At 44.0% G+C, this 72,089-nt stretch overlaps 1 protein-coding gene across 1 annotated transcript; it reads right to left on the bottom strand.

Moving 5' to 3' along the window:
- Positions 1-15,298: 15,298 nt before the first annotated feature.
- On the bottom strand, positions 15,299-41,318 carry LOC142661203 (proteinase-activated receptor 1-like). Its single transcript, XM_075838536.1, has 2 exons — positions 41,050-41,318; positions 15,299-16,788 (listed from the first exon to the last, which is right to left on the bottom strand). Exons 1-2 carry the CDS (start codon positions 41,126-41,128, stop codon positions 15,611-15,613), a joined length of 1,257 nt encoding a protein of 418 aa, XP_075694651.1. The 5' UTR covers positions 41,129-41,318; the 3' UTR covers positions 15,299-15,610.
- Between the last annotated feature and the right edge of the window lie 30,771 nt (positions 41,319-72,089).

Genomic DNA, 72,089 nt, shown 5'->3' with positions numbered 1-72,089 from the left:
ACGTCAGGAGATAGTCACTGTCCAGGGTGCTGAAAGAGTTAAACGATCGGCAGTAACTGTATCAGCACCCTGGACAGTGACTTCCGATCACAATATAGATCAACGTGTTAAAAAAATAGAAGTTCCTACTTACCGAGAACTCCCTGCTTCTTCCTCCAGTCCGGCCTCCCGGGATGACGTTTCAGTCCAAGTGACGGCTGCAGCCAATCACAGGCTGCAGTTGTCACAAGGACTGCCGCGTCAACCAGGGAGGTCGGGCTGGATGTTGAAAGAGGGACGCGTCACCAAGACAACGGCCGGGTAAGTATGAATTTCTTTTACTTTTACTAGGGAAAGGGCTGTCCCTTCTCTCTATCCTGCACTGATAGAGAGAAGGGAAGCACTCTTCACCTGAATATGCAACGGCTAGTGCGCATCAATTTAATGCCCATTTTAGGTAGAGCCGCAACAGAATCTGCAACGCAGATTATGTGCAGCATTGATGCGGACAGTGGCGGAAGAAATACGCCACGTCTGGTCATGCCCTTACTTGGCACTAAAGCTGGGTGATTTTGCCAAAAAATAAAATCTAGATTTTTTTCGATTTGAATCTCAATTTTCTTATTTTTGTTAAATAAACTAGGGAAAAAAATGCCAAGAAAGGGTATATATGGTAAACAATGTAAAGTATATATGGTGTGGTGCATATATAAGCAGCAGGAGAACAGTGAGACCTGAGGTAAAAATACACATAAGGCCCCATTCAAATCACTTTTTCCCTACGGTTTGGCCAGATTCACATGAATGAGTGCGGGTCCCATATTCACAGATCAACATAGACTTGAGTCTATGGAGGGATCCCTGAAAACGGAGGAAGATAATAGGACATGTGAACGACCCCATTGAAATACATGCGTCCACGTGACGGCTGTAATTTTAACGGCCGTCACACGAACGTATACTACGGACGTCTGAATTCGGCCTTAGTGTGTAGGCCAGGAAAGCTCCAGACGTACACGCTTAACGTGTCCTTATGTTACAATTGGCTAGGTGGAAATTATAATAAATTTGTTGGGCTGAAGTGGATCACGCTCTCTTTCCCAGAGGCGTGACCCACAGGGGGACGTGCTGCTGACATGATAAAAATGTATGGGGACAAGCGATTGTAGTAACAAGCGCTCGTCGCCATACATAACACCTTGTGACAGGAGCAAATGAGCGCCGATCAACGAGCTGTCTCGATGTTCGGAGCTCGTTTACACCACCATCATTGGGCCGTGTAATATAACCTTAAGGTCTGATTCAGACGTACGTTTTATATGTTCGTGTGCTGTCCGTTACAAAACCTATGAAATTTAAGAGGTGTATTCTGACATCCATGATTTTTCACACAGCGTGTTTCCATCGCATGAAAAGTCCTATTCTGGTCTGTTTTCGCGGACCACATCGCCCATTGAAATCTATGGGTGTGTGAAAATCACGGACAGCACAAGGACGTCATCCATGTGCTGTCCATGTTTTACGCAACAGTTGCTAAAGAAATGTTGAGAAAAAAATGTGTACCAACACTGAAAACGGATGCCACACGGAAAAAAACACTGATGGCACACAGAACTCTAATGCATTAAACACGGTACGGACACACTCGTCTGAATCAGGTCTTACACACAGAGTCAGCAAACCCAAGTTCTCGTCACTTCTGCTCCTGTTCATTGTCGGCATTCACGGATGTAGATGCGCTGTTCCTGCCTGCTTGTAAACCCCTTAAAGACCAGGCCAATTTGAGTTTTTCATTGTCGCTTCCCCCTCCCCCCCAAAAGCTATTACTTTTTTTTTTCTTCGCCGACATAGCCATATTAGGTCTTGTTTTTTGCGGGATAAGTTTTATATTTTCATGGCACCATTTAATGTACTAGGAATCGGAAAAAAAAATATTTGTGGGGTGAAATGGGCAAAAAACAGAGATTACACTATTTTTTGGGGGAGGGATTTGTTTTTACAGCGGTTATCAGGCGGTAAAAACGACATGTGCACCTTATTCTACAGGTTGATACGATTACGGCGATACCAAATTTATATGTTTTGTTTTATGTTTTACCACTTTAAAAAAAATACAACTATTTGCTAAAAAAAAAACAATGTTTTGTGTCGCCATATTCTGAGAGCCATAACTTTTATATTGCTCCATCAATTTAGAGGTGTGAGGGTTCCAATTTTGCGAGGTGAGCTGTAGTTTTCACAGATTTTGGGGCACATGCGACTTATTGATGACTTTTTATTCCTTTTTTTTGGTGAGCTAAGGTGACCAAAAAACAGCAATTTGCATGTTTTAAATATATATATATTTTTTTTACGTCGTCCACCAAGCGGGTTAAATAACGCTATGTTGTGATAGTTCAGACTTTTACGGATACGGCGATACAAGTTATGTTAACTTTTATTTTTTTTAACATTGCTTTAAGGAAAAAATGGGAAAAGGTTTTTTTTTTAACTTTTAATATTACATTTTTTTGGAACATTATAAAAATCTTTAACTGTCTTTTACTTTTTTTATTAGTCCCCCTAGGGGACTTGAAGCAGCGATCGCTTGCATGATATACTGCAATACTTATGCATTGCAGTATATCGTGATTATGACACTCTCCTTGGAGTACAAAGATGGCAGACCTGGGGATGCCCCCAGGATGCCATAACAACCACTGTAAATGGACGATCGTGCTGCGGGGGGGGGGCGCGATTGCGTGTCTTTGATTCCGCCCGTTGCAGTGAGGTGTCGGCTGTGTAACACAGCGTCACCCGTTGTGTATGGAGCGCGCTCAGACTGTTCTATACTTCTCCCTTAACGACTGCCGCGTACCAGTATGTGACATGTCGTTAAGAGGTTAATAAAGCTTTTCTTCTCTCTACTGCCGTGGGGGCGGGGTCTGTAACGATTCTACAATCCTGGACAAATCCAGAATTGTCTGGACTTGAAATGGCGAATTAATTGAATTAAATCTAATTAATCGCCCAACCGTACTTGGTACTTTAAAATGCGATCCTCTGATCGCTTCTTCAATACATTGCAATACTTCTGCATTGCAATGTGTTATGCCTATCAATGCTGCACTGACAGGCAGTCTATTAGGTCCTGCCTCTGGCAGGGCCTTCAACACTTCTGAACATGGCACACCTTTAGGGCCATTTTTATTCCGCCCGCTACCATGGTACTCCATCAGGTGACAAAGTGAGCCCAATTCCTCTAACGACTTAGCTACTGCAAACCGCATTAACCACGAAATCTAAGGGGTTAAACGTCCAGGATCGGAGTTATCTTCATTCCTGGCTTTGAGAGTAGGGTGTTGGTTATATAATACAGTCAGCACCCACAAGTGATGGCAAGGGCACAGCAGGACTGCATAGTTCCCATGGCATAATAGTACATCAGGGTGAAAAAGGGGTTAATTAAACAAAACAAGAACCTTGAGGATTTCATTTATAAAGGCCTCAAGTACAAATTCCCATAGAAGCAGTTCTAGGAACATTTCCAGGTTATGTGAGATATCCAGGGTATGTGAGAATGTTGTCCCAAGCAGAAACTGACAGATTCCTACCAGAAACTCCGGCCGTTCCTTGGTCACTGTCAAATTTGGAGGATTGTCCTGTACTTGGAAATGTCCTTGTGCTGCAACATTGATGACCAACAGATATACCATGAAATAATAACAGCGACAGTGTACCCAATTACAGGTCCACCAGCAAGGTGTCACGAAGGATCTGTGGACCCACTGGGCCGTACCGCCTTGGCGGTAAGGCAGCTGGCCAACAGGGCGCAGGTGAATGTCTATAGTTCGTATAGGTACCTGTGGCAGCTCAGACAGCAGCAGGGCACGCTCGGCTAGGACTAGGCAGCAGGTAGATATCTGGTGAGGTGAAGCAGGTCAGACGTGGAATACAGCATGACACAACTTTGGCATAGCACAGTGCTCGACCAGCATGGTATGGAATGCAAGGAACAGGAACTGGAACGGGTACAGGAAACACACTAGGAGGCCATCACATAGACAAACTAGGAAACATTAACAACGCTCAGGCATAGAAGCAGGGGGCTGGACCCCTCTTATAGTCCAGGGTACTCACGGGTCAAAATTCATCAAAAGCCAAGTACGCTCGCTGCCCATTTAAGAGCGGGCACGAGCGTGAGTGGAAGCGGGCGCTGGAGTCTCCTGAGGTGGAGGCTGGGGCCAGCGCTTGCCGACTCGTGGCTGCGGCTGTCAGGAGGGGATTGGAGCTGACAGCCCGCAGCCACGGACATTACAGTATCCCCCCTCTTACGCCCCCTTTTCTTGGGACTAGAGCGAGAGAGAAACTTCTTCAGAAGAGTAGGAGCATTGAGGTTCTCCTCTGGCTCCCAAGACCTTTCTTCAGGACCAAACCCCCTCCAATTCACCAAATAAAAGGTCTTTCCTCTCACTTTTTTGGTGTCTAGGATCTCCTGAACCTCAAAGGTGTCTGAAGGGCCGCTGGAGGCAACCACAGGGCTAGGAGTCTTGGTGTAGCGGTTCAGAACCACCGGCTTCAGGAGGGAGACATGGAAGGAGTTGGGGATCTTGAGGGTAGGAGGCAGCTTATAGGCGACAGCAGGGGCGTAGCTAAAGGCTCATGGGCCCCGATGCAAAAGTTCTTATTGGCCCCCCCCCCCTGCAAACTCCTCATGGCCGACGGTCCGCAGCTTTCAGCTGCATCGCTGGGTCTCCTAAGTGACCCAACAATGCAGCACTAGCAACCGGGGCGTCACTAAGGCTGGGTTCCCACACCCTATTTACGGACGTAATTCGGGTGTTTTAGCATTGAATTACGTCCAAAAATGCGGCTCAAAAGCGTTGGCAAACATCTGCCCATTCATTTGAATGGGTTTTACGATGTTCTGTGCCGACGGTCATTTTTTTTACGTGCCGCTGTCAAAAGGCGGCCCGTAAAAAAGACGCCCGCGTCCAAGAAGTGCCTGTCACTTCTTCAGAAGTAAATGGAGCCGTTTTCCATGGAAAAACAGCTCCAATTACGTCCGTAATGGACGCAGCGAAAAACGCCTGCACATGCCATTACGTCTGAAATTCCGGAGCTGTTTTCTCCTGAAATTTCAGCCGTAATGGACGCTGCCGTGTGAATATACCCTCAGGGATTAAAATGTCAGGGGACATAGCCCCAATACATATGTGTCTGCCCAAAAAAAAATGTGTGTATATGAGACAGCATATCTAAAGCACTACGACCCTATAAACTATGGATAGGATTAGATACATTGGCTCAGCAGACAGTATCACACATGATAGGATTAGATACAGTGGCTGAGCAGACAGTATCACACATGATAGGATTAGATGCAGTGGTCAGCAGACAGTATCACACATGATAGGATTAGATATAGGGCCCAGCAGACAGTATCACACATGATTGGATTAGATACAGGGATCAGCTCGCTGACATTGCGGACCCAGGAAAGGTAAGAATAATAATTTTGCTTCTTTATGTGTTACTGATTATTTTTGTGTGTTTGTGTTTTTTTACAGGTTCGGTTGTTGGACTTCGGATTCAAGGACTTCAATGACGGCGTTTTTTTGATTCTCAATAAAATGGTTAATGAGGGTTGTGTTTTTTATTTCAATAAAATATTTTTTCTATGTGCTTGTATCTTTTTAAACTTTATTATCACCGCCTTAGTAATGGCCGCTGGCTGATTGACAACCTCCATTACTAAGGTGGGGCTTAATGTTAGCAGGTGCAGAGGCCAACACTAACCCTCATTATTACCCCGGTACCCACCGCCACCAGGGGTGCTGGGAAGAGCCGGGTACGAACCAGTACCCGTCCATCTGTAGTGACGGGCAGGCACCGGGGGGTCCGCAGGCTGGTAGTATTAGGCTGGGGAAGGCCAAAAACAGTGGCCCCTACCACCCTGGTAATGCTGCCTGCTGCTGCTGTGTTGTATCTGGCTGGTTATGAAAATTGGGGGGGACCCGACATCGTTCTTTCAAATTATTATTTTTTTATTTTTTTTAATGACGTGGGGTCCCCCCATTTTTCATAACCAGCCAGATACAATAAAGCAGCAGCAGCCTAGCATTACCAGGGTGGGAAGGGCCACTGTATCTGGCCTTTCCCCTCCTGATAATACCAGCCTGCAGCCACCCCAGTGGCCGACCATCACTACAGATGGTCAGGTACTGGTTCGTACCCGGCTCTTCCCAGCACCCCTGGTGGCGGTGGGTACCAGGGTAATAATGGGGGTTAGTGTTAGCCTCTGCATCGGCTAACACTAAGCCCCGCCTTAGCAATGGATACTGTCAATCAGCCGGCGGCCATTACTAAGGCGGTAGTAATATAGTTTAAAAAAAACACAAAGACATAATTTAAAAAAAAGACGTCATCGAAGTAGTCATGGAATCCGCCGTAGTCCAACGACCGAACCTGTAAGCAAACACACAATAAAAACTATTAGTAACACATGTGTTAGGCTTAGATACAGGGCCCATGTGTGATACTGTCTGTGGGACCCTGTATCTAAGCCTACCACAATGTAGGCTTAGATACAGGGTCCAGCAGACTAATCTTATACAGTATAAGATTACTGTGTGCTGGGGCCCTGTATCTAAACCTACAGTGTGGTAGGCTTATATACAGGGCACATCAGACAGGATCACACATGGGCCATGTATCTAAGCCTACCATGTGATTGGCTTAGATACAGGGCCCAGCAGACAGCATCACACAATCTGTGATCCTGTCTCATGGGCCCCCTAAGCCTGCTACATCGTAGGCTTAGGGGTTGTGCAGTCCCTAAACATTGATGGCCTATCCACAGGATAGGCCATCAATAGCTGATGTGTCTCCCTGGACCCGCAAATCAGCTGTTTTGAAGGGGCCGCAGCACTCGTACGAGAGCTGCTTCCCCTTCCTTTCACTACTCGCTCACCCTGTGAATCGCCAACACCGATTCACAGTGTGACCGAAATGAAGTGACCGGAATGAAGGGGAAGCAGCTCTCATACGAGTGCTGCGGCCCCTTCAAAACAGCTGATTGGTGGGTCCCGGGAGTCGGACCCCGCCAGTCAGGGCTAATCATACCTTTAGGTATTTGAAGCCACTGGTGTCTCTGGAGTCCCGCGAACCTCAAGGTGTAGGATCCTCCAGAGGTTTGCAAGTGTGCATAAAGCTATTATTTGGCCACCCCTAAACAATGCTCACAAGCAGAAACTGTTGCAATGGGCTCAGAAATACATGAAGACTAATTTTCAAACCGTGTTGTTTACTGATGAGTGCCGTGCAACCCTGGATGGTCCAGATGGATGGTGTAGTGGATGGTTGGTGAATGGCCACCATGTCCCAACAAGGCTGCGACGTCAGCAAGGAGGTGGCGGAGTCATGTTTTGGGCTGGAATCATGGGGAGAGAGCTGGTAGGCCCCTTTAGGGTCCCTGACGGTGTGAAAATGACCTCTGCAAAGTACGTAGAGTTTATGACTGACCACTTTCTTCCGTGGTACAAAAAGAAGAACCGTACCTTCCGTAGCAAAATTATCTTCATGCATGACAATGCACCATCTCATGCTGCAAAGAATACCTCTGTGTCATTGGCTGCTATGGGTATAAAAGGAGAGAAACTCATGGTGTGGCCCCCATGTTCCCCTGATCTCAACCCTATTGAGAACCTTTGGAGCATCGTCAAGCAAAATATCTATGAGGGTGGGAGGCAGTTCACATCAAAACAGAAGCTCTGGGAGGCTATTCTGACATCCTGCAAAGATATTCAAGCAGAAACTGTCCAAATACTCACAAATTCAATGGATGCAAGAATTGTGAAGGTGATATCAAAGAAGGGGTCCTATGTTGACATGTAACTTGGCCTGCTAAGTTTTTTTTTGATTGAAAGAGCTTTTGATTTCTGGAAATATGACCTCCTGATGCTGCAAATTCAACAAATTACCATTTTAGTTCTCTTTACAACCTTTAAAATGTTTTGATCTCTGTTGTGCATAATAATTTGAAACAGTGCATTTTGAGTATTTTACTTCTAAAAAAAAAAAATCTGTTATTAGGAGATTTGTTCAATAAAATTCGCATTATACTCCAACGGTTGATGGCTTGAAGATTATACTGACTGTCATTTGCATCGACTATTTGGGAAAATCAGCGAAAAATAACATTTGCATAATAATTTGGAATGCAGTGTATTTAAATGAACGTGTGCGTTTTACACGCGCAAAAAACGCTGCGTTTTTGCGCATTGCAATTCCGTGTGTCATCAGTGTTTGGTGCGTGGCTGTGTGATTTTTCACGCATATGGCATCATTATGACACGCGCTTTTGAGGTTTAGAAAATGAAATGGAGGTGGTTTTATTTTCCCCTTCATTTCTTGAACTGTTGAGTGAATCGCGCGCAGCACACGGAAGTGCATCCGTGTGCTGCGCGTGATTTTCACGCACCCATTGACTTCAATGGGTGCGTGATTCGCAAAAAACGCTCAAGAATAGGACATGTCGTGAGTTTCAAGCAGCGGATACACGCTCAGTGAAAAACACGGAATGTCTGAATGTCCCCATTGCCTTACATAGGTCCGTGCAAAGCGTGTGATTTTCATGGACGTGAACTACGTTCGTGTAAATATGGCCTTAGGGTACGTTCACACGCTTACTAAAAACTTTCTGAAAAACAATATTTTTGGAGCTGTTCTTCTATAGTCAATAAAAAACTTCTCCAAAAACGGCTCAAGAAGTGACATGCACTTTTTTCACGGGCATCATTTTACGCGCCTTTTTTTAAAAAAACGATGCGTAAAGAAACGGCCCGTCTGAACAGAACGAAGTTTTTCCCGTTTTGCCAGAAAAACTACCGAAAATAAGTAGTGTGAACATACCCTCATACCGATCACATCTATATAAGAACTTCAATGTGATTTATGTGATCTTAGATGTGATTGGGATTAAGGTTATTCTGTGTGTAAAGGTACACAGGAGTCGCTGTCAGCCGAGAAGTCAATCCAGAAGACTGACGGATTTGGCTTACATCAGAGCTGTGCAGCTTCTATGTACAGGGCATACTTAAAAGATGCATCGCAAAAAGTAGAGCATTTTTAATAAAACTCAATCGGAAAATGTTTTTTAAGCGCAATACAGATACATTTTTTTTTTTTTAAAAATGGCTACAAAAAGGTTTACATAGCCTTTACGGCTTAAAACAGTGTAAGAGCGTTGGGTGCCCATCTGCCCAGAACTCAATAGTTGGTGGCAGTGAGCGGTGTATCTGGGGTGTGTGGACCTTGTTGGGGTGTGATTTACGCTCAATTCGCACCTGAATGGAAGGTGAGTGCAAGAGTGAGCAAGTTAGGATAGATTAACCCCTTATAGTTGCAGCCACATGACATGCTGAGAAGAGGTACACATGCCAATTCTAATCTCTACAGAAGGCAGGGTTTTCTTCAATGTCATTCACTTGCACAGTACTGTGCTTTTTTCTGGATTTTTGGTTCAAAATTCGCACCAGAAATCAGCCACAAATATATCAAGTAGGAAGAGTAGTAAGAGCTTTACAAGGAAAGGCGCCAACGCATTGGCTTAACAAGAAGATTCCAGAGTAAAAGACAGACTGGAGCAGCACGGTCACTTTCTCTATGATTCACAGCTGGGACATTTGACTCCGGTAATCGTTAGAATTAGGTTCACTCCCCAAAAAACAAACATTGAACTGCACATTCTGCAGGGATAAGAAATGATATGTGCACAGTAAACAAAGGATTCAGCATTATAAAAGATTCAAGACATAGGCATTTATTAAATAGATCAATACAAAACATTCACAATCCATATTTACATACATTTACATCCAAAGTAGATATGTGCAAACATGACGCATTCATAATACAGAATACAAAGGCATAAAGTACAGTGAATACCGTGTAATGCCTGCATTGTTGTTGGAAAGAAACAAATGCAGGTAAAAAAAATTGGATCTTTTTTGAGATTTTTTTTTTACCTGCATTTGTTTCTACCTAAGCGGTCCCATCTTGGACACCGACCCGGATCTGGCAGCAGCACTGTGGATATTATACGCTTTGAAACCTCCGTTTTCTGGTGAGCACATTTCTTGTTACTGTTTCCTCACCTCGACCTACTGATCTACACAAGGTGGCGCCGTCTTTTTGTTCTTATTGCATTGTTGTTGGGCACCTTGGTCAACATGTTTGTACAATCAGAAGTTTCACAGTGTCCTGCCAGACGAGCCGCTAGTAGCATGGTCACCGGTCTGTAATGTTTTATTTCTGGTACACCTTCAGAGACTACACAATATAGAGACCAGCTCTGCAGTGTATCAAAAACAGCAACATAAATAACATACAAATAGAAGCTGCTCCAAGAACATAATGATGGGCTAAATGAACATCCTATGAAAGGAGTCCAACTGTTTGTGGAAAATTAGATTGTGAGACAGGTCAAGATCGGATATCAGCGCTAAACAAGCAATGGGAAATAAAGAACCCTCTACCAAAAGTAGATCTACCAATATCAGCCATCGTGGACCCCTCCTCATTGAGCGCTGCATGGTCTTCATGAAACAGAAGAGGTTGACATGTTCCTTTCATGCCACTACCACACATCCCGTGTATCTAATCTGGCTGCTCTCCAGGCCTACTTCATAGAGTCACGGTTACCGTTTCTCGCATCAACGACAGCTGACCTAGGCGACATAGATGTACGGTTTGCAAGTTGAAATAAACAAGTGTCTTTTTGTCTTCGTTCTTTCCACATGCGATTTTTAATGCATTTTGATTGGAAACTAAATAGTTTACCTGGCTGTGGCCACTATTGTCAGATCTATTTCTTGAGGGGATTTATCTTGGATGTCATGACATACAGATACCTTCAAATTAAGGCCTTATTCACACGAACGTGTCAGTTTTGCGCGCGTAAAAAACGCAGCGTTTTTTCTGCGCTGCAGTTCCGTGTGACATCCGCGTACGGTGCGTCTGCGTTTTTTACACGCGTATGTCATCTGTACGTCAACAAAATAAACTGAAGGAGGGGATATCCTTTTTCTCATAATTTCTTTCGTAACTGTTGCGTGAATCACGGACAGCACACGGATATACGTCCGTGTGCTGTCTGTGGTTTTCACGCACCCATTGACTTCAATGGGTGTGTGATGTGCAAAAAACGCACAACTATAGGACATGGTGTTTTTCACGCAGCGGATACACGCTGCGTGAAAAACACAATGTCTGAATAGCCCCATTGAAGTGCATAGGTCCCTGTGACGTCCGTTTTAATGCGCGTAACACGGACGTGAAATACGCTTGTGTGAAGAAGGCCTAAAGATGGAAATGATCTAACTTAGTCTTGTGATTTTTGGTTCCTTTAAGGCTACATGCACACGTTGTGTATTTTGCTGCAGAATATACGCACCAAAACCGCAGCAATTCCCAGGAAATTTGGGCAGGTAAAAACAGCATCTAATCGTGCGGTTTTTACATTTTGATGTGTTTTTGGCGCGTTTTCATGCAGTGGATTTTGGTGCGATTTTTCACAGCACTAGGCAGATACAATTCACCAGCGGAAACGCAAGATAAATTGACATGCTGCGGATTTTAAAATACGCACCGCAGGTCAATTTACGTGCGGAAAAATACTGCAGCGATTACATGAAATTTCCTGGAATCCCATTGACTATGCTGTTAGCGTATTACGCTGCGGTTTTGCCGCACGTATTACACATCATGTGCATTCACCCTAAACCTCTTGCACCATAGCCTTACTGGTAATCCTGGCTGGTCCGCAAACCCAGATTAATAAAACTATGTATCGCACTGATAAGACGGACAGGTTGGAAATTGCAGAGTGCAAGCCTAAATAAAAGACTTTATAGTTTTAGGTTGTGTTCTTAACCCCTTAGTGACCAGACTATTTTAGGCCTTAATGACCAAGCAATTTTTTTTTAATCGTTTTTCATCATTGCATTCAAAGAGCTGCAACTTTAGTTTTCCGTCGACATAGCTGTATGAGGACTTGTTTTTTGCGGGACTAGTATTTTTTTGGGGTACATAAAATTTTTGGATGAACTTTTTTTTGGGGGGGGGGATAGAAATAAACAGCAATATCGCCATTGTACTATGCATTTTAAATTTACGCCATTCGTGCAGCGTAAATAACATGTTACCTTTATTCTATGGGTCAGTACAATTATGATGATATCACATATGTATAGGTTATTTTATGTTTTACTACTTTTGTACAAACAGTTTTGAACTAAAATTATTTGTTTTTGCATCGTCGCTTTCCAAGAGCCATAACTCTTTTTTTGTCAATGTAGCCATGAGTGGGCTTGTTTTTTTGCGGAACGAGACATAGTTTTCATTGGTACTTTTTTGGGGTACATGACTTATTAATTACCTTTTATTACTTTTTTGAGGGGCAAGGAAAAAAAATAGCAATTTCGCCATTGTTTTCTTAGTTTTTTTTATGGCGTCCACCTTGCGGTTTAAATTACATGTTAACTTCACTGGGTCATTAAGATCGCGGTGATACCACATGTGTGTATTTTTATTTATTTTTTACACTTTTACTAAATAAATTCACTTTTTAGTCTAAAATATTTTTTTTTTTTTTTTTTACTGTGAACCTTTAATTTTTATTTCACATTAATTACTTATTTCTTCAGTCCCACTAGGGCACTTCACTTTGCAGTCTTTTGATCGCAGATATTATGCTACTTAGTAGTGTAAATCTGACAATCTATTAGGCCATGCCTAAGAGGCATATAGCTAGAGCAGGTTGGGGGGCATTTGTTAGGCCCCCAGCTGCCATAGCACCCCATTGGAGGCCCGCAATCACATTTGCGGGCCGCCGACGGGTGACCGAGGGAGCCCCCTCCCTCTGTAAACCACTTAAATGCTGCGTTTGCTATTGACTGCTTTGATTGCTGCCGTTAGATCAGGAGCCCGGCTGTCATCAGAAAGCAGATCATCCGCTTCAGCCTGAATGGGACACCTGTGCAGGACTTAGACTAGGCTGCCATGAAAAGGCAGCGGCTTGGCCTAGCCAAAGGCGTATTGGTGGTCACTAAGGGGTTAACATGTCTCTAATGAATTTGGTATTTGTTCATTAAGGAGAGTAAACCATGCTCAGAATATAAGATTAAGGGCTCATTTACACGAGCGTGATTTACGTCCGTGCAACGCGCGTGATTTTTACGCGCGTCGTACGGACCTATGTTAGTCTATGGGGCCGTGCAGACAATCCGTGATTTTTGTGCAACGTGAGTCCGTTGCAAAAAACTCAAGACATGTCCTATATTTGTGCGTTGTTCGCGCATCACGCACCCATTGAAGTCAATGGGTGCGTGAAAATCACGCATGCCTCACGGAAGCACTACCGTGGGACGAGCGTGATTCGCGCAACAGCTGTCAAACTATGAATGTAAACAGAAAAGCACCACATGCTTTTCTGTTTACAAACATCCAAACGGAGTGTCATAATGATGGCGGCTGCGCGAAAATCACACAGCCGCGCATCATACGGGAATGACACACGGAGCTGTTAAGTGCCTTTTGCACACACAAAACGCCGTGTAAACCCGGCCTAAGTGTGACAGCACATATTATGAGCTGATTATAGACAGTTATAATGGAATTTTTTATTATGCTTTTACATAACGCAGTCACACCAAGTACACAATAATATCAAAACATAATAATGAAAGGTCACATGGCCGGCATCCCATCAACATCACGAAAGTTCTTGTATATTAAAAATAAAAAGACAGTAGATTATATGGAACATCTAGACAAGGACAACAGTGAGCGCATAAATTAAAGACCTAAGGAATTGTCCAATTAGGAATATTTATTTTATAAAGAAACCATAGGAAGTACCCCGAGTGATAAACACTACATATGATAACCAACTGTAGAAAAGTCCGGTAGACCACATGAACTAAGAATAGAAGTGGGGTTTGAACCGGGCATATGTGAGACCACCACATGCAGTATTATCAAAAATGCCAGACCACAAAAAAATTACTCCACGAGGGTAGAAGGGTGAAGTCTAAGACCTCATAGGGTACAGAAGGCAGATCAAGAGAATCTAGACAGGCATTTGTACGAGGAAAATACAGAAAATCGTTAATCGGGTCATCTGCTGTCTTTTAACGGTGAAGTCAAATGCTCCGGTTCCCAACATACAAGTCCTGAGAGCAGCCAGTGAGGGAAAGATGGAGGCCACCTAGGCTTTCCTGTCTGTCTCTGACAGAAGGTCCAATACTGGGTCATTTGGTACTTGAACCATTTTGTCCATTGCAAAAATACCAAGACTAAAGTGTGATGAATGAGAAATATTCTTCATAAAAAGGTCAACAGGACCCTGCACAAAAGAGAACATTTATAGAGGTTCAAAGTGGATGATTTAGCTAGAAAATACCTGATCTAGAGTTTCAGATCAATAAAACATAGATATCTACAGCAGAAATAATACATCACTCCCTTTTACGCAACCCTCCCACTGTCCTGACAATACCGACTTATTGTTTACAGGATTACGAAACCTGAAGTACAAGTTGCCTTAAAGAAACACTCTAGTAATTTACATTAACAAAAAGGCTATAGCTTTGGAAACTTTCCATTTTCCGTCCTATACCGGTTACCATTGTGCACAGGTCACCTTCGAAGGCTAGATTTACATTGCACATTACAACAGCAACACCAACATTGATGTTTTTTCCCACATAGGAAACAATTCTAACTGTTGCAGTGACAATGTCACAAAGTTGCAGGCCTTGATTTTTTTCCACAATGACTCTATCCGTGCCAAAAGTCTTAAAAAGGTACCTCGGAAACTAGAAAATCTGCTTTTTTTTTTTATAGAAACAAGAGCCACTCTTCTCCCTGTCTGGTATTCCATTCATCTGAGCTACAATACCAGATAAAGCCCATGGACCATAGTGTCACGGTTTTTTTGGGAAATAAAAAGCAGACCCTTTTTAAAATCTCAAAATACCCCTTTCAGTCTGTGCATCATGCGAACTTGCCCCAAATAATTTTAGAAAGTTCTATATAAGATCATATCCACAAATTACTATTTGCAAAATAAATATTGCATTTAACTTGCTTTATCAGTTCTTGTCAAAAATCCAAATTCAGCTTGGTTGACACCTGCATTGTAACATTACATTGTTCTGCTCCGTCAGAGGAGCAAAACCATGATATAACGGAAGCAACGGTTCCATGAACAACCGACACCGCCCAGTCAATGGATTCCGTTGGATTTTACCGGACACAATAGAGCCGCATGCTGCTCTATTGTCTCCAGTAATCCCTGCCTGATCTGTGACGGAGGCCACTAACGGAGCCTCCAACGCAAATGTGAACGAAGACTTAAAAGTTCTATATACACCTGTGGAATTTTGTTAAGATGTTGATTATACTTTCACATACAATTTAAATATTGATAGAATTACTAGCCCCTTAATAGGTTGCCACATACATATGAGCACGGTGCTGGAAAAACTGTTCTGCACGGAACAGCCCAAGCAGAACAATCAAAAAGACACAGTAAAGGCTAAACTGTGCTATACAAGATGCTGACGTGTGTGAATGAACCGTACAGCGTCTAGGTTAACAGTTTTCGATAAATGCTGTTCTTGGCGGTTGTGATACCAGTCTCGTTTTTACTTGCAGAACTCATTAGTTGAGCACTACTGCTTATGGGTCCGTTTACCTTCTTACAGCATACCAAACTGTACAAGTATCTTTGACACTGTGAGGATGCGTAATAATAGATAAGAGGATCAAGGCAACAACTGATGCTGCTGATACAAGCACAAAGTATATAGGCAAAATACAAAGACTCATTAGCCCCATGATGGAAATACAAGTAATGAATCAGAAAGATACAATTTGTTGGTCCAAAGCACATAATAAACACACAAAGGACAATAATAGCCAAAACCAAGGCTCGGGTCTTTTTACATGAGTTCTCAATGCCAGAAATACTCAGACTATGAATGATAATAACATAGGAGATGGTCGTAATAATCAGCGGAAAGAAAAAGAAGACTAAGATGAAAGTGGAGAAATAGTAGAGGTAAAAGCTCTTTAGGTCTTTCAGGTCCAGTACATCATGGCAGGTTGTGATGTCCAACGAAGTAACGTGTTGAGTTTGCTCGCTCAAGAAAAGAGGCACGATACTAGCAATAGAAATGATCCAGATGAAGAAACAGACCATCCAGGCCCGACTCATGGTCCTCCAGGAAAGAGAATGCATTGGATAGACCACAGCCAGGAACCGGTCCACACTAATGCTGGTCATGAGCAGGATGGAGCAGTACATATTACAGTAAAACGCAGCAGTGACAAACCGGCACATTCCAGGTCCAAAGGGCCAGTCATTCCCAGAGAAACGGTAAATTATGCTGAAAGGAAGCACACTAACAAAGAGCACATCAGCAGCGGCCAAGTTCAGCATGTACACCACCGCTGGTTTCCGGACTTTCATCTTAAACAAGAATATGATAATCGCTATTACATTTAGAGGTAGAGCCACAATGAATACCAGGGTATAAACTGATGGAACGAGCCTAGTCAACCATTGACCACTGAGATAGCGTTCAGCCTGTGTTGTGATGTTCTTCTTGGTTTCTGTTATTATGCTTCGGCTGTGAGGAAAATTTGGCTCAGATCCTGACTCTTCCCCAGATGAATCAATTGCATCCTCTGGAAACGCCTCAAATTCTTCATCGACAGGAACGCTAAAAAAGGTTTTCAATGTCAGATTTCCTTTGTCACCACCTGAAATTACACACAAAAAAGTATGAGATTGTGGTTTTTTACTTCAGTGTTGAGTTTTTTCTCTCCTTCATTATTTTCAAAAATCCAATTAATTAACTATATTTACAGAAAATTGCACCACTAGCCAAAATGAGTAAAAATAAATAAATAAATGTAAAAAAATGGCACGTGTGAAAGTACCCATCAATGCAACCTGGGGTCAAAGTGTTACCTTTCCATTAACTTCCTAGTAAACATAGGACCCTACAATATACAGTATAAATAACCAATTTTCTAGACATGTGAAAGGGCCTGCAAATCGGGAGTATGCCGCTCATAAAACAGTTGGCTCTCTCATTCACAAATATGTAGGGATTACACGTGCCCATTATACAGTGTATGTATATATATATATATATATATATATATATTTGTGCCAAAAACCTGGGTACATGTTTTGTGCCTGATTATATGTTTTAGCCACTTTTTGCACCTCACAAGGCAGTTTTATTTATTATATTTCACAAGTTGTGCCAAATTTATCTTACAGCATGCACCACTGTAATAAATTTGACGTATCTTCTGACTGCCTGCTCTAATTTAGGCCCTGTTCACACGGAGTGTGTTGCAGGCAGAAAAAATCTGCCTCAAAGTTCCTTCAGGAATTTTGACCTGCCTGCACTTTCTTCCTGCGGTTTTCACTGTGTTTTTCAGCTGCAGCCATTAAGCACCGCGAGTCAAAAAACGCTGCGAAAAATGCTTTCTCTGCCTCCCATTGATTTTTATGGGAGGTCAGAGAAGGAACCACGGGACGAAAGAGCAAATCAATAGGAGGCGGTTCGAGTGTTTTTCCGCGTCAAAAGCAAAACCAAAAAACTCAGTGTGACCGAATCAATAAACAGTAATAATACATTTTTTTTTTTACTTCTAAAAAACTTCCCTGTGGCAGCTGTAATTGAGGCTTTATGGCCGCTGCAATGAATTGGAGTTACGCTCTGTTGATACGATTCGGATTTGAAACAGAAATCCTGGACACAAAGGGTATGTTCACACGCTTAGCAAAAAACGTCTGAAAATACGGAGCGGTTTTCAAAGGAAAACAGCTCCTGATTTTCAGACGTTTTTTAAACCACTTGCGATTTTCGCTGTGTTTTTTACGGCCGTTTTTGGAGCTGTTTTCTATAGAGCCAATGAAAAACGGCTCCAAAAATGTCCCAAGAAGTGACCTGCGCTTCTTTTTTGCGGCCGTTTCTTTTATGCAGCCGTTTTTCAAAACGGCCGCCTAAAAAAACGGCTTATCGGAACAGAATGCCGTTTGTCCCATTGAAATCAATGGGCATATGTTCAGAGGCGTTCGGTTTCCGATTCTTCAGGCATTTACGGCCCTAAAAACGCCGAAAATAGGCCGTGTGAACATTAACATTGACATTGACACTTAGCAGTATCAGAGCTGTCATTAACACCCCCCCCCCCCATAGTAATAAGATTACTTTGTCCCAGTGAGTTACAGACAACAGTAAATGTTCGCTTCTTTTTGCTTCAGTGGCTACTGGGGGATCTGGAATAATTTCAGGACTTTTTTTTATATAGATATTCACAAAAAAAATAAAAACCTTAACGTTGAAGAATAAAAGAAATAAATAAATATATATATATATATATATATGTTTAACAAAACTAGATTTAAGTAATATGTAATTTTCTTATGATCCATTTTCTATAAAGGAACAAAATATCATACAGCCATATCATTCACGTAAGTAAAATGTTTAGCCTTTCATCAAACCATGGATTATATGCAGCTACTTCTGTTACAGACGACTAGTTTCTCCAAGTTTTCTGGAATGAAGCAGTTAAAAACAATGAAGGAAATGATAAAAGAAAATATTGTAGGACAATATCACATACTTTCCTTTACCATTTATAGCCGGAAACGAATTACACACCCAGCAGTAAAGAAAGCTATGACCAATTCTTACCTACAATACACATTCAACAAGATAACACCATCCCAATATTTAGGTAAATTCGTACAAATTTAAGATGATGCACCAAAATTTTAGTGCTAAATAATAGGAAAGTATAATAAGCAGGAACTTCCAGGTAAGATATATAATAAACAAGAAGTCTGATTCTAGTCCACAAGGGCATGCAAAATCATGAGCATAAATCATTACTTCACATCAACGAACCATGATAACTGGAAAAATAACTAGAGAGTAGGTCTACCCGCAGTCATATAAATTGTATATAATATACAACCGTCTTAAAAAAAAAAAACTGTCACCAAAGTAGAAGTGTATCCTTTAGCCACAATAGCTTTGGTGCTGATACAAACATCTGGGACAAGGGAAAGTCAGGAATGGAACCAGGGGATGAAAACAGGAGAATGGTCATGGTGGCAAACCAGAGGACACGTGATCAGAAGACATGCCAGGGGTCAAAACCACTAGGTCAAACTTTAAGTACCAGATGACAAACCCAGAGGAGCAGAATAAAGGCAGAATCGATAGGCAAGGCTAAGGCTTGGTTCAGGATCAAAGTGAGAACCAAAGTCTGCACCAAACAACATATTGACTCAAAAGAAGTACCTTAAAGGGGGTTTCCCCATAATCCATATAGGTGATAAATATCTGATCGGTTAGTACCGACCGCTGAGTCCCCCACCAATCCCAAGGACGGCTTACCTTACCGCCCCTGTGCGCTCCATATGAATGGAACCGTACTGTGCATGCTCGACCACCGCTCCATTCACTTTCTACAGGGCTGCCGCTGGCTATCTCCGCGATCGGTGGGGGTGCCAGGAGTTGGACTCATGCCAATCCTGTGGGTAGGTGAGAACGGTTGATGATGGGAAACCCCGTTGAGGCCTTATTTACAAAGTACAGGTTTTTGAAGCCACAACCAGGAATGGGTCGTTAAAGGGAAGGGAATTATATATGAAAGATTCTACTACTCTTTTTTTTTTAATCCACCCTTGGTTAGGCCTTTAGAAACTGCACAAAAGATGTACTGTGTCAATATAGCCTAATTCACAGGCAATGGTGTCAGGCTGGATTTCACTTTAAATTGGCTTCAATGATGGGGGCAACCGGACACAGCCATCAGCAGATCACCGCAGGATCGTGGAGAGGTGAGTAACACCCTGATTCTTTACACATTACCACCTCTTTTTTTCCCCGACTTATCTGCATTTCATTCCCTAGTTCAAGCATTTGTCCTCCCCATAGTCCGGGGCTGAATACCAACTTCCATACCTTCTCTTGGCTTAATGAGTGGAGCTTCCCTGCTCTTTTCTATATTTTCCATTTAAATTATTGTCTGTGACTACCACAGTTAGTGTCACGGTACTAGTCTGTTACGGGGCCTGCATAGAGTGGTGTGAAACCACTTTGTCACTAAGGGATTTGACATGGGGCTAAAATGGGGAGTGGAGTCTAAGGGGACCCCTGGTATTCCCTATTTAACCCCTATACAGGGATCTGGATTTCGCTGCAGGGGTACCGCAGGTCGCTAGCCTCAGCCAACGTAACAGGTGAAGCGCAAGCTCAAGCAGGACAGGGTTCGTCATAGGTCAGGTCTGTAAGCTCCGTAGTCACTGAGACTGGAAGTGTTGTCATTTTCCTTACAGATGCAGACAGAGGGACATTATTTTGAGTAGACAGGGGCATCACACAGGAAAATCTGCAATGATGTTATATTTGTTTCATGTTGTTTTGTCACAGAGCATAGGCTTTAAATCTAAGGCTATGTTCACACGGAGTATTTTGGGGGAGGAATATCTGCCTCAAAATTCCGTTTGGAACTTTGAGGCAGATATTCCTCTCCCTGCACGCCGATTTTCGCGGCAATTATCGTGCCGTTTTTCGCCCGCGGCCATTGAGCGCCGCGGGCATAAAACAGCGAGAAATACGCTTTCTCCTGCCTCCCATTGAAGTCAATGGGAGGTCAGAGGCGGAAGCGCCCGAAGATAGGACATGTCGCTTCTTTTTCCCGCGAGGCAGTTTTACTGCTCGCGGGAAAAAGACGCCGACGCCTCCCATTGAAATCAATGGGAGGCGTTCTCGGCCCGTTTTTGCCGAGTTTTGCGACGCGGTTTCCGCGTCAAAAAACTCGGCAAAATACCCCGTGTGAACATAGCCTAAAAGTAGACATTCTCCGCAGCAAAAAAATAAAGAAAAAGCTGCAGCACTCCAAATTATCTTGAAAACTAAGGCTCTATTCACATCACGTTTTAGGTTTACGTATAGTGTGTATGTCAGCAGAGCTCCCATACGCGCCATCATGTCCATAGGGCTCTATTGTCAAATAAGATCAAGAGTGTCCTTCTGGCCTCGGTCTGGCTGGTATACGTCAGTATACTGCAAAAACAGGTATGTTTGTTGTTTCTACCTTCTCGATCTCAGTGAACGCTGGGTATACAATGGAGAAAGCTGCAGCGCTGCTGCTTCTATTAATCCTGGATTCATACGATAAAAAAAAAAAAGAAGTTCTACTAGATTCACACAACGCTTAGAAATCCGCACCAAAATCCATTGTAGATTAAAAATATGCAGCATATGAATAGGTGATAAATGTATTTGATTGGAAGATAATCTGTGGGTGACAGATGCCACTGTAAACCACTGTGATCTTACACAGCCTACGTTTAACCCCTTCCCGCACCTTGGCGTAACTGTACGTCCAGATAAGCAGTAACTTCGCGCACCTGGGCGTACAGTTACGTCCGCGCTTTAAAAGTTAACCACCGCGCAGCGCTACACCGCAGCGGCGGTTAACTGTGCAGGGTGTCAGCCCTGCTCTCCCCGTTGCCGATCAGCGGCCTGTCGCCGCTGAAATCGGCAATTAACCCCTTTGATGCGGTGGTCGATTGCGATCACCACATCGAAGAGGTTTACAGCGGATCGGCAGCCCCCCACATGTATTTGCGGGGGCTGGCGATCCTTATCATGGCAACCAGAGGCCAGACAATGACCTCCGGGTTGCCATGTACGGAAGCCTCGGAGGATCAGCCTCCGGCCGTTCCTCCTCTGCTTCCTGTCAGTGTGACAGTTACGTCACAATGACAGTTACAACACATTACACTACGTGTGTAGTGTAATGTGTTCCAGCAGCGATCAGAGCTGCCAGTCTAAGGCCTCATGCACACGACCGTAGCCGTGTGCATGGCCGTGATTTTCGGGTCGGCCGGCTGCGGACTGTCAGCGGACTGTCAGCCGCAGGCCGCCCGCACATGCACATGGCCGCGGCCATTGTTTTCAATGAGCCCGGACCGCAGAACCGGGCCGTAATAAGACATTCCCGTTCTTTCTGCGGTCCGGGCTCCCGGGCCGTGCACGGACCGCAAAAACTACGGTCGTGTGCACGGCCCCATAGAAAAGAATGGGGCCGCAATTCTCCCGTGGATTTTCGGGGGAATTGCGGCCGCAAAAACACGGTCGTGTGCATGAGGCCTTAGTGTCCCCTAGTGGGACAAGTAAAAAAAGATAATAAAAATGTTTTGAAAAAGTGTAAAAATCGAAGTTAGAAGTGACATAAACAAAGAATGCTTTTTTTCCTATAATAAGACTTTTATTATAGGAAAAAAATTAACACGTTAAAAAAAGTACACATATTTGGTATCGCCGCGTTCGTAACGATCCCAACTATAAAACTGTAATATTATTTTTCCCGCACGGTGAACACCGCGAAAAAAATAAACGAAAAACAGTGCCCGAATCACAATTTTTTGATTACCAACCCTCCCAAAATATACAATAAAAAGTGATCAAAAAGTCGCATGTACGCCAAAATGGTACCAATACAAACTACATCCCGTCCCGCAAAAAACAAGCCCTTACACCGCTTTTTTGACTGAAAAATAAAAACGTTATGGCTCTAAGAATATGGTGACACAAAAATTAATTTATTTTATAAATAAGTGATTTTATTGCACAAACGCTGCAAAACATAAAAAAATTATATACATCTGGTATCTCCGTAATCGTATCGACCCGCAGAATAAAATATAATGGTCATTTATAGCCCAGGGTGAAGGCCATAAAAAAAACATTGTCAGAATTGATGGTTTTTGGTCACCTTGCTTGCCAAAAAATGGAATAAAACATGATCAAAAAAATTTCTGGTACCCCAAAATGGTACCAATGAAAATTACAGATTGTCCCGCAAAGAATAAACCCTCACACGGCTCCGGTGGAGAAAAAATAAAACAGTTCTGGCTCTCAGAATATGGCGATGCAAAATGTGCAGAGTGTCCAAAAGCAGATAAGATCGGGCACCATTTATAAGTGCGACACCGGCCACATATCTGCGGATTATTATTTATTTACTGCATTATTATACCCTCTTATTATACCCTGATGTACTCCGCACAGATAACATGTACCCTGATGTACCCCGCACAGATTACATATATCCTGATGTACCCCGCACAGATAACATATGCCCCCACATTATAAACTGAAACACCAGTAAAACCCCAAACAGAACAACTACCAAGCAAACTCTGTGCCCCAAAAGCCAAATGGCGTCCCTCCCTTCTGAGCCCTGCAGCGTGCCTAAACACCAATTTACGTCCACAGATATGGCATCGCCATACCCGGGAGAACCCGGTTAATATTTTGACGTATTTGTCTTCAGTGGCACAAACTGGGCATAACATATAGTGCACTAAAATGGCATATGAGTGGAAAATTGTAATTTTCACTCCGCACCATGCGCTGCCCATTAACCCCTGCGCGCACCATGAAATAGCATGTCGTAGTGTGGGGGGTGATGTATGGAGCGTCTCACGTGAAAAATAAAGAATTTAGAACGGCAAAATCGCTGTTTTTTTGGTCACCATGGCTCTACCTAAAAATGTAATAAAAAGTGCTCAAAAAGCTGTATGTACCAAAAAGTTGCACAAATAAAAACGACCGCTCGTCCCTCAATAAATAAGCCCTCATACCGCTCTATTGACTGAAAAATAAAAAAGTTGTGGCTCTTGGAACGCGGGGAGGAAAAAACTAAGAAGGAAAAGAAAAAAATGGATCACTCCAGAAAGGGTTAATTACTTTCTAATGAAAAACCATTTATGACCACATGTGCGGTATTGCCGTACTCGGGAGAAATTGCTTTACAAATGTTGGGGTGCTTTTCCCCCCTTTTATCCTTTGTGAAATTGAAAAAAATGCAACATTTTAGTGGAAGAAATGTCGATATTCATTTTCACGGCCTAATTCTAATAAATCCTGCAAAAGACTTGTGGGGTCTAAATGCCCACTATATCCCTAGATACATTCTTTAAGTGGTGTAATTTCCACTTTTGGGGGGTTTCCCCTGTTTTGGCCTCTCAGGGGCTTTGCAAATGCGACATGGCACCCAAAAACCATTTCAGCTAAATTTGAGCTCCAAAAGCCAAATAGCGCTCCTTCCCTTCTAAGCCTTGCTGTGGGTCCAAACAGAAGTTTATTACTACATATGGCATATTTCCGTAATCGGGAGAAATTGTTTTACAAATGTTGGGGTGCTTTTTCTCCTTTATTCCTTGTAAAAATTAAAATTATTTTTTTTTTTACCTTTACAGAATAATTTCAATGAATTCGGCAAAACAACCGTGGGGTCAAAATGCTAACTTTACCCCTAGAAAAATTCCTTGAGGGGTGTAGTTTCCAAAATGGGGTCACTTTCCGGGGGTTTCCACTATTTTGTTCCCTCCAGTGCATTTCAAACGCGACATGGCACTGAAAACTATACCAGCATAATCAGAATTTCAAAATCCAAATGGTGCTCCTTTCCTTCTGAGTCCTGCTGTGGGTCCAAACAGCAGTTTATTACCACATATGGGGTATTGCTATAATGAGGAGAAATTGCTTTACATATGTTGATGTGTTTTTTTCTCTTTTATACCTTGAAAAAATTAAAAATTTCTAAGTTTTTTCAGAAAAAAGTAGATTTTCATCTTCACAAACTAATTCAAATAAATTTAGCAAAAAAACTGTGGGTTCAAAATGCTAACTATACCCCTAGATAAATTCCCTGAGGGGTGTAGTTTCCAAAATGAGGTCACTTTTGGGGGTCTTTATTGTTTTGGCCCCACAAGACCTCTTCAAACCTGACATGGTACCTAAAATATATGCTAAAAAAAGAAGGCCCCAAAATCCACTAGGTGATCCTTTGCTTCTGAGGCCGGTGTTTCAGTCCATGACCGAACTAGGGCCACATGTGGGGTATTTCTAAAAACTGCAGAATCTGGGCAATAAATAATAAGTTACATTTTTTGGGAAAAACCTTCTGTGGTATAGAAAAAAATGTATTACAAATGAATTTTGTATAAAAAAAATGAAATTTGTAACTTTCACCTCTACTTTGCTTTAATTCCTGTGAAACGCCTAAAGGGTTAATACACTTTCTGAATGCTGTTTTGAATACTTTGAGGGGTGCAGTTTTCAAAATGGGGTGATTTATGGGGACTTTCTAATATATAAGACTCTCAAAGCCACTTCAGAACTGAACTTGTCCTTGTAAAAATCGCCTTTTGAAATTTTCTTGAAAATATGAGAAATCGCTGCTAAAGTTCTAAGCCTTGTAACGTCCTAGAAAAATAAAATAATGTTCAAAAAACGATGCCAAACTAAAGTAGACATGTGGGGGATGGTAACTAGTAACTATTTTGTGTGGTATTACTATCGGTTTTACAAGCAGATACATTTAAATTTAGAAAAATGCTAATTTTTGCAATTTTTCGCTAAATTTTGGTGTTTTTCACAATTAAATACTGAATCTATCGGGCAAATTTTGCCAGTAACATAAAGTCCAATGTTAAGAATTTGTACTCGGCACACCTTGCTTGTGTTACAAAAATATATTTTATTTTTATTATGGATGCCAGAGGCTGTATGTGCGACGTCGACGTTTCGGTCAGACAGACCTTCGTCGGGCACTGAGCCGTGCTGGGGACTGGATCGGTACAAAATGATGCGTGTATAGCGCTGCTGTGGTCAGTAACCGGCGGCTTACACAGAGCGGTAAGCCGCCGGTTACTGACCACAGCAGCGCTATACACGCATCATTTTGTACCGATCCAGTCCCCAGCACGGCTCAGTGCCCGACGAAGGTCTGTCTGACCGAAACGTCGACGTCGCACATACAGCCTCTGGCATCCATAATAAAAATAAAATATATTTTTGTAACACAAGCAAGGTGTGCCGAGTACAAATTCTTAACCTATACCCGGGTTGGGACCCTACCTCGAGCACCCAAAGAAACCAGTGCCATCTGAACACAACCATATAAAGTCCAATGTGTCACGAGAAAACAATCTCAGAATCGCTTGGATAGGTAAAAGCATTCCGGAGTTATTACCACATAAAGTGACACATGTCAGATTTTAAAAATCGGCTTAGTCCTGAAGGCCAAAACAGGCTCAGTCCTGAAGGGGTTAACGTATGCCCATTCAAGCTTTCCCCGGTAACCAGTCTTTTATTTTTTACTTTATTTAAACATTTGTGTCTATACACCCCTTGGATACGTGACCGCAAAAAAACATACTGCAAAAAGATGACGTGTGAACCAGCCACTCCCTGCAGTCCCTACTGAAGGGGAAACGTAATATTACAAAACGCCCATTAAAATGATTGGGCAGACGTTGTGTCAAGTATGCCAAAGCTGGAGCTACTCTATGCCTAAGGTTTATTTTACACGGAAAGATAGATTGCTAAAAAGAGCGCCGATATTAGCAAGTCATTAACGTTCCCAAGACTTGCATTTATAGGTCACAATCATCAGGGGTTTTTTCATAACTGCAATGGCTTATCTTTCCTCCCCTCATGCTGTTTCCATTACAAATGACATGCAATTGCCTATTTACACAAGTGGATGTGCTGCCCACAAGTGACAATTTGTAAGCCAGCATGAAAGATGTGATCAGCAACAAACAAGTGAATTACCGCTAATCGTTTCCAGTGAGGAAATACTAGCCAGCGCCCGGTGGGGAAATACTAGCCGGCGCCCGGTGGGGAAATACTAGCCGGCGCCCGGTGGGGAAATACTAGCCGGCGCCCGGTGGGGAAATACTAGCCGGCGCCCGGTGGGGAAATACTAGCCGGCGCCCGGTGGGGAAATACTAGCCGGCGCCCGGTGGGGAAATACTAGCCGGCGCCCGGTGGGGAAATACTAGCCGGCGGCCGGTGGGGAAATACTAGCCGGCGCCCGGTGGGGAAATACTAGCCGGCGTCCGGTGGGGAAATACTAGCCGGCGTCCGGTGAGGAAATACTAGCCGGCGTCCGGTGAGGAAATACTAGCCGGCGTCCGGTGAGGAAATACTAGCCGGCGTCCGGTGAGGAAATACTAGCCGGCGTCCGGTGGGGAAATACTAGCCGGCGTCCGGTGAGGAAATACTAGCCGGCGTCCGGTGAGGAAATACTAGCCGGCGTCCGGTGAGGAAATACTAGCCGGCGTCCGGTGAGGAAATACTAGCCGGCGTCCGGTGAGGAAATACTAGCCGGCATCCAGTGAGGAAATACTAGCCGGCGTCCAGTGAGGAAATACTGGAAATAAACCATTACTTCTTCAAAGCTTATCTAGCACTTTAATATGTCATGTAAATGATGTATGTGACATAATTGCTTCAATGAGACACGTTATGACAAGGTCTAGATAGACCAACATGGCCATATGAAGAGATTAGGAGGGTGAGAAGGTCCAGAAAGACCAACATGGCCATATGAAGATATTAGGAGGGTGACCAGGTCCAGAAAGACCAAGATGGCCATATGATGACTTGATACAGACTCGAGTATTCAACACCCACAGAAGTCTACGTGGATTTAGTGTAACGCAATATCCCTGGGATTCATATGGACTTTTTCGTATGGTTTTTATGCCGTATTAGAGGTAATCTCCGGTAGAAGCACTGCACTTCTTAGGGTATGTTCACACGGCCTATTTACGGACGTAAATCGGGCGTTTTTGCCCCGAATTACGCCCGAAAATAGCGCCTCAATAGCGCTGACAAACATCTGCCCATTGAAAGCAATGGGCAGACGTTTGTCTGTTCACACGAGGCGTATATTTACGCGCCGCTGTCAAATGACGGCGCGTAAATAGACGCCCGCGTAGAAGAAGTGACCTGTCACTTCTTTGGCCGTAATTGGAGCCGCTATTCATTGACTCCAATGAATAGCAGCGCTAATTACGGCCGTAATTGACGCGGCGTTCAAGCGCCTGCACATGCCGGTACGGCTGAAATTACGGGGATGTTTTCAGGCTGAAACATCCCCGTAATTTCAGCCGTAACGGACCCCCGCCGTGTGAACATACCCTTATAGTATTAGTAAATACATTTCAGTTTACCATCTCTAGAATGGGGGAAGCACATGATCTAATGTAAATATAACACCATTATTCATCCTCTAAGCAAGAAATGAGTGACTTTGGATGGAGAATTGCTTACATATAAGGAGCCTGAAGTGTACATTTGAGCGGCTAAATTCTAATTAATCAGGGATTTGTTTCTTCTCATTTTTCCATACATTAGGTCAGTTCAGAGGACGGCAGGAATGGAATGCACTGGATGATTGCCAGAGGAAAAGCAGACATGGCAGGAGAACAGTCACATGACGTCAACCCCGTAAAATGTTCTGAGTTGACTGAACTCCGACCTACTAGTGATTGCTGTGGAGACACTTGTATTTTTATTGCTGTCTGAACAGATAACTAAATTAAGTAACCAACAGGGAACAACACAGGGTGACTGCACTCCACATGTTACTGCTACAATCTGCAAGGAATAAATGATCAGTCTTCCTGAATCTGGGTACATAATAATAATAATAATAATCTTTATTTATATAGCGCCAACATATTACGCAGCACTTTACAATGTGCACCATCACTTAGGAATCATTTATTTAACCCCTTAACGACCGCCCACTGTCTTGATGGCGGGCGATGCAGGTCTCCAGCGACGTATTTTGGCGCCGCTGTAGAAAAGGCACAGCAGCGCTCCTGTGAGCGCTCATCCTCTAAATAGAAGCTGTAACTAACAGCTCCTGAACTTAGAGAAAAGACTGCCGAGTACAGCTGGGATCAGACAAAAAGCTGACCCCGGCTGTTTAACCCTTTCATCACCTCAGTCCGTGACCACGGCATAATCAAAGAGGACTCTAAATTCTTCGATCAAGACCGGAAACTTGGTGATGCGATCGGAAACTGGCGGAACCCTTCGAATTTAGCCCTGGTGTCCTAGAAAGTACCCATGGCTGTCTGCCCAGTAAGCCTGCTGTTTGGGCACACTATATGTTGCCCTAACAGCAGCCTGTGTCATAGTGACACAGTGTATTCTATATACAGGAGTTTGCTAATACATTATAAGTAAAAAATTTAAGTTGTAAATAAAGTTATCCCTTCATGGGATTAAAGAAAAAATTGACCAAACAAAAGGACCAAAAACAAAAGTCATTATTTAGTATAAAATACATTTCAATTGCCCATACATTACATAAAAACAAAAAACCCACACAAATTGGGTATCTGCACGACAGTAATAACCTGAAGAATTACATGTCTTTGTTTTTGCCTCTCTGCCTTTCAGCAGCCACAACGTTTATTGATGTGGCTGTATGAGGCCTTGTTTTATGCGGGACTACTTGTATTTTTTTTTTTCGCAGTTTGGGAATAGGAAAAAATAAACTACTGTGTAATGCCTAATGCACACGACCGTGCGCGCCGCCCGAGTCCCGTCAGTTATCCCTATCACTCTCACCCATTTAACCCCTCAGATGCGGCGCTCAATAGCGGGCGGCGCATTGGAGTGGTTTTGGAGAGAGGGAGGGAGCTCCCTCTCATCCCACCGGCACCCGGCAATCGCCGGTGTCTTCTATGGCAGCCGGGGTGCCTAATAAAGGCCCCCAGGTCTGCCTGTAGTATATGCCTGCTCGGTCATGCCAGAGGCATGGCCTAGCAGATGCCTGTCCGTTTTGCACAGACAGGCATAATGCACTGCAATACAGAAGTATTGCAGTGTATTATATATGCGATCGGAGGATCGCATAGTGAAGTCCCCTAGTGGGACTAGTAAAAAAGTTAAAAAAAAACCCTTACAAACTGCTTTATTATTAAAAAACCCAAAAAAGTAAAAACAGTTACACATATTTGGTATCGCCGCGTCCGTAACGACCCCAACTATAAAGTTATTACATCACTTAACCCACACGGTGAATGTCGTAAAAAATCAAATAAAAAAACAATGCAAAAATTGCTGTTTTCTGTGAATCCTGCCTTAAAAAAAAAAACGTGATAAAAAGTGATGAAAAAGTCGCATCTACTCCAAAATGGTACCAATAAAAACTACAAGTCGTCCCGCAAAAAAAAGTTTGCATACAACTGCATCGGCAAAAAATAAAATAAAAAAAAGTTATTGCTCTTCAAATACGGACACAAAAACAAATAATTTTGAAAAAAAGAGTGTTTTTACTGTGTAAAAGTAGTAAAACATACAAAATCTATATAAATTTGGTATCGTTGCAATCGCAACAATCCGCTGAATAAAGTTATTGTGTTATTTATATCACACGGTAAATGGCATAAATTTAGGGCGCAAAAAGTGTGGCGAAATGTTACGTTTTTTTCTATTGCATGCCAAAAAAAAGTTAATAAAATGTAATCAATAAATACTATGTACCCCAAAATGGTGCTATTAAGAATTACAACTTGTCCCGCAAAAAACAAGACTTTATACATCTATGTTGACGCAAAAATAAAAAAAATTATAGCTCTTTGAATGAGACGATGGAAAAATGTAAAAAATGGCTTGGTCATTAAGGTCTAAAATAGGCTGGTCATTAACCCCTTAATGACCGGGCCAGAAAAGACCTTAATGACCAGCTAAATTTTTCTGGTTTTGCCTCTCTGCCTTTCAGCAGCCATAACTTTTTTATTTTTTCACTGACGTGGCTGTATGAGGCCTTGTTTTATGCAAGAGAAATTTTATTTTTTCCCCACAGTTTGGGGGGGGTAAAAAGAACTTTTTTATGGTGTGAATATAGGAAAAAGAGATTTTCGACATGTTTTTTTTTTTTTTATCCCGTTCACGTTTCACGCTAAATACCCCTTTAGATTAATTCTTCAGTTTATTACGGTTGTATAGATACCGAATATGTGTAGGCTTTTTGTTTTAATTTAGTGTAGGGGCAATAAAAAGTATTTTAAGCAAAAGAATGACTTTTTGGGGGATTTTTTTTTTTTTTTTTTAATCCCATCAAGGGATAACTTTATTTATAACTATTTTTTACTTGTAATGTATTAGCATACTTTTGTACGCTAATACATTACACTGTGTCACTATGACACAGGCTGCTGATTGGGCAGCACATAGTGCAACGCACAAATATAGGACATGTCGTGAATTTCACGCAGCGGACATACGCTGCGTGAAAATCACTGACTGTCTGCACGGCCTCATAGACTAACATAGGTCCGTGCGAGGCGCGTTTTCCCGCGCGTTGCACGGACATATATCATGTTCGTCTAAATAAGCCCTCTCTATGGAAATCGGACAGAGAAATGTTTTCGGGTCAATATTAAGTGATGAAGAGTCTAGACCTTGGGAAACAGTTTGCATATTTAGAACGAATGTTGCAGACAATTGCTACACTTCACATGTGGCGGTGATGAAGGTAACCCTAAATTATTACCTCCATATTCCAATATGTCAAATACATGACCTTATGCAATGAGAACCAGACGCTTCATATTCAGCATAGCATATGCTCTTAAACAAAGGGATTCTTAGCAGCTGAGTCAGTGCCGTAAAGCAGTGCACCATTAACTCTAGTACTGTGATGGACCAAGGAGAACGCTAATTATTTTTCATATTCACTGAATTTAACAAAAAATTGTTAATTTCTTTAATAAGATAGAGATAGGAGCAAATCCTTACCTGCTGCCAATGCAAATTATGCTTACAGTTCCCAAACAGAGATATGTGCCACTATAAGGCTATCTTCACAAACTGTTTTCAGGCGTTTTTGGGGCGTAAACGTGTCAAAAAACCGGACGCTAAACACAAGCAAACATCTGCCCATTGTGAAAAACAGCGTTTTGTTCAGACAGGGCGTTTTAAAAAAAAAAAAAAGGGGGCGTAAAAATGCCCTGTAAAAAGAAGTGCATGTCACTTCCGTGATTTACAGCCGTTTCTAGTTTAGTGTGTGAACATTCCCCGACTGCCATCACAAGCAACATCCCAGATAAGAGTTTGTTTTTATACCACAGCCACAAACCTTCACCATGATCAGTTATGTCGACATCCGTTGAAGCCTCAAAGTAAATGTCCACCAGATACAGAATTCTTTGCTATGGACAAATCCTTTAACTCTAGCATAAACCTTCAATTTTTCTGCATTCAGATACTGGTATGAAATAAAATGACATTTCCCGATCACCAGTATGAGAATGTTTGGATTACAAGAGAGCAATAGTTTATATAGACCCTCGTTGACACACACGTGGTTCACAATACATCTCACCAAGCCAGAACAGGGCAGTTCCACCCTGGGAAGGCCTTTCAATATACGGGAAGAACTGAACAGGAGGAGGCTGAATTTCCGAGAAACCAGAAACAAAAAGGTCCTAGGAACACAAAGCTCGGCTGATTGTATCAATCGGAGTTCATTCTCAACAGTGGAACGCACATACACAACACAAAAAAGGCAAAAACATTTTGCTTGAAGTGCATTTTTATTAGAAACGGAAAATATTTTGCAGAAATTGCAGAACAGTAGAAGGAAACATCATTTTCCCGTAGAGAGGGTTTTCCTGACTCGTACAGTAAAAGTGGTTATAATTTAGAATGCCCAATCCCAAGAAGTAGGAAGGCAACGGATTTCATTGCATAAAAACAGATGAATATGCAAAAAAAAAAAACTTCACGACGGACAGAATGTGAATTTTTTCATCTTCTGCCAGCCCCCACATCGAAACAATTTAATGGTCAATAACAGAGTTTCTATGGTACTAATGATATTGAGTTATCAAAACAAAGCAGCAAAGAAATCCGCAACCAGATCTGCATGTGTTACACGTGGATTTTGGTGTGGATTTCACCCTTTACATTGGAATCCGCTGGGAAAACCTGCAGCAAATCGACAATAGAATTGACATGCTATGGATTCGAAAATCCTCAGCATGCCCTTAATTCTGCGTGTATTTTTCCCCTACATGTGGATGGGGTTTTCAAAACCCCATTAACATGCATTGTACTTTAAATTTCTACGGATCTGCGGTGCCAAATTCAGTCTGCGGTACTCTGTCGAATTTGTACAGGTTCTGTCAGATAAACCCTTCATAAGAAATCGGAGGCATGCGTCGGTCCAGTAAAGCCACACACATTTAGGGTGGATTCACATGCGGCTTATTTTTTTACGCGATGGATTTGACCGCAGTGAATCCACCAGAAAATCTGCATGTTTTGCAATCTGCAAAATCTGCAGCAAATCTGCATATAAAACAGATTAAATCCTGATGTATACGGACCTCAAGATTGCAGATACAAAAAGTACAAGATATCTCGCAAACAAGGTCATATACAGTTTTAAATAAAAATAAAAAGTGAAATGCAGAGAAAGAAGTATAAATATATTTTGTGGTGCTGAAGGACAAAAATGGCTTGGTCCTAAGGGGTTGTCCAGTCCCTAAAAATTGATGGCCTGTCCTCAAGATAGGCTATCAATATCTGATCAGTTTGGGTCCGAATCCCGGGACCCCCGCCGATCAGCTGTTTTGAAGGGGCCGCAGCGCTCATACGAGCGCTGCTTCCCCTTCGTTTCTTATCTGCTCGTACTGTGAATCGCCGACACACTTGTAGCGGCAGTTCACAGTATTACAGCCCTTTCCCATTCACTTCAATAAGGAAGGCTGTAGTACTGTGTACCTTTAAAACAGCTCATCGGCGGGGGTCCCGGGAGTCAGACCCTGACTGATCAGATATTGATGAGCTATCCTGAGGATAGGCCATACATTTTCAGGGACTGGACACTCTAAGGTAAGCTCTCCTGTTGAGGAATATGAAGATCACACAGGCATCATAGAGGGTGTCCCCTCCTCTAAGAGCTGGCGAATTCAAGACTTGCCTGTATTTAAAGACAGCTATTCTTCTACAGTCACTGCAGAAGAAATGTCTGGCCAGAAAGGCTTCCTCAAGAAAAATCAGCTGTTTGCCGTGGGTGCCAGATCCACAGTGATCAGCGGATCACTGCAGCAGCTTTATTATGGAAGGGTTGTATCTGATGAGGCAATCCCTTTAAGAGGACCTGTCGCCTCTACTAAAATGTCTGTTTTAGTAAATAATTATATTCTCCATGAAACAACAATTCTGGAGCATCTTTTCTTATAATTCTACGTTCTGCCATTCCTCCTAAAAATGTATGAATAAATGAACAATGGGTGGGGGGGGGTCCCTACACAAACTGACAATGTCCAATCAGTGCTGAAAGTGAGACTGTGTAAGGACACACCCCTTTGACAACGCAGGTGTTAATCTATTTATACATTTCCAGGAGGAATAACAGAGGAATGGAACACCACAGAGTTCTAAGAAGGGACGTTCCACAATTGTTGTTTTATGGGGATACAAGTATTTACTAAAATAGACATGTCGGGAGAGGTAACCGATCCTCTTTAGGGTATGTGCACACACAAAATCAAAAACGTTTGAAAATACGGAGCGGTTTTTAACCCCTTCCCGCCGCATCCCTTTTTCAGATTTTAATTTTCGTTTTTTCTTCCCCACCTTCCATAAGCCATAACGTCTGTATTTTTCCGTCTATATAGTACTATGAGGGCTTGATTTTTGCGGGACGAGTTGTAGTTTCTCGTAGCACCATTTATTTTGCCATATAATGTACTAGGAAACGGGAAAACAATTATTTGTGGGGTAAAAAATGAAAAAAAAAACAGCGATTCCTCCATGTTTTTTTGCGTGCCGTTTTTACGGAATTCACTTTGCAATTAAAACAACATGTTAACTTTATTCTGTGGGTAAACACAATTATGGCGATACTAAATATATATAGTTTTTTCTATATTTTACTACTTTTACAAGTAAAAACCTAAGTGTAAAAAAGAAAATGTATTTTGTGTCGCCAAATTCCGAGAGCCACAACTTTGTTATTTTTCCGTTGATTAACTCCTTAACGCCGAAGGACGGATATATCCGTCCTGTGATGGCGCGGGTACTGACAGTGTACCCACGCGATCAGCGGCAGGAGCATGGCTGTTATACACAGCCTGGCTCCTGCTGCAACTGCCGGAATCGAAGCGCGCTCCGATTCCGGCAGTTTAACCCATTAAATGCCGCTGTCAATAGTGACAGCGGCATCTAATGTGTTTGACAGAGGGAGGGAGCTCCCTCTGTCACCCCATCGGCGCCCAGGTCTGTCTTTCGCAACTGCCTGTTAGGCGATGCCGGAGGCATGACCTAATAGATTGCCTGTCAGTTTTACACTGACAGGCAATAATGCTTTGGTATACTAAGTATACCAAAGCATTATATATGTGATCGGCACATCGCATAGTGAAGTCCCCTGGTGGGACTAAAAAAAAAATGTCAATCAGTTAAATAAAGTTTGTGAAAAAAAAAATAATAATAATAGTCAAAATCAAATAAAACTACTTTTTTTGCCCAAAAAGTAGTTTTATTCAGTAAAAGTGTCAAAACAAATCACACATACACATATATGGTATCCCCGCGATCGTAACAACTTGACCAATAAAATGAACACATTAATTAAACCGCCGGATGAACGGCGTCCAGAAAAAACGCAAAAAACTACGGCAAAATTCTCTCTTTTCTCCCATTCCCCCCATAAAAAATAAAATAAAAGTTAATCTATAAGTCCTATGTACCCCAAAATAGTACTAATGAAAACTACACATTGGCCCGCAAAAATCAAGCCCGGATACGGCCACATCGACGGAAAAATAAAAAAATGACGGCTCTTGGAACGCGGCGATGCAAAAACAAGTAATTTTTTTCTAAAAGGGTTTTTATTGTGCAAACGTAGAAAAAAACATATAAAACCATTACATATTTGGAATCCCCGTAATCGTGCCGACACATAGAATAAACGAAACATGTTATTTACGCTGCATAGTAAACGGCGTAAATTTATAACGTGAAAATTAATGCTGGAATAGCTGCTTATTTTCAATTCTCTCCTAAAATAAAGTTAATAAAAGTTAATCAATATGTTATAAGCATCTAAAAATGCTACAATTACAAAATACAACTCATCCCGCAAAAAACAAGCCCTTATACGGCTATGTCGACGGAATAAAAAAAAAGTTACGACTCTTGGAACGCGACCGTGAAAAAACAAAAAATAATCCTTGGTCATTAACGTGCAAAATGGCCCGGTCATTAAGGGGTTAAGTGGTATGGGGCTTATTTTTTGCGGGATAAGCTGTAGGTTTTAATAATACCATTTTGGTGTAAATGCGACGGTTTGATCACTTTTTATTACATTTTTTTGTGGGAGATTAGGCGTTCACCGTGCGGGTTAAATAATGATATATTGTAATAGTTCAGACTTTTACAGACGCGGCGATACCAATTATGTTTATTTATTTATTATTTTACTATGCTCTAGGGGGGAAATGGGAAAGGGTTTTGTTTTTTTTAACTTTTAAGATTTTTTTTCACACTAAAAAACAACTTTATTTAACTAATTTTTACTTTTTTTTATTAGTCCCCCTAGGGGACTTCAACCAGCGATCGTTAGATCGCTTGCACGATATACTGCAATACTAATGTATTGCAGTATATCGTGATTCTGACAGTCATCTATTAAGCCGTGCCGGAGGTAGTGCTTAATAGGAGCACAAAGATGGCGGACCTGGGGGCCTTCATTAGGCCCCCAGGCTGCCATAACAACCATCGCCCTCCCCCCCACGATTGCGTTGTAGGGGGCGCGATGACTTGTTAGAGGGGGTTGCCCCCCTCTTTCTAACGATTTAAATGCTGCGGTAGCTATTGACCGCAGCATTTAACAAGTTAAACGAGCGGGATCGCGCACGAGCGCGATTCCGCTCGTTACTCTGAAGTGTCGGCTGTAACAAACAGCCGACACCGGCATCATATGGAGCGGGTTCACTCCGTGAGCCCGCTCCATACTTCCCCTACCCGACTTTGGCGTATGGATACGTCAAATGTCGGGAAGGGGTTAAGGAAAAACAGCTCCTGATTTTCAGATATTTTTTTAGCAACTTGCATTTTTCACGTCCATTTTTGGAGCTGTTTTTCTATAGAATCAATGAAAAACGGCTCCAAAAACGGGTTAAGAAGTAACATGCACTTCTTTTTCGCGGGCATTTAAATTACGTGGCCGTTTTTATAAACAGAACGCCATTTTTCCCATTGAACTCAACGGGCAGATGCTTGGAGGTGTTCTGCTTCCAATTTTTCGGCTGTTTTTCGGCGTCCTGGCTGGAGGCAATGTCTATTCACTCTGAAGACACTTCGGTAAAGTTTATGCGGGAATATGTGACTGCACAGCATGATCTCGCGAGATCACGCTGTGCTGTGATTACAGCTAAAAATGAATGGAGAGAAGTGTATGATGCTGATTGGCCACTCATTGGTCAGTGTCATACACTCCTCTGTACAACGCCCAGTTGGTAAAAAGTAAAAACACGCCCAGTTGTCCATTGAGAAACTAATTAGCATAAATCTAATATTGCTCATAACTTGCTCAAAAATGATCGTTTTTCAAAATAAAAACCACTGCTGTTATCTACATTACAGCGCCAATCAGGTTATGTAGGAGATAGGGCACTTATAATCTGGTGACAGAGCCTCTTTAAACCACCAGAATCGCTGCTTTTTAGTCACCATCTCCTACAAAAAATATTATAAAAATAAAAAAGTGATACAATTATTATGTACCCCAAAAGATACCAATAAAAACTACAGTTCGCCCTTATAATAAAACACGCCGTCACATTGCTCACATTTCGATGGAAAAATAATTTTAAGATATAATAATAATAATAAAAGATTTTTCCTTTCCTTTTCCATCGTGTCAGACGAGCGAGGACACATCGGCACCAGAGGCTACAGTTGATTCTGCAGCAGCATCGACGTTTGCAGGTAAATCAATGTAGCTACTTACCTGCAAACGCCGATGCTGCTGCAGAATCAACTGTAGCCTCTGGTGCCGATGTGTCCTCGCTCGTCTGACACGATGCAGGACCTGTGAGTGACGTCACAGATCTGCACTGCCAGAAGCTGGGCGTTCTGAAGAGAAGCGGATGATACTTATCAGAACGCCCAGCTAGTAAACACGCCCCGATGTACGCACATAATACACGCCCAGTTGTACTTTTACTTTTCAACACGCCCAGTTGTACTTTTGCAAGCCTCATTTGCATAAATACGAAAATGGTCATAACTTGGCCAAAAATGCTCGTTTTTTAAAAATAAAAACGTTACTGTAATCTACATTGCAGCGCCTATCTGCTGCAATAGCAGATAGGGGTAGCAAAATCTGGTGACAGAGCCTCTTTAAAGCCATAAAAACAAAACCCAAAAAACTATGGAGGAGAATTTTTTTCCAGTTTCCCAGTACATTATATGGTACAATAAATGGTGTCGGGGAAAACGACAACTCGTGCCCCAAAAAACAATCCCTCAGACAGATATGATGACGGAGAAATAAAAAAAAGTTATGGCTTTTGGAAGTTGGGGAAAAAGAAGTAAAAAATAATGTCAAAAATGGCTGCGGAGGGAAGGGGTTAGGCCTCATGCACACGACCGTAGCCATGTCGGCCGGCCACGGAGTGACAGCCGCGAGCCGCCCGCAAATCGCGGGCCGTGCACATGGCCGCGGCCATTATTTTCAATGAACCTGAACCGCAGAACACAGCCGTAATAAGACATGTCCGTTCTTTCTGCGGTCCGGGCTCCTGGGCCATGCACGGACCGTGAAAAACACGGTCGTGTGCATGGCCCAATAGGAATGAATGGGGTCGCAATTCTCCTGTGGATTTTCGGGGGAATTGTGGCCGCAAAAGCACGTTCGTGTGCATGAGGCCTTAAAGTGATCACCACACAGAGAACCACAGCACGGCCAGTTGTCAGTCTCCACTGCCACAAATTAGGGTGGTCAATGCTGGGACTTGTAGTTTTGCAACAGTTGGAGAGTCACAGGTTGGAGAACACGGACTTTGATAAACCATATTAGATTCCACAAGGAAAGAAAAAAAAAATCTTCAAATGACGACACCCCTCATTTGTTTTAGGTCTATATAATGAAGACTTGTGGGAACACAGAGTGCTGAGAAATGAAGTGCTTTAGTTGTTGGGGTATTCGACAAATGACTTTTATGGCATAAGGATAAACCATAATTGTCTGCTGTCTGATAGGTGGGGTCTCGTTTACTGCAGGGGAACCGGGGTCCTGTAACCCCCACTGCTCTCTTATGGTAAATTCACACACTGTGGACTCCTGTCAGCAACCTCTGCAACTCCCATCATAACGTGCAAGCTATCAGAGCATGCTGGGAGTTGTAGTTTAACACCAGCTGGTGAGCCACAGTTTACTGACAAAAAAAATCTATTTTAATATATACATATGTTCCAGTGCTGATCACTCATCCCATGTACGACCACCCTCCCAGGACCCCCAATATAATGTACATAGTATATGTCCTGGGAGGGTGGTCCTACAGAGAGGTGAATCAACAGCGCTGGAATATAATTTATATATACTACATATTCTGGTGCTGGACACTCACCTCTCTCCACTATACAGGACCACCTTCCCAGTAAACAGTTTATACTATATATTCTAGTGCTAGTCACTTACCTTGCAGGACCACCTTGCCAGTACACACTAGATACATTATATGTACTATATATTCCAGTGCTAGTCCACTATGCATATTATACTGTATATACTATATGTTCCAGGGTTGGTCACTCACCTCTCCGCAGGACCACCCTCCGAGTACATACTAGATACATTATATATACTATATATTCCAGTGCTGGTCCACTATATACATTATATATTCCAGTGCTGGTCCACTATATACTTTATATACATTATATATTCCAGTGCTGGTCCACTATATACTTTATATACATTATATATTCCAGTGCTGGTCCACTATATACACACTATATATTCCAGTGCTGGTCCACTATATACATTATATATTCCAGTGCTGGTCCACTATATACTTTATATACACTATATATTCCAGTGCTGGTCCACTATATACATTATATATTCCAGTGCTGGTCCACTATATACTTTATATACATTATATATTCCAGTGCTGGTCCACTATATACTTTATATACATTATATATTCCAGTGCTGGTCCACTATATACACACTATATATTCCAGTGCTGGTCCACTATATACTTTATATACATTATATATTCCAGTGCTGGTCCACTATATACACATTATATATTCCAGTGCTGGTCCACTATATACTTTATATACACTATATATTCCAGTGCTGGTCCACTATATACATTATATATTCCAGTGCTGGTCCACTATATACATTATATACACTATATATTCCAGTGCTGGTCCACTATATACTTTATATACACTATATATTCCAGTGCTGGTCCACTATATACATTATATATTCCAGTGCTGGTCCACTATATACATTATATATTCCAGTGCTGGTCCACTATATACGTTATATACACTATATATTCCAGTGCTGGTCCACTATATACACTATATATTCCAGTGCTGGTCCACTATATACTTTATATACACTATATATTCCAGTGCTGGTCCACTATATACACTATATATTCCAGTGCTGGTCCACTATATACTTTATATACACTATATATTCCAGTGCTGGTCCACTATATACATTATATATTCCAGTGCTGGTCCACTATATACTTTATATACACTATATATTCCAGTGCTGGTCCACTATATACATTATATATTCCAGTGCTGGTCCACTATATACATTATATACACTATATATTCCAGTGCTGGTCCACTATATACATTATATATTCCAGTGCTGGTCCACTATATACTTTATATACACTATATATTCCAGTGCTGGTCCACTATATACACTATATATTCCAGTGCTGGTCCACTATATACATTATATATTCCAGTGCTGGTCCACTATATACTTTATATACATTATATATTCCAGTGCTGGTCCACTATATACATGATATATTCCAGTGCTGGTCCACTATATACATTATATACACTATATATTCCCGTGCTGGTCACTCACCCCTCTGCGCTTCACATTGCCCGGTATTACAGAGCAGGGCGGCCAGGCACAGCAGTGAGAGCAGCCGCTTGTTCTCCATGTCTCTGTCCCTCACACGCGCTCCGGTCCCAGCAGTGAACGTAGAATGTGAAGAAGCCGCGGGACTCCGGGCGTGCAGCCCTCGGCGGGCGGTCCTTCCACAGATAGAGTCCCTCTTGTCCGGAGGCGGGAGAAGTCTGCGCCTGCCCCTGGTGTAATGAGCTATGAGGACTTCTTATCTGTTGGAGAAGCAAAACCCTTTAGTCTCTTTGTTACTTTTCTGTCAGGATCCTAGAGAGGGGGTGATGCGGGGCATGGGGGAGGGTTGTGCAGGTCACAGCGGTCTCATGTCCCAGTGAGTCATCCACAGTGGTCAGTGAGCCTTGTGCGACATATTTTATAGCAACTGATATTTTATAGCAAGAGATACCCAGCGACTTTTTACCGTGCGGACCTTAGTAGAGCAGACATGACGACAACAGGCGTCTGACCTACTTATGATGCCGTTTTTATGGGCTGTAGAGGGGGCAGCAATAGATGGCTTCCATATTGAAGAAACATCTATAGGGACCATCTAACTTCAAAAGATGGTTGACCAGTCCCAAAACTTTTGGCGGTCCAGAATTTCTTTCCGGGGGAAAAAAATAGCAGATAGATTAGGCTCTGTACACAAAAACGTATAGGAACGCACCCGTGAAGTATCAGCCCAATGTGTGTGAAAGTGTGTCGTTGTGGAATATGTTTTTGTGCGTGAGTGCGATACGTCAAGGATACCTTTGCTTTGGTTTAGGCAATTGTGCAGGGTTTTCCGCTATTTATGCTAGACAAAAACTATATGCGCCGTATACCATTTATTTTTTTTAATTTGTTTTATTCAATAGAATACCGAAACAAACAGAGCAAGTAGATGACATCAAAACATGAGAGCAATAATGACAAATATAACAGCAATGTCAGTGGTAACGTGCAGCATATGGGTATGTCATCTACGCACCAATCTTTTCATGACAATTAGGCCCCATGCACACGAACGTGCTTTTGCGGCCGCAATTCCCCTGAAAATCCACGGGAGAATTGCGGCCCCATTCATTCCTATGGGGGCCATGCACACAAACGTGGTTTCCACAATCCGTGCATGGCCCCGGAGCCTGGACCGCAGAAAGAACGGGCATGTCTTATTACGACCGTGTTCTGCGGTCCGGGCTCATTGAAAATAATGGCCGCGGCCATGTGTACAGCCCGCGAGTTGCAGGCATCTCGCGGCTGACACTCTGTAGCCGGCCGACCCAAAAATCACGGCCGTGCACATGGCTACGGTTGTGTGCATGAGGCCTTATACCGAATGAAGAGATTCTGGAGAACACAAAATTTAAGGATAAAAAAAAAGGGAACAAGTAAACAAAACATAACACTCATGTCTCATTTCATATTGTATAAAGTAAATATACATCAGGTCATCAAGTAACTATGGTCTCATGCAGATATAGGATCCTCATCTGGGACATCAACAGTGGCCAACCATATATCCCAAATCTTATGAAATTTCTCAGGGCACCCGCGATGTTGGCATATTAATTGTTCATAAGGAATAACCGTACTAACAACGATTTCCATGCTGATATGGACGGTGGATCGTCGGCCATCCAATGCATTGCTAGTTTTCCTAGCCAGAAATAAAGATTCTTTTTAAAAAAAAATACAGATATGAGGTGTCCAGTTTTCTTCATCTATAATACCAAGTAATGTCATTTTGGGGGTAAGGGGGATGGTATCATTTTTTATATGTTTGCATACATTTTTCTTTTACAATTGTCCAGCTGTGAACGTTTTACTCATGCTAAGCGTGCTCGTACTCTTAGCGGTCGTGTGGCGGTAATGTACCTAGTGGTAAAGCCACGTGTATGAGCAGCCTAATGGAGTTTTCCAATCAAATACATTTATAAACTATCCACATGCTATAAATTCTTAAATCTCCAATGGGTTTTGGTGCAGATTTCTAGGATCCGGTCCCACTTTTTTTTATTGATCACATGAATCCAGGACCAATAGAATAGCAGCACTGCAGCTTCCTCCATTGTATACACAGTGGGGGGAATATATCAACAGATTTACGCCATCGTTTTCAAAATATACGACTTTTTACTTCTCCCGCCACTTTGTGTAAGTGGTGGAAAAAGGGGGTGGGTTTAGCCGAAAGGGGTGGGACCTGGCATAAGCTATGCCGCAAATCTACACCTGCTCATAGCAGAATAGTGTGCTTTTCTTAATATATTTGGCGCATTTTCTGCCAATGAAAATTAGTTTAAGACTGGCGTTTGATATGCTAGTCTTAATATCTCAGTGTTTACTGAGATCAAGAAGGCACAAACAGTCAATGTAGCCCCATTCACTCGTACACACCAGGAAAAGCTCTAAAAGTATACGGTAAGTGCAGGCAGTGACGCATACCTAACAGTGGCTGTTAGTATCTGTATGGTATCTGTTTAATGGATACGTCATGAACTCCCATGACCCTTTTCATTAACCCGTTATTGACCGCCAATACGCCTTTTCACGGCGGCCACTAATAGGCTTTATTCCGATGCATACGCCTTTTCAAGGCGCTGCATCGTAATAAATAAACAGAGCAGGGAGCCGTTAAATCTCCCTGCTTTCACCTATATCCGGTAGCTGACGGCTGAGAGCAGCCCTGCTTGACGGGCGAGATTGATATCAGTATCGATCTTGCCAGTTTAACCCCGCAGATGCGGCGCTCAATAACCAGCGCTGCATCTAAGTCGTTTTGGAGAGAGGGAGGGAGCTCCCTCTCATCCCACCAACACTCGGCGATAAGATCGCCGGGTGTCGGTGTCTTCTATGGCAGCTGTGGGCTGTAACGTCTATGGCCGCGGACCGTCGTCCTGACACCCTCTGACGGCCGCTGCCATGGATGAGTGAGTTCTCGGCGGCATCTCCCTCCTGAGAGACGCCGGCACTCACTTCCTGGTCCGGTCCAGGGCCAGTGCGTGCACAGTTGTAGAATATCTGCAATTAGACCAGAATGCTGCTGGACTATAAAAGGGGATCTGCCCCCTTTGATCATTGCCTGAGCGTTGTTGTGTTACCTAAAGTTTATCATTGCAAATGGTCTCCTAGTGTTTTCCAATTCCCAGTGTTACCCGTTCCTGCTGCCTGTACCCTGTATGCCATGCTACCGTGCCCCTGTGCCGTCAAGAGTTGGAGTCATGTTGTGTCTTCCGCTGCCTCTATTGTGTCACACCCCGCTGGGTGTCTGTCTACTGTCGGAGCCTCATCTTAGCCTGAATCCACCTCTACTGTCTATATTGCCTCAGGTACCCTTTCTGGACAATAGACATTGAATATTACCTGTTTAGCCAGCTGCTATCCCGCTACGCGGTACGTCCCAGTGGGTCCACACCCCGCGCTGTGAGAGTACGCTCAGGCCATGGACCCCGGTGGTGAATTCAAGGGGCTGTCCCCCTCCCAAGCCATGCAGGCGGACCTGAAGGACCTGCGAGCATGACAGGATCAACTTCTTGTGGCAGTAGAATCCATGTCACAGCAGCTAGGGGTGCTAGCTGCTTCCTTCTCTGCTCCTGTTCCAGCCTCTCTGACTAATCCTCCTGCTACACCTCCTGGCAGCTCCGGTTCTGATCCTCGGTTCTCACTGCCACCTGGTTTCCATGGAGACGCAAGCGTGTGCAGGGGATTTCTTAAACAGTGTCATATCCACTTCACCCTGCACGCCGGAGCATTTCCTTCAGACGAAGCCAGGATCGCCTTCATTATTTCGTTACTTGCCGGCAAGACCCTGGCATGGGCGAACCCAATCTGGGAACGTCAGGGTCCCGAGACTTCCAGGGGTTCGTGCGGTTATTTCGCACTGTGTTCGAGGAGCCTGGACGAGTCTAGTCAGCTGCTACTGCTATGCTGAACCTTCGCCAGGAGGACGCCTCCGTGGGCGAGTACATCATCCAGTTCCGGACCCTGGCAGGAGAGCTGTCCTCGAACAATGAGGCGCTAGTAGCTTCCTTCCGGCATGGCCTATCATCCGAGATTAAAGACGAACTTGCTGCTCGGGATCTACCACCTACCTTGGACGACCTAATTCTACCCGAGTGGAGATGAGGCTCAGAGAAAGATCCCAAGAGGTTCGACAAGAGAGAAGGCTTCCTAGACTGGCCCCCAACTTCCAGCAACCCCTCTTGCCTTCATCTACTGCTCCACCCGAGGTCCCGATGCAAGTTGATCGGCTTAAACGGTCTGGCCAGGAGAAACAGCGCAGGCGTACTTCTGGACTGTCTATATTGCGGCCTCCCTGGTCATGTCGTGTGTCTGTGCCCCCAGAAGCCAAAAAACTCCAACGCCTAGGATTGGTTGGAGAGACAACCCTGGGTGACACAGCATTTGATAGAGAACTCTCCTCCAAGATGTTCATCCCTGTGACCATTGTCACTGGCGAGAGGCCCCATCCAGTCTCTGCATACCTGGACTCTGGCTCTTCAGCCAATTTCATACGCCAAGACTTTGTGGATCTTCTTCACTTTACCACTACCCTTCTGGAGAAGCCGTTGATCGTTGCCTTGGTAGATGGACTGCCGCTGCCCAAACCAATATTTTCAGTGACCAAGCCGTGAGGCTTCAAGTGGGAGTCCTTCACTCTGAGCTCATCTCCCTGTTTGTCCTGCCCAAGGCCGTCAACTCTGTGCTGCTGGGTTTGCCTTGGCTCCGTCTATACGCCCCAGTCCTGGATTGGAACTCCGGAGAGGTACTCCAGTGGGGTCCCAAGTGTCTCAACCGTTGTCTGGGGCATATCCATCCGCCTCAGTCTCCTCCACATCAGTCATTGGCAGGGTTGCCTCCTTGTTACTCTCAGTTCTCAGATGTCTTCGACAAGAAGGAGGGAGAGACGCTGCCACCACATCGAGCGTATGATTATCCTATTGACTTGGTTCCTTATTTTGTCCCCTCCCCACGGTAGAGTATACCCTCTCTCCTTACCTGAAACCCAGTCAATGACTGCCTATATTAAGGAGAATCTAGTGAGTGGCTTCATACGTAAATCCTCATCCACGGCCGGAGCCATGTTTTTCTTTGTCAAGAACAAAGACGCATACCTCCAACCCTGCATTGACTACCGGAGTCTCAACCAAATCACGGTAAAGAACAGATACCCATTGCCTTTAATCTTTGAACTGTTTGATCGCATACAGGGGGCAATTTTTTTTCTAAACTAGACCTGCGGGGGGCCTACAGTCTAATCCAGATTCGTCAGCGGGACAAGTGGAAGACTGCATTTAATACACGTGATGGGCACTATGAATACCTGGTTATGCCCTTCGGCCTGTGTAATGCCCCCACGGTTTTTCAAGAATTCGTCAATGACATTTTCCGTGATCTCGTCTATGTCTGTGTTGTGGTGTATCTCGATAACATTTCGATTTTTTTCCCAGATCCGGTAACTCATCAGAGACATGTCCGCCAGGTTTTGCTTCGATTAAGGGAGAATCACCTATATGCCAAGCTGGAGAAGTGCGTGTTCGAAAGGAAGTCTCTACCCTTCCTGGGCTATATCATCTCCAATCAGGGCCTCAAAATGGATCTTGAGAAGGTAAAGGCTGTCCTGGAATGGCCACGTCCTCAAGGCTTAAGGGCCATACAGCGCTTCCTGGGATTCGCCAACTTCTACCGGCTGTTCATTCCCAACTTCTCCTCATTGACAGCTCCCATCTCTACCCTCACCAAAAAGGGCATGAATGCCAAGGTGTGGTCTCCAGAAGCAGAGGCCACATTCAAGAGCTTAAAGAAGGCCTTCATGTCAGCCTCAATTCTTCATCAACCTTATGTGTCCCTACAGTTTTTGTTGGAGGTGGACACCTCCTCTGTTGGTGCTGGCACACTTTTTTTCCAGAGAGGTTCCGAAGGCAAGACTGTGGTATGTGGCTACTACTCTAAGCTTTTTTCTCCCGCAGAGTGCAACTACTCGATTGGGGATCGGGCGTTACTGGCCATCAAGCTGGCTTTGCAGGAGTGGAGACACCTACAAGAAGGCACAGCTCATCCAATCCCGGTCTTCACGGATGTCACGAAGCGGGTTAGTGGACCCACTAGGCCGTACCGCCGTAGCGGGAAGGCAGCTGGCCAAACCACAGGAAACCCCAGAAATACAATGTCCCGCACAAGGGTACCTGAATAGTCCAGATGGTGGCCGCAGCTCTGGCACAGATGAGATGGGTTCAGCAGATGGCGCCAGACGTGGCAGATGACACAGGAGCCGCAAGTTGCACCAGACGTGGCGGATTCCTCAGGACGTGGCAGATGACACAGGATGTGGCGGATTCCTCCGGACGTGGCAGATGACACAGGACGTGGCAGATTCCTCTGGACATGGCAAATGACACAGGACGTGGCAGATCCCTCTGGACGTGGTAGATTCCTCTGGACGTGGCAGATGACACAGGACGTGGCACGACTTGATACTAAGGCAAAGCACGGGAAACAGGAACGGGGAACAAGGCACGGGTAACAACAGGAACGGGAAACACTAAGGGACCATTTGCAAGACAGACTGGGAAAACTAACAACGCTCAGGCAAGGATTAGAAGGCCAGGGGCCTTCTTATAGACCAGGAAATCGTGGCAGTTGATGATGATGACGATTTCCTATTGCGAGCGCTGGCCCTTTAAGGCCGGGCGCGAGCATGCGCGCGCACCCTACGGGACACAGCCGAACGGAGCGGAAGTGAGCACTGGCGTCTCCTAGGAGGGAGACGGGGACCAGCGCTCACAGATCCATGGCTGCGGGCGTCGGGAGGTGAGTGAACCCGACGGCCCGCGGCCATGGACGCTACAGTATCCCCCCTCTTACGCCCCCTCTTCTTGGGGCCAGAGTGAGAGAGGAACTTTTTAATAAGAGCAGGGGCGCTGAGGTTCTCTTCTGGCTCCCAGGACCTCTCCTCAGGACCAAACCCTCTCCAGTCCACCAAATAGAAAGTCCTTCCCCCTACCCTTTTGCAGTCCAGGATCTCCTTTACCTCGAATACATTAGAGGGACCGCAGGAAGCAACTGTGGAACTAGAATTCATGCTGTAGCGGTTCAGGACCACTGGTTTCAGGAGGGACACATGGAAGGAGTTAGGGATTCTGAGGGTAGGAGGCAGCCGCAGCTTATAGGAGACAGGGTTGATTTGTTGCAGGATCTCGAAAGGACCAAGGAACCTGGGAGCGAACTTGTATGAGGGTACCTTCAAGCGAATGTTCCGAGAGGACAGTCAGACTTTAGTCCCAGGAAGATACTGAGGCGGCTCTCTTCTCCTAGTATCTGCCTTTCGCTTCATGCGATCTACCGCCAGCAAAATAGAGGACCGGGTCTGTTGCCAGATTTGCAGGAAGTCCCCATATGCAGAGTCAGCAGCGGGTACCTGAGATGAAGTTGATACAGGAAGAGGGACTCTGGGATGTTGACTGTACACGATGTGAAACGGAGTGGAAGTGGTGGACTCGCTTGTGTGGTTGTTGTAAGAAAACTCGGCCCATGGAAGAAGCTGTACCCAGTTATCGTGCTGTGAAGAGATGAAGTGGCGGAGATAATTTTCCATGATCTGGTTGATCCTCTCAACTTGCCCATTGGACTGGGGGTGATAGGCAGAGGAAAAGTCCAAACTCACATCCAGGAGCTTACAGAGGGCTCTCCAGAACTTAGAGGTAAACTGAACACCCCGATCTGACACGATGTGAAGAGGTAAGCCATGCAAGCAGAAGATGTGCTGAATGAAGAGACTCGCCAGACGAGGAGCAGAGGGTAAGCCGGTCAGCGGGATAAAATGAGCCATCTTAGAGAACCGGTCCACCACCACCCAGACAGTGTTACATCCTGCTGAGGGGGGAAGGTCTGTGACGAAGTCCATCGCAATGTGCTGCTAGGGGGCGTTGGGTACAGGCAGAGGTTGAAGCAGGCCGGCAGGCTTGGAGTGAGTCACTTTGTTAGAGGCACACACCGTGCAAGCAGAGACAAAGTCCAGAACATCTTTAGGTAGCGTGGGCCACCAGAAGTGACGAGCAATCAGGTCTTGGGTTTTAGAACTGTGTCCCCAGCGGAGAATTCTTTTTCTGTCTGCCAACCGAACAAAAGTCCTCCCAGGAGGGATGTCTCTAACCTGCAGAGGATTAGCAGTGACAATGCAGGACGGGTCTATGATGGTCTGAAGGGACTCCACCGAGTCTTCCATCTCAAACGATCTGGACAGGGCATCGGCCCTCACATTCTTGTCTGCGGGACGGTAGTGGAGCAGAAACTGGAAACGGGTGAAGAACAGCGACCACCTGGCTTGACGAGGATTCAGTCTTTGAGCGGACTGAAGGCAAGTAAGATTCTTGTGGCCGGTGAAGATCAGGATGGGGTGAGCAGCGCCCTCCAGAAGATGTCTCCACTCCTCCAGAGCCAATTTGATGGCCAGCAGCTCCCGATCTCCAATGAAGTAATTGCGCTCAGCAGAGGAAAACAGTCTTGAGTAGTAGCCACATACTACTGCCTTCCCTTTGGAGCTCCTCTGGAACAGAAGTGCACCTGCACCAACAGAGGAAGCGTCCACTTCCAGTGAGAATTGCCGAGATACGTCAGGATGATGGAGGATCGAGGCTGAAGTGAAGGATTTCTTGAGACTAATAAATGCGGACTCTGCCTCTGGAGTCCACACTTTGGCGTTCACACCCTTCTTGGTAAGGGTCGAGATGGGAGCCGTCAGAGAAGAGAAGTTAGGAATAAACTGCCGGTAGAAATTGGCGAATCACAGGAACCGCTGTATGGCCCTTAAGCCTTGGGGACGTGGCCACTCCAGGACAGCCTTCACTTTCTCAGGATCCATTTTGAGGCCTTGATCCGAGATGATGTAGCCCAGGAAGGGCAGAGAGCTCTTCTCAAAGACGCACTTCTCCAACTTGGCGTATAAATGATTCTCCCTCAATCGTAGTAGAACCTGACGGACATGCCTCCGATGAGTCGTCGGATCTGGGGAGAAAATCAAAATATCATCGAGATAAACAACACAGACAAAGAGTAGATCCCGGAAGATATCGTTAACGAACTCCTGAAAAATGCGGGAGCGGTACACAGTCCGAAGGGCATCACCAGGTATTCGTAGTGCCCGTCCCGGGTGTTAAATGCTGTCTTCCATTCATCACCCCGGCGAATTTGGACTAGATTGTAAGCCCCACGCAGGTCTAGCTTAGAAAAAATTTTGGCCCCTCGTATGCCATCAAACAGCTCAGAGATGAGTGGCAATGGATATTTGTTCTTGACTGTGATCAGGTTGAGGCCCCAGTAGTCAATGCAGGGACGAAGGGATCCATCCTTCTTTTTAACGAAGAAGAATCCAGCCCCGGCCGGGGAGGAAGATTTTCGTATAAAACCCCTCTCCATATTTTCCTTGATATAGGCCGACTTGGATAGAGACTCTGGCAAGGAGAGAGGATATACCCGTCCACGGGGTAGAGAGGCATTAGGAACCAGTTCAATGGGGCAGTCATAAGTCCGATGTGGAGGCAGCGTCTCAGCCTCCCTTTTGCTGAAAACATCTGCATACTGAGCAAATTGGGAAGGCAATCCCGCCAACGACTGAGGCAGAGGAGGCTTGACAGGATGGATCTGCAACAGACAACGACCATGGCACTTGGAGCCCCATTGGAGAACCTCTCCAGAATTCCAGTCCAGGACTGGGGCATGTAGTTGAAGCCAAGGCAGGCCCAGCAGAACAGGATTGATGGCCTTGGGCAAAACAAGGAAAGAAATATATTCAGAATGAAGTACTCCAACCTGGAGCTTCAACGGCTTGGTTTTAGAGATAATGGGATCAGGCAGAGGCAGTCCATTAACTGAGGCAACAGCCAAAGATGTCTCCAGGGGAACTGTGGGCAACTGAAGATGATCCACCAGCTCTTTCTGGATGAAGTTTGCAGCAGAGCCAGAGTCAAGATAGGCAGAAACTTGATGCGTCCTCTCGCCGGATACCAGGGTCACAGGAATAGTCAATTTGGACGCGAATGCTCTGTTAGACTCCGTTCCACCTAGGGTTGTCTCTCCAACCAATCCTAGGCAATGGGGTCTCTCCGGCCTCTGGGGACACAGGCGCACAATATGGCCTCCATGGCCGCAATACAGACAAAGTCCAGAAGTGCGTCTGCGTTGTTTCTCCTGAGTGGACAATTTGACATAATTACCCTGCATCGGATCCACTGGTGGGACGACTGAGGGGGATTGCGGGACAGCAGAATCCAGCCTGGGAAGTTCTCTCCCCCGGAGAACCTCTAGGGAACGTTCCCGGATTCTCATGTTGACACGGGAGGCGAGTAGGATAAGATCGTCCAGGGTAGATGGCAGATCACGAGCAGCCAGCTCGTCCTTAATCCCTGAAGACAGTCCATGCCAGAATGTAGCCACCAAAGCCTCGTTTTTCCAGGTCAATTCAGCAGCCAGGGTACGGAACTGGATAGCATACTCGCCCACGGAGAGGTCTCCCTGGTGAGGGTTAGCAGAGATGCAGCAGCTGAAGAAACTCTTCCAGGTTCCTCAAAGATCGAGCGGAAGGTCCGTAAGAAGCACAGCAAGTCCAGGGTCTCTGGTCCCTGATGTTCCCACAGAGGATTGGCCCATGCCAGGGCTTTGCCAGTAAGGAGAGAGATGATGAAGGCGATCCTGACGTCATCTGAACAGAAGGACCTGGCATGTAGTCTGAAATGGATCAGGCACTGATTCAAAAATCCCCTGCAGGACCTCGGATCTCCGTCATAGCGTGGAGGTAGCGGCAAGAAATACAGGGGGTTGGTACCGGTACAGACAGGTAGTGTAGCAGGCGGAACCGCAGGAACGGGTGCGGTGACGACCGTGGTTGGAGCGAGCAACCGATGGGCTATGGCGTTCACCGACAGGAGGAGCTGGTCTTGTCGTGACTGGAGATCCTCCATCTCAGCCAGCATGGCTTGTGCTGTCAAAGTCTCAGGTTGACCAGCGGGGTCCATGGCCTGAGCGTACTGTCACGAAGCGGATTAGTGGACCCACTAGGCCGTACCGCCGTAGCGGGAAGGCAGCTGGCCAAACCACAGGAAACCCCAGAAATACAATGTCCCGCACAAGGGTACCTGAATAGTCCAGATGGTGGCCGCAGCTCTGGCACAGATGAGATGGGTGCAGCAGATGGCGCCAGACGTGGCGGATGACACAGGAGCCGCAAGTTGCGCAAGACGTGACGGATTCCTCCGGACGTGGCAGATGACACAGGACGTGGCGAATTCCTCCGGACGTGGCAGATGACACAGGACGTGGCAGATTCCTCGGGACGTGGCAAATGACACAGGACGTGGCAGATTCCTCTGGACGTGGAAGATTCCTCTGGACGTGGCAAATGACACAGGACGTGGCAGATTCCTCTGGACGTGGCAGATGACACAGGACGTGGCACGACTTGATACTAAGGCAAAGTACGGGAAACAGGAACGGGGAACAAGGCACGGGTAACAACAGGAACGGGAAACACTAAGGGACCATTTGCAAGACAGACTGGGAAAACTAACAACGCTCAGGCAAGGATTAGAAGGCCAGGGGCCTTCTTATAGACCAGGAAATCGTGGCAGTTGATGATGATGACGATTTCCTATTGCGCGCGCTGGCCGTTTAAGGCCGTGCGCAAGTGTGCGCGCGCACCCTACTGGACACAGCCGAACGGAGCGGAAGTGAGCGCTGGCGTCTCCTAGGAGGGAGACGGGGACCAGCGCTCACAGATCCATGGCTGCGGGCGTCGGGAGGTGAGTGAACCCGACGGCCCGCGGCCATGGACGCTACAACGGACAACAAGAACCTCACCTATCTTCAGACGGCTGAATCCTCGTCTAGCCAGGTGGTCGCTGTTCTTCGCTCGGTTCCAGTTTGAGCTCCACTACCGACCTGCCGACAAGAATGTGAGGGCCGATGACTTGTCTAGGTCGTTCGAGACAGAGGACACTGTGGAGTCCCCACAGAATATTATTGACCCTTCCTGCATCTTCTCTGTCAACCCTCTGCAAGGTAGAGATATTCCTCCGGGAAGGACTTTTGTACATCTGGCAGACAGAGGAAGAATCCTTCGCTGGGGACACAGTTCCAAGCTGGCAGGTCACGCGGGTATCTGTAAGACCCGAGACCTAATTGCCCGTCAGTTCTGGTGGCCCACGCTGCCCAAAGACGTAATGGACTTTGTCTCCTCCTGTACGGTGTGCGCAGCAATAAAGTTGCCCACTCCAGACCAGCTGGTCTGCTCCAACCACTACCTGTGCCTGATGCCCCCTGGCGACATATTGCAATGGACTTTTTCACAGATCTGCTTCTCTCTGCTGGATGCAGTGTGGTCTGGGTGGTGGTGGATCAATTTTCCAAGATGGCTCATTTTGTTCCACTGACTGGTCTGCCTTCTGCTTCCGACTGGCCAATCTCTTCCTCCAACACATCTTCCGTCTGCACGGCTTGCCTCTGCATATTGTCTCGGATCGAGGGGTCCAGTTCACCTCGAAGTTCTGGAGAGCAATCTGCGGTCTCCTCGGTGTAAAGTTAGACTTCTCCTTGACCTTCCATCCCCAGTCCAATGGTCAAGTCAAGAGGGTTAACCAGATTATGGAGAACTATCTGCGGCACTTTATCTCCAGGCAGCATGATGACTGGGTGCAGCTGCTTCCTTGGGTTATAAGCTTCGGCTGCCTCCTTCCCTCAAGATCCCAAACTCCTTCCATGTCTCCTTGCTGAAGCCTGTGGTCCTGAACCGCTACTCTAGGACTCCTAGCTCTGCAGTGGCTCTTGGCGGATAGCCAGGTACTTTTCGAGGTGAGGGAGATCCTGGCCAACAAGAAAGTAGGAGGAAGGACGTTTTATTTGGTGGATTGGAGGGTATTTGGTCCAGAGAAGAGGTCTTGGGAACCAGAGGAGAACATCGATGCTCCTGTACTCGTGAAGAAGATTCTCTCCCGCTCTGGTCCCAAGAAGAGGGGGCGTAAGAGGGGGAATACTGTAGCGTCTATGGCCGCGGACCGTCGTCCTGACTTACCCTCTGACGGCCGCGGCTATGGACGAGTGAGTTCTCGGCAGCATCTCCCTCCTAAGAGACACCGGCACTCACTTCCTGGTCCGGACACGGTCTCCCGAAGGTCGCGCGTGCACGGCCTTAAAGGGCCAGTGCGCCCACAGTTGCAGAATATCTGCAATTAGCCCAGAATGCTGCTGGACTGTAAAAGGGGCTCTGCCCTCTTAACCATTGCCTGAGCGTTGTTGTGTTGCCTAAAGTTTGTCATTGCAAATGGTCTCCTAGTGTTTTCCAATTCCCAGTGTTACCCGTTCCTGCTGCCTGTACCCTGTATCCCGTGCTACCGTGCCTCTGTGCCGTCAAGAGTTGGAGTCGTGTTGTGTCTCCCGCTGCCTCTATTATGTCACACCCCGTCGGGTGTCTGTCTACTGTTGGAGCCTCATCTTAGCCTGAAACTCTTTGTTTTATTAGAAAAATAGAAAAACATAACATAACTAATACATAACATAAATCACAACAATATATACAATATATACACAAAATACATTACTACATTTTTTTCCCATCCCTGGTCTTGGCCAATTCCCTCATCCATTTGCACTCATCCACATTCAACCTTTATCATATTCCCCTCTCCTCCCACCAGAATCCACTCACCCCCACTCACTTCCTTCCGTACTCATTTGAAACAATCAGCCGGAAATGTGTCAAACCTCCGGCATACATACCTATATACATGGTGAAACACCATACACCGCACACATTATATACACCCTTAAATTTTTATTTATTTTTTTATATATATTTTTATATATATATATTATTTATTTATTTTTTTTTATATTAATATACTGACCCTAACTCTATCTAAACTAACCCATCACCACACCAGGCCAACACCCCGCCCCATGTCCTGTCATGTCCGCTTAGTCCGGGCCTGAGCGGGAAAATAAACTTTAACCACACCCCTCCCCACTTCCCCCAATTCATTAGCATAAACCAAAATCGCTCCTAACGTTGTGAAAAAAGATCGCTTTTTTAAATAAAAAGCATTACTGTCACCTACATTACAGCGCCCATCTCCTTATATAGGAGATAGGGCACTTATAATGTGGTGACAGAGCCTCTTTAACTGTATGGGTAAATTTAGGACGCAAAAAAACGGGCGAAATTGTTGTTTTTTTTATCCCCCCCACCCAAAAAAAGTTAATAAAAGTTAATCAATAAATGATATGTACCCCAAAAATACAACTTGTCCCGCAAAAACAAGACCTTACACAGCTATGTCGACGCAAAAATAAAAAAAGTTATAGCTCTTTGAATAAGACGGTGGAAAAACTTAAAAAATAGCTTGGTCATTAAGGCCTAAAATAGGCTGGTCACTAAGGGGTTAACATGTAACTTGGCCTACTAAGTTTTTTTTTATTGACAGCTTTTGATTTCTGTAAATATGACCTCCTGATGCTGCAAATTCAACAAATTACCATTTTAGTTCTCTTTACAACCTTTAAAATGTTTTGATCTCTGTTGTGCATAATAATTTGAAACAGTGCATTTTGAGTTTTTTACTTCTAAAAAAAATCTGTTATTAGGAGATTTGTTCAATAAAATTTGCATTATACTCCAACGGTTGATGGCTTGAAGATTATACTGACTGTCATTTGCATCGACTATTTAGGAAAATCAGCGAAAAATAACATTTGCATAATAATTTGGAACGCAGTGTATTTTTGAGAAAAAAATAATTTTTCATATTCACTGCCTCATTCTAATACAATCCGGTTTTCCGATGGAATCAATAGCATAGTCGACTGCGTTATTGATTCCGTCGGAAAACCGGAAACCAGACGGAATGGTGATGAACGGAAAGCATTAGCGATGTTTCCGTCACCATTGAGATCAATGGTGACTGAAACGGAAGCTGTGCTGTCAGTTTCATTTTCCGTTGCGGGGTTCACCCGACGGAACCCCGGAACGGAAATGAACGGTGATGTGAACAGGCCCTATGACCACTTATGGGGTACTGCCGTACTCAGGAGAAATTGTTTTACAATAGTTGGGGCGCTTTTTCTCCTTTATTCATTGTAAAAATGAAAAAAATGCAACATTTTAGTGGAAAGAATGTAGATTTTAATTTTCACTGCCTAATTCCCAAAAATTCAGCAAAAAAACAGTGGAGTCAAAATGCTCACTATACCACTAGATAAATTCCACGAGGGGTATAGTTTCCCAGATGGGGGTCACTTTTGCGGGGTTTGCCCTATTTTGGCCCCTCAGTTGCTTTGCTATGTGATATGGCCTCCGCGAACCATTCCAGCAAAACTTGAGCTCTCTGTCCTTTCTCTGCCCTGCCGTGTGTCCATACAGCAGTTTATTACCACATATGGGGTATTGCTGTGCTCAGAAGAGTTTGCTTTACAAATGTTGGGGTGCTTTTTCTCCCCTATCTATTGTAAAAATGAAAAAATATGAGCTAAAACTACATTTTATTAGAAAAAAAATTCCATGGTATAATACCCATAAATTCTGCAAAAATCGTGTGTGGGAAAAATGCTAACTATACCCCTAGAAATATTCCGTGAGGGGTGTAGTTTCCAAAATGGGTCACTTTTGGGGGGTTTCCGCTGTTTTGGTCCCTCCAGGGCGTTGCAAACACGACATGGCACTGAAAACTATTCCATTCTATTCTATTTCAGCGCCTTTGTCAATGTATAGAATTCTTGTTTGAATGTTGATCCAGTCTGATCGCCACTTGGAATCAGGGGGGAACATTTTCCTTTTTGGGCCAGGATCACACCTGCTTTTGTGATGAAGATTTTGTGACAGTTTTTGGATCAGCCTTTTTTTAGCCAAACACAGGAGTGGACACAAAAGGAAAAAGATGCATCAGTCTATTCTTAAATTGTGTGAGTGATCCTGGCCTTAGCGCAGATTGGTTCATGGAGTATGGGTACTTATTTTTTTTAACTGTCCTCTGGATCAATAGGTGTAAAACAAAGATCTAATATTTACCCATATCCCTTGACTTTCTTCCTTCCATTGGTTGAACTTGATAGACAAATTACTTTTTTCAACCGTACTCTGTAACAATGTATACCGTACAATAAACGGTGCAGAAAAAAAACACAACATTGGTGGAATTGCTGTTGTTTTTTCCCTTCCCCAAAGAAATAAAAGTTAGTCAATGAGTTATAGGTAGCCCAAATTGGTAGCTTTGAAAAAGTAACTCGCCCCACATAAAAACAAAATAAAAAAATTGCTGTGTCCCAAAGGGTTTATGTTATGGCTGAACAATGTATATCCACTTGATACATGTTTATCAAAAGTATTGGGACTTACATCTTTATCAATGAATTCAGGTGTTTTATTCAGTCCCGTTGCTGAGGGTTTGGGGTAGGCTCTTTTCTGTTCCAGCATGACTCTGCCCGGGTACACAAAGCAATGTCCATAAAGAAATGATTGTGTGAGTTTGGTGTGGAAGAACGTGACTGGCCTGCAAACAGCCCTGACCTCAACCCCATCCAACACCTTTGGGATGAACTAGAACAGAGATTGCGGGCCAGTCCCTCTCGTCCAATATCAATGTCTGACTTCACAAATGCTCTTCTTGATGAATGGGCAAAAATTCCACAGACACACTTGTCGAAAGCTTTCCCAGAAGAGTGGAAGCTGTTTTAGCTACAAAGGTGGACCAAATCCATATTCATTTCTGTGTATTTAAAATGGGATGTCATAAAAGCTCCTGTAGTTGTAATGTGTTGGTGTCCCAATACTTGTGTTCATATAGTGTATATAGCTCCAATCAATATCTACATATTGCATAAGCAATGATTTTATTTTTTATTTTTAATTATTGACTTTTAATGCATTATTCAAGGTATCAAATTAGTACAAGAATAGTGCCTGGGGGAAGTGTGCATTTCCTATTCACTGCAGCAATTATCACATTTTGCTCCTCCAAGGTTATAGGAAGCGGACTGAATGTGGAGAATACATTTAGTTTTTTTCTAATACACATCTTGCTTTACAGGTCTGAATTTTTGTGCTGACAAGATTTCTTTCCCAACGATTTCATGAGAGTATCACAATGCAGTTATCAGCTATACAAAGTATATTGTCATGTCAGTGCTGAACATGGACATTCCAACTACATCACTAACACCCTGTCACCTAACTAACATAGAAGTAGAAAAACCACTAGACAACAAGTATACACAGTGAAATATTTTCTTCATTTAAAGTGCTGCAATGTCTTAAAACTTGGACTTTTGGACTAAAGGCCATCCCCTCCCCTTCCTCTTTACATTGGATTAAAGTGGATGTGCTTCTTTTCTCTTTCTTAGAACCTTCTCTATGGTGTCCAAGTCTTACACCTTTTAAAGTGTGAATAAAGCCTATATTTTGTTATATACCACTAGGATTATTGAATATATATTTATCCCTGGAGCGCAGCCCTAAAAAGGTCCACGATCTTATCCTTTATTTCTCTATACTTTCTACAGGGGACACTGTGTGTGGCACTTTTATTTGTATGGGGCACTGCCTAAAGCACTATTTTAAGGGGGCACAGCGTGTGGCACTATTTTTATGGAGCACTCTGTGTGTGTGTGTGTGTGTGTGTGTGTGTGTGTGTGTGTGTGTGTGTGTGTGTGTGTGTGTGTGTTACAATTGTATGTGTGTTGGGGTTTGGCTAACATTCATCTAATGTGTACAGCCAATTTTACTAAAAAGGCATTAAAACTCCACGTGTAAAATCAAACTCCGTGTGAAGACATGCCCCCATAACCACATCCACTAATGTACAGGCGTTAACCTGGCCAATATTTTTAAGTGGGAAAGGTAGAAAACCCAACTTATGGAGGGCTGTGGCAGACACTGTTGTGGTGGATGTTAACATTGTTATGGAGAATTAAGGCTGTTGCAGTTATGGAGGGTTATGGACGATACTGTTTAACTCTTTCCTGATCCGGGGTGATTTGGGTCTTGAGGTCCAGAGCTAAATTTCACATTTTCAAATGTTGCTTTGTAAATTAGAATTTTATTTTCTAGTCTACCAATTTATTTTTTGTCTCTTCGTTATTTGTAGGGAAAATATGGCTTTCTTATTGTTTCAAATTGGAGCTGATATTTTATTTTGTAAGTCTTCTTTGGGGAAAAACTGGGGCTGAGGCTGGGGGAAAAATTTTTGTACAATAAATAATTTTTACCCCAAAAATGTTTCTTCTGTGCATATGGACATCAATGTTTGTACATTGTGTAACATAAAAAATTGCTATAGTGCCAAGAACAAAGTTCGTTTTAGATGTATCTCTCTTTCTTACCTATGATATACAAAACGTTTTCGAAATACGGCCGGGATAAAACAATAAAAAATTGGCGATCGGGGATAACTTTTATATGTTTGTGGTATCACATCTTACATGATATAAATGTATTAATGGATTATACGGTAGGTTTTTGTCAGGCCCTTTTACACGAGCTAACAGTCAGGCGAACAAGCGTTCATATGAACTCTCGTTCCCGATCACTGCCCTGTGTAAACAGGATGGCAATCAACTGGTGGATGAGCAAACCCTTGTCAATTGGTTCATCGCATCTTTTCTGCGACCAATAAAATGGTTGCTAGTCGGCAGCACATCTCCCTGTTTACAGATGTGCTGCCAAGATGCAAATGTTTGGGGACGAATGATCGTATTAACTATCGTTCATTCCCATATAGTGCAATCATTGATGCATGTAAATGGAGCTTACGAGTGTCGATCGGCGCTTGTTTACCGGCAAGGCACCCTCATGCTAACAGCCCATGGGATAACATACGCCACCCCTAAAACCTTAAATAAGACAACATACAAAACAGTTGAAAGTAAAGGCTGTGGTGCTTTATTATTGGTAACATTAAATATTTAAATAATTAAAATCAACTTGAATAAATTAATAAAAAATGTTCAATAATAAAATGTCTAATATAATAATCACTTGTCCACACAGCATTAGTTGTGCGACAACCCACTAATAAAAACATCGACAGTGATTCCACTTTTGAAAACAAGGGAGGGTGGGTGGGGCTGCTTCAACGAAGTCTTCAGACGAACTGCTGATTGGACCAGACAGCAGGGCCTTCTATCTTCCAGGTTTTCCAGCAGCTCAGCTGCTCTGCCAATCCCTGCACTGTTGCCAACATCTGCCTGGTCACAAGGTCAATCTGAGGAAACTTCTAGAAAGGTAAGTACAAAACCACAACCCAAAGCAGGGGTGTGGGAAGACACCACAAAACATAAAACGGGAGAAAAGGAGAAATAAGAAAACAAGAAGATTAGGAATAAAGGAAAAGAGGGGAAGGAGGGGGGGCCTCTCAATAGATGCCTGCTATCAGTGATCCGTATAAAGAGACATGCAGAGAAGACACAAATTGTGTTCTCCAGTCCCCTCCTTCCTACAGGAAATCTGTGATGTCATCAATGACATCATAGGATTCTCTAGTAATCATCTAAATGAAGCAGCAGCGGCTTCTGCATTCAGGGACACATCGCACAATATAAGTGATCTGTTTATGGTTTCTACGCAAAGCGAAGTGATTATTTCAGTTTCCTGTCACAGTGTAAGGTAGGGCTGTCAGGGTGACAGCCAAATCCTGCTGCTGCCACTGTATGCAGGCACACGCAGTGTCATCAAAGACATTCTGTAAATTAACAGGCAAATAACATGGGGAATGTGCCATAGAAAGGCTAATTTAATTGGGGCAGGTAGGGGGGTTAATATTGTTTTGCAAGTTATTATTATCATAAGTATATTTCACAATAAACCACAAAGCAACTCAGATTATATAAACCATAATACATGCCCAGGTGAAAGTGTTGTGAAATCATTATTGATTTTAATGATTCACTGATTATACATTATCTCCAAGTACAGAAACAATTGCTGATCTTAGGCTTCCTAGTACATGAAAGGCGTTGTCCAGGGTTAGAACAAAAAGAGTCTTCTTTTTCCCAAGAAACAGCACAACTCTTGTCCATGGGCTACGTATATCTGGTATTGCCCATTGCTATACACTTAAAGAGGCTCTGTCACCAGATTTTGCAACCCCTATCTGCTATTGCAGCAGATAGGCGCTGCAATGTAGATTACAGTAACGTTTTTATTTTTAAAAAACGAGCATTTTTGGCCAAGTTATGACCATTTTTGTATTTATGCAAATGAGGCTTGCAAAAGTCCAAGTGGGCGTGTTTAAAGTAAAAGTCCAAGTGGGCGTGTATTATGTGCGTACATCGGGGCGTTTTTACTACTTTTACTAGCTGGGCGTTCTGACGAGAAGTATCATCCACTTCTCTTCAGAACGCCCAGCTTCTGGCAGTGCAGACACAGCCGTGTTCTCGAGAGATCACGCTGTGTCGTCACTCACAGGTCCTGCATCGTGTCGGACGAGCGAGGACACATCGATACCAGAGGCTACAGTTGATTCTGCAGCAGCATCGGCGTTTGCAGGTAAGTCAATGTAGCTACTTACCTGCAAACGCTGATGCTGCTGCAGAATCAACTGTAGCCTCTGGTGCCGATGTGGCTGACACGATGCAGGACCTGGGGCAGGAAGTGAGTGACGTCACAGCGTGATCTCTCGAGAACACGGCTGTGTCTGCACTGCCAGAAGCTGGGCGTTCTGAAGAGAAGTGGATGATACTTCTCGTCAGAACGCCCAGCTAGTAAAAGTAGTAAAAACGCCCCGATGTACGCACATAATACACGCCCACTTGGACTTTTACTTTAAACACGCCCACTTGGACTTTTGCAAGCCTCATTTGCATAAATACAAAAATGGTCATAACTTGGCCAAAAATGCTCGTTTTTTAAAAATAAAAACGTTACTGTAATCTACATTGCAGCGCCTATCTGCTGCAATAGAAGATAGGGGTTGCAAAATCTGGTGACAGAGCCTCTTTAAAAGGTGATGAGATGCAATACCAAACATGGTCCAAGAGTGGCGCGGTTTCTGGGAGGAAAAAAAAGAAGACGCTTTTTTCTAATCCTGGACAATCCCTTTAAAATTCACATATAAACAGTCACTACTTTTAGAGAGTCATGTGATCAGATAGTCATGTGACCTTAATGACTACTCATCGTGTTTTTACAGCGGCCATTAAAGTGCTTTATTTCGCAGCTACCTAAAAAAAAAGCCATTGGAATAGTAGCTGCACAGCTCAATTTTTCTGTTTTTGCCTCTCTGCGTTTCAGCAGCCATAACTTTTTTATTTTTTCACTGACGTGGCTGTATGAGGCCTTGTTTTATGCGAGAGAAATAGTATTTTTTTTTCCCCACAGTCAGGGGGTAAAAAAATTTTTTTCACAGCGTGAATATAGGAAAAAGCGATTCTCGGAATAGTTTTTTTTGTTTATTTTTTATCCCGTTCACGTTTCACGCTAAATAACCCATTAGATTAATTCTTCAGATTATTACAGTCGTGTAGATACCTAATATGCGTAGGTTTTTTGTTTTTATTTAGTGTAGGGGCAATAAAGTGTATTTAATGCAAAATAAAGACTCTTTTTGGGACTTTTTTTATTTATTTATTTGTTTTGTTACTTTGTTTTTTTTAATCCCATCAAGGGATAACTTTATTTGTAACTTTATTTTTTACTTGTAATGTATTAGCATACTTCTGTACGCTAATACATTACACTGTGTCACTATGACACAGGCTGCTGATCGGGCAGCACATAGTGTGCCCGAACAGCAGGCACACGGATCAGACAGCCCTGAGGTCCTTTGTAGGTCCCCAGGGCTGACTGCAGAGGGATTCCCCAGTGTTTGATCGCATCACTGGAATCCCGGTGATGCGATCAAAGAGTGGAATTCACTTTGATCATGCCGCGGTCACGGACCGCGGTAATCAAAGGGTTAAACAGCTGGGGTCCGAATGTTTGCCGACCTCAGCTGTGTTCAGGAGGCTGCTCTCAGATCAGGAGCTGTAAGTTACAGCTTCTGCTTAGAGGACGAGCGCTCACACGAGCGCTCATCAGCCTGATCTGCAGCGACGCCAAAAGACGTCTCTGTAGATTAAGCACCCGCACCACCTGACGTCAAAAGACAGTCGGCGGTCGGGAAGGTGTTAACATAGGACCCCTTCTTTGATATCACCTTCACAATTCTTGCATCCATTGAATTTGTGAGTATTTGGACAGTTTCTGATTGAATATCTTTGCAGGATGTCAGAATAGCCTCCCAGAGCTTCTGTTTTGATGTGAACTGCCTCCCACCCTCATAGATATTTTGCTTGAGGATGCTCCAAAGGTTCTCAATAGGATTGAGGTCAGGGGAACATGGGGGCCACACCATGAGTTTCTCTCCTTTTATGCCCATAGCAGCCAATGACACAGAGGTATTCTTTGCAGCATGAGATGGTGCATTGTCATGCATGAAGATAATTTTGCTATGGTAGGCACGGTTCTTCTTTTTGTACCACGGAAGAAAGTGGTCAGTCATAAACTCTACATACTTTGAAGAGGTCATTTTCACACCATCAGGGACCCTAAAGGCGCATACCAGCTCTATCCCCATGATTCCAGATCAAAACATGACTCCGCCACCTCCTTGCTGACGTCGCAGCCTTGTTGGGACATGGTGGCCATTCACCAACCATCCACTACTCCATCCATCTGGACCATCCAGGGTTGCACGGCACTCATCAGTAAACAACACGGTTTGAAAATTAGTCTTCATGTATTTCTGAGCCCACTACAACAGTTTCTGCTTGTGAGCATTGTTTAGGGGTGGCCGAATAATAGCTTTATGCACACTTGCAAACCTCTGGAGGATCCTACACCTTGAGGTTCACGGTACTCCAGAGGCACCAGCGGCTTCAAATACCTGTTTGCTGCTTTGCAATGGCATTTTAGCAGCTGCTCTCCTAATCTTATTAATTTGTCTGCCAGAAACCTTCCTCATTATGCCTTTATCTGAACGAACCCGTCTGTGCTCTGAATCAGCCACAAATCTTTTCACAGTACGATGATCACGCTTAAGTTTTCTTCAAATATCCAATGTTTTCTTACCTTGTACAAGGTATTGCACTATTTCACGCTTTTCGGCAGCCGAGAGATCCTTTTTCTTTCCCATATTGCTTGAAACCTGTGGCCTGCTTAATAATGTGGAATGTCCTTCTTAAGTAGTTTTCCTTTGATTGAGCACACCAGGCAAACTAATTATCACAGGTGTCTGAGATTGATTACAATGATCCAAAGAGCCCTAAGACACAATACCATCCATGAGTTTAATTGAAAAACTAATAATTAAATGTTTATGACACTTAAATCCAATGTGCATAATAATTTGGAACACGGTGTATGTAGTTTTGCATCCAATTTTTTTCCAAAAGGTGTAATAGGAGGAAAAACAACACACAATTTGTTACCCAATTTCTCCCGAGTACGGCAATACCCCATGTGTGGCCCTAAACTGCTGTTTGGCCACATGGCAGAGCTCAAAATGGAAGGAGCGCCATTTGGCTTTTAGAGCGCAGATTTTGCTGGACTCGTGTACGGGCGCTATGCAGAGCTCCCTTAGGTACCAGAGTAGAGTGGGAAAACCCTCAGAAGTGACCCCATTTTGTAAACTGCACCCCTCAAAGCATTTATCATTTGCCTGGACGTATGACAGGGCTTAGGAGTGAAAGGCACATGTGAAGCCTATTTTGGTGCTTTTTGCAGCATTAGCTCACAATGACAGGGCTCTGGGGTCAAATAGCAAAAAACAAACCCCAAGTAGCGACCCCTATTTTGGAAACTGCACCCCTGAAGTCATTTTTTTAAGGTTTGTAGTGAGCATTTTGACCACGCAGGTTTTTTTTTTGTTTATTAGAAATGAATGCTCAGTGGATGGTGCAAAGTGAAAATTGCAAATTTCCACAGGTATATGCCATTTTAGTGCACAATATGTTGTGCCCAATTTGTTCCACTGAAGACAAATAACTCAAATTGTTAAGCGGGTTCTCCCGGGTACGGCGATGCCATATATGTGGACGTATACTGCAGTTTGGGCACGCTGCAGGGCTCAGAAGGGAGGGAGTGCCATTTGGCTTTTGGAGCGCAGATTTTGCTTGGTAGTAGTTTTGTTTGGGGTTTTGCTGGTATTTCAGTTTATAATGTGGAGGCATATGTAATCTATGCGGAGTACATCAGAGTATAATAAGAGAGTATAATAATGGGGTAACTAAATAATAATTCATAGACAGGGCCGGCCTTAGTGGTGTGCGACCTGTGCCTTCGCACAGAGCGCATCATTCCAGCAGGTGAAAGGAGGCGCTGCACTGGCTCCCTTCCCCTGATTGTTTCAGAAGCATTGGCCCGGCGACTCAGCAGTCGCCTTTCCGCCCGGGCGCTTCTTCACTCAGTGCCGTTGCTACCGCTGTAGCAGCCGTAGCGGCTGCTAGTGGCGACACTGGGCATGAGCGCGCCCATGCCGGACCCCCCCCCCCACACATTATAATGCCCCCCATAGCTGCCCCCACACAATATAATGTCCGCATACAGTACAATGCTCCTCATAGCTGCCACAAAGTATAATGCCCCATTAGGTATAATGCCCCCCATAGTTGCCCCATACTGTATAATGCCCCCATACAGTATAATGCTCACATACAGTATAATGCTCCCTCAGCAGCCACCATATCAGCCTCCCTCCCATACCCAGTATATTGCCCCCATATGTACCTAATATAAAAATAACATGATTACTTACCTATCCCCGTTCCCACGATGGGTGGAGTAGAGCCTTCTCCTGCTCTGCACTGTGCTGTGAGTAACTTGGCACAGAAAGGCACGATGACATCACTACATTGCGCCTGCCTGCGCCAAGCCGCTCACGGCACAGTGCACGCTGGAGCAAAGCTTCAGCATTGAATTCAACTGTATCTGCGTCCCGAGGATGCAGATACAGTTGGAAGCGGGACCAGCGTGGTCAGCGCTGTGTGGCAACGGGGGCCCGGTCGCAACTGAGACCTTTGCGACCCTTATAGCTACTCCACTGGCACACATATAGATCTATGAGCCCATATGAAGGCATACATAACTCACCATATTATGGAGGTATTCAGATGTAGAATAGACTGTCACGTGGAGGTATTAAGGAATCATAGGGACCCCATGTGCAAAAAGATATGCAGAAACAAATTTGTTGTATAAAATCCTTAGTTTCCTTATTGAGTCATGCACCCTTTATCATCCTCCTCTTGTACATTATAAATCATTATTGTCAACAGCCTAAAACCCCCAAGTAGCGACCCCCATTTTGGAAACTGCACCCCTCAAGTAATTTTTTTAGGGTTTGTAGTGAGCATTTTGACCACACAGGTTTTTTTTTTTGTTTATTAGAAATTAATGCTCAGTGGATGGTGCAAAGTGAAAATTGCAAATTTCCACAGGTATAAGCCATTTTAGTGCACAATATGTTGTGCCCAATTTGTTCCACTGAAGACAAATAACTCAAATTGTTAAGCGGGTTCTCCCGGGTATGGCGATGCCATATATGTGGACGTATACTGCAGTTTGGGCACGCTGCAGGGCTCAGAAGGGAGGGAGTGCCATTTGGCTTTTGGAGCGCAGATTTTGCTTGGTAGTAGTTTTGTTTGGGGTTTTGCTGGTATTTCAGTTTATAATGTGGAGGCATATGTAATCTATGCGGAGTACATCAGGGTATAATAAGAGAGTATAATAATGGGGTAACTAAATAATAATTCATAGACAGGGCCGGCCTTAGGGGTGTGCGACCTGTGCCTTCGCACAGAGCGCATCACTCCAGCAGGTGAAAGGAGGCGCTGCACTGGCTCACTTCCCCTGATTGTTTCAGAAGCATTGGCCCGGCGACTCAGCAGTCGCCTTTCCGCCCGGGCGCTTCTTCACTCAGTGCCGTCGCTACCGCTGTAGCAGCCATAGCGGCTGCTAGTGGCGACACTGGGCATGAGCGCGCCCGTGCCGGAACCCCCCACACATTATAATGCCCCCCATAGCTGCCCCCACATTATAATGCTCCCATACAATATAATGTCCGCATACAGTACAATGCCCCCCATAGCTGCCACAAAGTATAATGCCCCATATAGTATAATGCCCCCCATAGCTGCCCCATACTGTATAATGCCCCCATACAGTATAATACCCCCCATAACTGCCCCATACAGTATAATGCCCCCATACAGTATAATGCTCACATACAGTATAATGCTCCCTCAGCAGCCACCATATCAGCCTCCCTCCCATACCCAGTATATTGCCCTCATATGTACCTAATAGAAAAATAACATAATTACTTACCTATCCCCGTTCCCATGATGGGTGGAGTAGAGCCTTCTCCTGCTCTGCACTGTGCTGTGAGTAACTTGGAGCAGAAAGGCACGATGACGTCACTACATTGCGCCTGCCTGCGCCAAGCCGCTCGCGGCACAGTGAACGCTGGAGAAAAGCTTCAGCATTGAATTCAACTGTATCTGCGTTCCGAGGATGCAGATACAATTGGAAGCGGGACCAGCGTGGTCAGCGCTGTGTGGCAATGGGAGCCCGGTCGCAACTGCGACCGTTGCAACCCTTATAGCTACTCCACTGGCACACATATAGATCTATGAGCCCATATGAAGGCATACATAACTCGCCATATTATGGAGGTATTCAGAGGTAGAATACAGTGTCACGTGGAGGTATTAAGGAATCATAGGGACCCCATGTGCAAAAAGATATGCAGAAACAAATTTGTTGTATAAAAGCCTTAGTTTCCTTATTGAGTCATGCGCCCTTTATCATCCTCCTCTTGTACATTATAAATCATTTTTGTCAACAGCCTAACATTTTCTCCTTTGCAATCTTCTTTGAAGTACTTATCAATTTGTTCCCACAGCAGGAGAGAACAAATTCCTCTCGACTCCATAAATGGCAATGAGAATTATTTCCTGGGTGAATCTCTCCTATCAATGAGATCTCTTACTGGGATTTCCTCCTAACAAAGGAAGCTATAATGACTGATGATGTTCCGTTGTTGTCTATAGGTCTGGATACATATACATGCATATATACACACATTATATATATATATATATATATATACACTGTGTTCCAAATTATTATGCACATTGGATTTAAGTGTCAAACATTTAATTATTAGTTTTTCAATTAAACTCATGGATGGTATTGTGTCTTATGCTGGGTTCACACGACCTATTTTCAGACGTAAACGAGGCGTATTAAATAGGGCTACAATACGTCGGCAAACATCTGCCCATTCATTTGAATGGGTTTGCCGACGTATTGTGCAGACGACCTGTAATTTACGCGTCGTCGTTTGACAGCTGTCAAACGACGACGCGTAAATTGACTGCCTCGGCAAAGAAGTGCAGGACACTTCTTTGCAACGTAATTTGAGCCGTTCTTCATTGAACTCAATGAAGAGCAGCTCAAGATATACGAGCGTCACAGACGCATCGTATATTACGAGGAGGAGCATTTACGGCTGAAACGACGCAGCTGTTTTCTTCTGAGAACAGGCTGTCATTTAAGCCGTAAAAGCCAGCTAGCGTATGAACATACCCTTAGGCTGGGTTCACACGACCTATTTTCAGACGTAAACGAGGCGTATTATGCCTCGTTTTACGTCTGAAAATAGGGCTACAATACGTCGGCAAACATCCGCCTATTCATTTGAATGGGTTTGCCGACGTACAGCCTCGGCAAAAGAAGTGCAGGACACTTCTTTGGACGTTTTTGGAGCCGTTTTCTCATAGACCCCAATGAAAACAGCTCCAAAAACGGACGTAAAAAACGCTGCGAAAAACGCCGCGAAAAACGTGAGTTGCTCAAAAAACGTCTGAAAATCAGGTGCTGTTTTCCATTGAAAACAGCTCCGTATTTTCAGACGTTTTTGGCTCAGCGTGTGAACATACCCTAAGGGCTCTTTGGATCATTGTAATCAATCTCAGACACCTGTGATAATTAGTTTGCCAGGTGTGCCCAATCAAAGGAAAACTACTTAAGGAGATCGGCGCTATAATGTAGGTGACAGCAGTGCTTTTTATTTAAAAAAACGATCTGTTTTCACCACTTTTAGCGATTTTAGATTTATGCTAATGAGTTGCTTAATGCCCAAGTGGGCGTATTTTTACTTTAGACCAAGTGGGCGTTGTACAGAGGAGTGTATGACGCTGACCAATCAGCATCATGCACTCCTCTCCATTCATTTACTCAGCGCATAGGGATCCTTCTAGATCCTTATGTGCTGTCTTATACTAACACATTAACGATACTGAAGTGTTTAGACGGTGAATAAACATTCCACGGGATGTCTATTCACAATCTCTGCACTTCGTTACGGTTTCTATGGTAGTTACAGTAGAGGAAGCGTGATCTCGTTGTAACCTGTCATTTACAGCGAGATCACGCTTCCCCTGCTGTAACTACCACAGACAGAGTAACGAAGTGCAGAGATTGTGAATAAACATCCCGTGGAATGTCTATTCACTGTCTAAACACTTCAGTGTCGTTAATGTGTTAGTATAAGACAGCACATAAGGATCTAGCAGGATCCCGATGCGCTGAGTAAATGAATGGAGAGGAGTGCATGACGCTGATTGGTCAGCGTCATACACTCCCCTGTACAGCGCCCACTTGGTCTAAATAAAAAGCATTACTGTCACCTACATTATAGCGCCGATCTCCTTATGTAGGAGATAGGGCACTTATAATGTGGTAACAGAGCCTCTTTAACATAAATTTTATTTATTTGTGTTCTCATGTTCTACTTTTACTTCTCTATGGGGGCTGCCATTTTTTTTTCATCTCTGTATGTGTCGATTAACGACACATACAGAGATGCAATACGGCACATACAACCCCATAGAGAATGCGAACGGGAGCCGTTCCATTCTCAGAAGCGTGCGCCGTCTGTGTGGGAACGGCGCATGCGCAACTCCCACACAGATCAAAACGAAGCTCGTTCGTAGAGCGAATAGACAGTTTTCAAACATGCAGGGATTGTGAATAGACAACCCGTCCTGGCTGGAAGAAATGTCTATTCACTGTCTAAACACTTCAGTAACGTTAATTTTTCCAAATAAAAACCACTGCTGGCACCTACATTACAGCACCAATCTCCTTGTGTAGGAGATAGGGCACTTATAATGTGGTGACAGAGCCTCTTTAAGATCTGTGTTGTCACCAGGCCAAACACCCTATTTGTGCAATGCATGAATGAGCAAAGTCCACCAGTGTTCGGGCCACTCTTTGCAGTGGCTCTCAGTTCTGGTTTAGAAAAACGCCTATTTCATCACTTATCAGGCCCCCCCCCCCCCCACTAAATCTTCTTTCACTTTAAATTTACTAGGTTTTTTCACCTCCTCAAGACAAAACAGACTACAAGCTCACCGAGCGATCAGGTTACAGCTGCCCATAGAAGTCTATGGAGAGTAGAGGGGGGGAGGCGCAGAGTGAGACAGACAGAGAGAGACACAGACAATGCATCAGTTTCCTAGTAAGTGTTACATCTCACTCCAGTGCTGGATTCTCAGCTACACTGCTATTGACTGCTGTATAATCTCCTCTATGTTGCCGCTTCTTCTTCTTCTCCACCTACTTGCTCAGAGAAAACTGAGAATTAGAGATAGAGCATGCAGATGGGAAAACTGCTAAAAAAAAATGCAGACTACAAGTCCTATAATGGCCAGAAGTAGTGTTATTTTCATGTACACACATATGACAGCTTATTCTGAAAAGTCATCTGAAAAGTTAGATACACTTTAAGTAACAAAACTTCTTTCCATTGCAAACAACTTTTCAAACCACAAATTGTTTGTCAGCGGTTTGAAGTCATAGCATGTAAATGAAATTCAGATGCAAGTTGCATGTTCTGATTTTTACTATTTAATAATCTTAAGGTCTGGGCTCTATCGGCGGCTGGGTCATTGTTCTGAGAACACTATTAAGCAACTTCTTTGTTTAATGAGCACTTTTTGATCTTCACAGTAGTGTTCTTGGGGTACAATGCCGTATAATTATTGTTTTTCCCAATCAAACAGTAAAGCTTATTTATGAAAATCTTCAACTTAATCAGCATTAATAGTGTTTTCAATTAAAAATGCATTATCAAAAAATCAGCTTTTACTAAAATTTTAGGCCTCATGCACATGGCAGTATTATGGCTCCATACAACCTCCAAGTTGTATAGAGCTGTAAAAGGCCATTCATAGACCTTTTTTGTGCCCTACTGTATTTCGTATGAATCTGGCAGAAAAGAATTGTAGAATGCTTTATCAGTGGCATCATTACAAGGCTATTCTCCCCTAGTGCATTGGGTCGCATACGTAGGCTGACAGTATGAGCACGGAGCACCTAAAGGGCTCACATTTTCATATGTAGTTGCTATCAAAATGTCCTACACACGAGTGGGGGAAGCATGGCCACCATCAGGGCAGTACTGATAGCCCGGCCACAATGATGAAAAGAAGGGGCCCATCAGCTACTTTAAACATTTCATTGAGGGCCCCAGCGTTAGTTACTTTGAGAAAGGAACGAACCCTGCAACATAACGGCCCATTCTTTACTCTGAAGTAACTTACGCTGGGGCCCTGAGAGGAAGATGCTGCATGAGCAGGAAACAGAAGCTCCGTGTCTCGTATGGAGGGAGTCGCCCACCAGACAGGGAGGAAGAAGGAAGAGCTGGAATGGAGCTTCCCCCCTCCTGCCTGCAACTTGTAACTGCCGAGGAAGATTCCTCCAGGACAGGTATGAGGGAACTGTAATGTTATGTGTGGGGGATTCTTTACAAATCGTTTTTGTGGGGGAGGGGGACTTAACTGTAAATGCTATATGTGGGGGAGGGAATTTTGTGTAAAACGTTTTTTGTGCGGGAGGGGGACCTAACTGTGAATGCTATATGTGGGGGGGATTTTGTGTAAAACGTTTTTGGGAGGGAGGGTGGGACTTGGCTGTGAATGCTATATGTGGGGAGGCTGGG

The sequence above is a fragment of the Rhinoderma darwinii genome, chromosome 1 (assembly GCF_050947455.1).
Source record: "Rhinoderma darwinii isolate aRhiDar2 chromosome 1, aRhiDar2.hap1, whole genome shotgun sequence".
NCBI lineage: Eukaryota > Metazoa > Chordata > Amphibia > Anura > Rhinodermatidae > Rhinoderma > Rhinoderma darwinii.
The sequence above is the reverse complement of the archived record's forward strand: the minus strand, read 5'-3'. Positions and strand labels throughout refer to the sequence as shown.

What these genes read in the sequence shown, in the direction of transcription:
- LOC142661203 (XM_075838536.1), bottom strand. Translation starts at nt 41,128, where the DNA reads ATGGAGAACAAGCGGCTGCTCTCACTGCTGTGCCTGGCCGCCCTGCTC. An exon ending in GCAATGTGAAGCGCAGAGGG is followed by an intron (nt 16,789 to 41,049) that starts GTGAGTGACCAG and finishes GTGTAATTTCAG; the next exon opens with GTGGTGACAAAGGAAATCTG.